This window comes from Dasypus novemcinctus, chromosome 5, assembly GCF_030445035.2.
Source record: "Dasypus novemcinctus isolate mDasNov1 chromosome 5, mDasNov1.1.hap2, whole genome shotgun sequence".
NCBI lineage: Eukaryota > Metazoa > Chordata > Mammalia > Cingulata > Dasypodidae > Dasypus > Dasypus novemcinctus.
This window is the reverse complement of record NC_080677.1, coordinates 155,952,037-156,023,947: the sequence shown is the minus strand read 5'-3', so window position 1 is coordinate 156,023,947 and position 71,911 is coordinate 155,952,037. Positions and strand designations below refer to the sequence as shown.

Genomic DNA, 71,911 nt, shown 5'->3' with positions numbered 1-71,911 from the left:
GAGCAGGGAGAGGGGATGTGGGGTCTGAGCCTTATCTGTCCAGAGTAAGGATTGCCTTGGGCAGGAGGAGGTGGGGTGGGGGGACGAAGCCCGTGCCCCCTCCGGCCACTGCCGGGGCCTGCCGTTGGGGTGAGGGCTGTACTTCTGACCCAGCAGTGGCATCGGGCCACCGTCCCAGGGGAGGGCGGAAACAGGTAGACGAAGGCTTGGAGGTTGCCAGGCGGTGATGCCAAAGAGGCCCGAGCAGGACCCACTGCGAGAGACCCACTGTCCACCGTCAGCAGCACCCCACTAGTTTGGAGAGGGGGTGGTGAGGGGCGGGGAGGCCGGGGAGGTGGGATAGTGTGCAAACCCGCCGTCCTAAGTCCTGTGGGTGGGAAGGAAAGAGAGACTTCAGGAAGGGAGATTTTAGGAAATCGTTAGAAATGTCAGTTTTCAAATCTGCTGACAGCCTTATCAAAGCTGGCTTCAAAAATATATATGGTTTTTAAAAAGCTGGCTTCAGCCTCTGAGATATTTTAGGGGCTGCCAGGAACTTAGAATTTAAAAGAAAAAGAAAATACAGGGGGAAAACCTTACACAATAGAGCCTTCTGTGCAGGCTGTGGGGAGAGTGTTGATAGGAGGAGCGTTTTCTAGGATTGGGGTTTTCCTGTGGACTTGGGAGCACTGAGGGCCCCTCCACGAAGACTCACGGGGCGCTGCGGGGCAAAACCCCCCAGGAGCGCCTCAGCCCAGCTGAAGTTCCCCGTGGAAGGAGGGCCGAGCCAGGCGGAGGGGCAGGGAGGAGGGCCTGCTGCGCCTGGCAGCTTGGGGACCAGGCCGGACGCGGGATGCCCGGGCCAGGCTGCACGGGAGAACCACTGGGAGCTTCTTAAAAAATACCGATGCCAGGAAGCAGCTATGGCTCAATCAGTTGAGCTCCCGTCTACCAGATGGGAAGCCCTGGATTTGCATACTGGGGCCTCCTTGTGAAGGCAGGCTCGCCTGCACACCACAGAGGGCTGACTCAGCAAGGTGATGCAACAAAAAGGGAGACAAGCAAAACCGTAGAAGAGGGAAGCAGACTTGGCCCAGTGGTTAGGGCATCCGCCTACCACATGGGAGGTCCACGGTTCAAACCCTGGGCTTCCTTGACCCGTGTGCAGCTGGCCAACACACAGTGCTGATGTGTGCAAGGAGTGCTGTGCCACGCAGGGGTGCCCCCATGTAGGGGAGCCCCACACGCAAGGAGTGCGCCCCGTAGGGAGAGCCGCCCAGCACAAAAGAAAATGCAGCCTGCCCAGGAATGGTGCCCCACATACGGAGAGCTGACACAGCAAGGTGACGCAACAAAAAGAAACACAGATTCCTGTGCCGCTGACAACAGAAGCGGACTAAGAAGAACATGCAGCAAATAGACACAAAGAACAGACAACTGGGGGGGGGGGGGGGGAAGGGGAGAGAAATGAATAAAATAAATAAATCTTTAAAAAAAAAAAAAGGAAAAAGCTGCAAAAATTGACCGTGTTCTAGGTCAGGGGTCAGCAAACCTTAAAAAAAAAAACCGTGCAGAAGAGCACACAGTGAAGGGACACAGAGAGCAGACAACAAACAAGATGCAAGGGGGAAGGAGAAATAAAGAAAAATAAATACAGACACAGAAGAACACACAGCAAAAGGAGAGAGCAGACAACATGCAAAAAGCCTCAAGGGGGGATAATAAAAAAAAAAAATTCCTGATGGCCAGGCCTGGCTCCAGCCGGGTGAAAGCAAGCTTTCTGGAGGTAGGGCTTGTCGTGGATATTTTTTCGCTTTCCAGTTGATTCTCTTGTGAGTCCAGAACCCCAGCAAGGGACTCAATTGAAGGAGCCCGCGGAGGCCAGGCCTCCCTTAGGTATCCACATGGGGTGAAGACGCCCCTGGGTCAAGAGCATCAGGTGTGCCCACCTTTTGGCTACACGCAGGTGCTCAGGAATTCACCCCTTCCATGGCGTAGAGCCAAGGATCTAAGGCATCGGACCTTGGCAATGAGGAAAGGGGCAAGCGGGGGACCAGGAACGTACAACACTGGACAAATACCTGAGTATCTGCTCAATGCCAGGCGCACTACTGCGCACATGGTGAGAAGGACCAGGTGAGGGCCGAGCCGGGGGCTGGTGTGGGGTGGGGCAGCAGCGCCCTCCACCGTCTGAGGTCAGCAAGTGCAGAGTAGGGCTCAGCACGACCTTCCAAAATGCAAAACCTGATCCTCCGTGCAAATTTGAAATGAACACTTGTCAAAGATTTTATGCAACTCAATCCATAAGGGAACCAGTGAGACATGAAGAGCAGTTCAAAGAGGTTTAAGGAGCTAGGTGTCTACTGGCAGCTGATGAAAGGAATGTTCCAGTAAGATGGCGGGGTAGGATGCAAAACTAATTGATGTCTTACGGGGTAAAAAACTAGAAGCATTGGGGTTATATATAAATATATACACATATATTTTTCTTTTCTGCCAGTCAGAAATTCTTTACATTTCTACTAAACACAACTTGCAACTTCTCTATGTCTGAGAGTTTTAAACACCAGTCAAGAGTGACTTAAATGGGCCTGAAATAAGAACAAGGCCTAGAGCAGCATTGTGCCTGGGAATTTCCTCCTGTCAGCCTTCATGTTACTCAAATGTGGCCAGTCTCGAAGCCAAACTTGGCATGTAAATGCAATGCCTTCCCCCCAGCGTGGGACATGACACCCGGGGATGAGCCTCCCTGGCACCGAGGGACCACTATCAACTACCAACTGATGATGCAACTGGAAAATGACCTTACATGGAAGGTTCAATGCGGATCAGCAGAATATCCCTGTCTACATAAAATAACATGACTTTAAAATGCTGTTTGACCTAATGTAAGGGGGAAATGGAAAGGAAAAATGAGTTTATATAGCTACGAGTCTCTAAAAAAGAGTCTGGAGGCTGTCAGAAGGATTGCCCTTGTGCACAACTGAGCGGGGTATGAGAGACAGATAGAGCCGATACAACCCCCAGGTATTGGTTCCTTTGAGGGCTAAAGAGACCCGTGGGAGTTATGGTCATGGCTGATGGAGTTAACTACCAGGTCAGATGGCCCCTCTTTGGAAATGGGGTTTATGTGTGATGAATCTGGACTCAGATGGGATCTCTCTTCATGGGACTTTCATGCTAATGTGCTGGAGGTGCAGTTGGTGTTGGGGTTTGGGATATATTTGGAGGATTTGAATCTCTGGACTGACAGTGTGATGGCCAGGTCCTGAGCCTCAGCAGACTCCAGCACCTACAGTCTGATTCATTGGACTCACCACACTCAGCTAAGATGGAGTTGAAGAGGGACAACCACCACACCATGGAGCCTAGAGTGATTACAACTGAAAGTGGGAGGTTTGCATCCAGCATCCATGTGGAATCTGAGCCTCCTCTTGACATAGAGGTGCAATGGACACAACCAATCCAGTGTCCACATAGAAAAGGTGGCATTGGATTGGGAAAAGTGGACATGGTGGCTGATGGGTATGGGGAAAGGCGGGAGGAGATGAGAAGTGGAGGCGTCTTTGGGACATGGAGCTGCCCTGGATGGTGCTTCAGGGGCAGTCACCGGACATTGTAAATCCTCACAGGGCCCACTGGATGGAATGGGGGAGAGTATGGGCCATGATGTGGACCATTGACCATGAGGTGCAGAGGTGCCCAAAGATGTACTTACCAAATGCAATGGATGTGTCATGATGATGGGAATGAGTGTTGCTGGGGGGGGAGAGGTGGGGTGGGGGTGGTGGGGTTGAATGGGACCTCATATATATATATATATTTTTAATGTAATATTATTACAAAGTCAATAAAAAATAAATAAATAAAAATTAAAAAAATAAAAGAGTGACTTAAAGTAGATACAACCACAGGTATTGGTTCTTCTAAGGGCTACAGAGACCCACAGGTTCTATGGTCATGGCAGATGGAGTTCAGTGCCATGTCAGTTGGCCCTTCCTCGGAGTTTGTGTTTTTGTGTGATGGAGCTGGACTCAGCTGTGATTATTTTCACAAGCCTTTCCTGTTACTTTATCAGAATTATAGTTGGTTCTGGGGTTTAATATATACCCAGGGGATCTGAATCTCTGAACTGACCATATGATAGCCAGGCCCTGAGCCTCAACAGACTTCAACTCCTACACTCTGGTTTATTGGACTTACCCCACTCAGCTAACATGGAGGTGAAGAAGGTCAACCACCGCACCATGGAGCCAAGAATGCCTACAACTGAAAGCAGGAGAATTGCATCTAGCATCCATGTGGAATCTAAGCCCACTCTTGATATAGATGTGGAGTGGACACAACCAATCCAAGGTCCACAGGATGAAGGAATAGAATATGGATTAGAGTGGACTTACTGATATTCTATTCATGAACTATTGTGATTAGTAATCAAAGAAAATGTGGCATTGGTGTGGAGAAAGTGGCCATGGTGGCTGCTGGGGGTAGGGAGTGGGAGGAAGAGATGTGATGTGGGGGCATTTTCGGGTGTTAGAGTTGTCCTGGGTGGTGCTGCAAGGACAATTACCGGACATTGTATGTCCTCCCATGGCCCACTGGCTGGAACGTGGGAGAGTGTGGGCTATGGTGTGGACCACTGACCATGAGGTGCAATGATGCTCAGAGATGTATTCACCAAGTGCAATGAATTTCTCATGATGATGGAAGAGAATGTTGCTATGGGGGGAGGAGAGGGGTGAGGGGGGTTGGGGGATATATGGGGACCTCATATTTTTTTAATGTAATATTAAAAAAATGAATAAAGAAAAAAAAAGAGTGACTTAAAGAAAGTCCATTTTTTCCTCCTCCCCAGATGGGCTTTGCCACTATATGAAACTGAAAGCACAAGCTGCCCATCTATTTGTTATTTCCAATTTCTGGATAATTTTTCTTCACAGCGAGAGGTAACAAGACCCTCCAGAGGTGGCAGCTGTGTAGCCACACCCAAGAGAGCCCAGAGCCTACCCACCTGCCACCAGGTAAAGCACAGGTGCTGTCCGGTTAAGCTGACCCGCCCTGACTAAAGCTGCCCACTCGTCGGCTGTGGCCACAACCTCTTCAGATTCTGAGAAGATGGTTCAACCCGTTGCACATCCTGGAAAGCCTGAGACCTTCCGTGACATTTCTGACATTTCTGAGAACTCCACTGCCCTGACGTGCCCCAGCCTTCTCTGGCTCTGAACTCCTGCTGGATTTTGTGCAGTTTCCAGACCCTCTCATTTTCTGGCTGTTGTCAGCCCTGACAGAAGATGCGCCCTTCCCTGCTCACATAAGGAATGTACATGGAACTCACTGGAAAGCTTAGGAAGATGGAGTCACATTTCAGTATCAAACAGCTAAGACGTGGGTGATTTCTGTTCCCCAAAAGATGCCCCTGCCTTTCTCCAGTCAGTCACTGGCTTTGGTCATCAGCCTCTGCTCCCGTGCTCAGTTCTTTCTCTGAGCCACCAACCTGGTTAATTGTCTTTTTTGAGGGAAAAAATTAACCATCTTGGCTACTAAGATCCCAGATGTTTAGAGTTTGATCTCCTCTTTAAGCAGTTTATTAAAAAATGGTCTTAAATGCGGATTGATCTCTCCTCTAAGAAAACAACTGGTGGGAAGCAGATGTGGCTCAACTGATAGAGCATCCACCTACCATATGGAGGGTCCAGTTCAAACCCAGGGCCTCCTGAACCGTGTGGACTGGCCCACACGCTGATGCACGCAAGGAGTTCCGTGCCACGCAGGAGTGTCCCCCGGATGCGCCCCATAAGGAGAGGCGCCCAGTGCGAAAGAAAGTTCAGCCCGCCCAGGAGTGGCGCTGCACACACGGAGCACTGCCGCAGCAGGATGACACAACAAAGAGACATAGATTCCGGGTGCTGCTGACAAGAAGCAAGCAGACACAGAAGAACACACAGCAAATGGACAAAGTGCAGACAATGGGGGGAGAGAGGATTGGGAGAGAACTAAATAAAAAAACAAATCCTTAAAAACAAACATTAGTTCAAAAAAAAAGAAAACAACTGGTGCTGACTGGTAAGAAAGCAAAGTTTCATCAACTTAGATAATAAAGTTTCAAATCGGCATCTCTTTGCACCGGCAAGGTCACTCATTTTGTCCCTTGTTCCCAAATCCCCATGGTTTACCCTTGTTTGCCGTCATGGCCAACAGCTGCTAGTTCTTCCCACAGGGGCCCACTTAGCAGATGGGATCCTCAGGGCTGGGGCCAGGTTGAGGCGAGCGAGGCACTCTCCTCAGGCACAAAACTGAGCCAGAAAGCTCAGCACCCAAGGTGAATCATATTTTAATGCATTGTCTTTCAAGAAAATCTAAATTCATGCCAAAAATCCACCATGAACAAATTAGCAAAATGTTCACGAAAAGCAGGATTTTATCCCTGAAGGTTTCTGTTGCCTCCGTTTTCAGCTAGGGCTCCAAGGGGCGCTGTGACTGACTGACTTGGTCTTTAAATATTATTAATACTTTGTTCATCCTGAATTCTTTTGCATCCATTTCCATATTTTTAAATTGTGCATCCAAATAATATTTATTGATTTCTGAGGGTTTGGACACAGTTTAATGCCCGAGGCAAGTGCCCTGCTGGCCTCACCCCAGTGGTCCTGGGAGAACTTGGATCAATGGGGAAAATCAAACTAGAGGAGCTTTCTGAGAAATTCACACATACACAAATACATAAAAAAGATCCTTATGAGAAATGAAGGAAGGTGGAAGAGTTAGGACCTGGAATGAAAGTTGGGCCAAATTAAGCAGTTTTCACAGTCGAGGAGGCAGAGAAAGCCGGGCGGGGAAACTCTGTTGGGCCTCTGTCTCCTCATCCGCAAACGAAGAGTGTTGCTCCGGCCGGCTGCTTCTTCACACTGGATGCTGGTGAGAATCGACCAGGGAGCTGTGGAAACGCGCTGATTCCCAGGCCCCACCCTCAGACCCATTAAATCAGGGTCCCAGGGCATGGGCCCGGGCTTTAGGATTTGTAACAGCTCCCCCAACACACGTCATTCTCCTCTGCTGCCATGGCTGGGAATGCATGGCTCCTTCCAGCTCCACCCTCCTTGACTCTTCTACTGTTTCTCTTGGAATAACCCATCATTTGTAAATTGCCTGGCCTTCTTTGGATTACAGAAATCTTGAGCATTTGAAGAGAACAATATCCCATGGGAAAAGACCCACCTGGACAGACACACAATTCAATGCCAGGGACCTCACAGCCCCCTCCTCACTTTCCAAAGATGGTCTATCAGCTCTAAGTTGAACATTCCTGATCCATTAGAAGTAACATTGGAAAAAATCATGAGATGACTTGTGTGGCCCCATGCTAAGTGCTGCAGGAAGCAGTTTATACAGACATTTCCCGCTGCCCCATCCCCCCGCCTGCGCTCGCTGTCTGCTCTCTGTGTTCATTTGCTGCCTGTTCTGTGTCTACTTGTCTTCATCTTCTCTCTAGGAGGCAAAGGAAACCAATCCTGGGACCTTCCAACATGGGAGAGAGGCACTCAATTTCTCAAGCCACACTAGTTCCCTGGTTTTTTGTTGCGTCTCTCACTGTCTCTCCTCTGTGTCTCTTTTTTTATTTTATTTTGGAAGTTAAAGTCTCTATTGATGTATTCAGACTCTGTACATTCCCCATGGATCATATTAAGGAGTTTGGGTTTTTTTTGTTTGTTTGGGTTGTTTTTTTGGAAGTTAAAGTCTTTATTGATGTGTCTCTTTTTTGTTGCCTTATCTTGTTGCGTCTGCTCGCTGTGCAGGCCAGCTCGTTGCACGGGAGGCCCTGAGAACCAAGCCTGGGACCCTCCATGTGGTAGACAGGAGCCCAGTCGCTTGAGCCATATCCGCTTCCCCAGACCCCTTTCTGTCTCTGGAAAGTCAGCTAAGGAGATGCCACCCAGACTGAGATGGTGTGACATTCCCCTCCTCCTCCCGCTGAGTCCCCAGAACTCAAACCCAGGAGGACTGAGCTTGATGCCTCAAGTCAACGATCCCCAACCCTGACTGCTTGGGAGCCCCCTGGAAGTTTTTAAAAAACACTCACGCTACTTTCCAAGATTCTTATTCACTTTACACGGAAGCCTGGGGCTCTGGCACTTTCTAAAGCTACACTGTGCCTCCGATGGGCAGCCAGCCTCGGGACCCACCATGCACTGATGCTCTCGAGGAAGGCGGAGGCAGCCGCTCCCGCCTCAGCCTGGTCCTCTCCTCCAGGCATGCTGACTGGAGAGTCTGCTAATCTAATCACTCCCAGATGTAGGGGCAGCTAAAGGGGGTGGTTTTATAAGCTGCTTAATGTTTAACAATCCAAAATATAGAGTGGTTTTAACACGGTGTAATGGGAATCAGAGGTCTGGGGGCAGTCCCGGGTGCCCCCGCTATTTTGTCACCCTCGCTCCCTGGAGCTGGCCGCCTATACTGCCAGCAAAGCTTCCGAGGCTGGGCAGCCCCATCATCCCGCTGCCGTCCCCTTCCAGAAGCGTGGTGAGGATCTGCTGTGATCAGCGTCAGACCCAGCACCTAGCAAGAACTCAGAAAGTCTTCACCCCAAAGATGATGGTGAAGCCCAGAGAACCGCACAGCGCCCCCGCGAGGGCGAATGCCGCAACCACAGAGCACTGGAAGACGCTGCCACCACTGATGACCTCGTTGTTTTAATTAGGCTGGAGCCAGGAAATGAGCTGCGGTGAGTCCGGAGTTCCTGAGAACAGATCGGGAAGTCTCTTACTCCTGCCACTCAATTCTTCCCAAAGGCTCTTTTGAGACCAAACCTCTGAGAATTCTGGAATTGCGCCCCCCCCCCCATGAGACTGGTCAGGTTGGCCAAGCAGGTTTGTAACATTGACAGCCACGGTGTCCCGTGAGGTCAGGCCTGCTACCCCAATCCTGGGGCCTGCGCGAAGCCAGAACGTAAGAGCGACAAAGGTGATCGGGCTGAACTGGTCAAATTAGGGGGGAAAAAAATCAGGCAGGCACTACCTCACTCTGGATATTTAAAATGTAACCTAGAAGAGGTTAAAGGGGTCTGAACTACTTAGGAGTCCTGGCTCTGAAAGAGCAGACATTTCAAAGCCTTCTCTTTTCTGTCCTCCCTCTGAGGACAAAATCACGCTGAAAAGCCACCAAGTTTCCAGAATCCCTGGGAGATTGGGGCATGGAGATCCTTGATCAGTTATTTTAAAAATGAAATTTTGTTATCTTTCGTGGCATAGCAGGTATGGATCACACAAGCTCATACACCCAAGTCATAGCTGCTACTTATTTGAACAGAGTCATGGAAAGAAAGGAGAAAAACATACACTCTAAAAAACATCCTGCTCCGCTGAATATAAAGAGTTTGGTGCCAGAGGAGAATGGTTTGTTGTTTGAGTGATCAGGGTTCCACAGGCGACAGAACCATGGGGCACAGTAGAGCCTACTGCCATAACACCAATACTAAGACCAAAAAGAACATTTAAGACCTGTTCCGACGTGTGGAACATACTTAAGAACTTTCCATCCATTAGCTGGGTTCTCTTAAATGTCCTCTGAAATTATTATTATTCCTGTTTTACAGATGAGAAAATTTAAGCTGAGACTGTTTAATAATGTGTTTCCCAAGGGCAAACAATGTTATTAATTAACCCAAGTAACCCCAGTCCAAGTCTCTTAGATACTAAATCCCTTCTCTTAATAATTGCACTATACTACCTAAAAATATAACTCCCAAATGCAATTTATGGAGAATTTCAGCCTCCCATTCCCTAGAAAATGTTGACAGATCCCTAATTAGGAAGGATATGGGATCATATGTTTCTCTCAACTTCTTTCTGGGAAGGCTCCTTAGAGCAGAGAAAAGCAACAAAACAGCAAAAAGGCAAGCAACCCAAGGAAAGAACCAAAGAAGAACACTGAATTGATCTCCTGTCAATTGGACAAAACATCATCTGACGACCTCTCAGATTTTTTTGGAAAATTAAGGAGCTTAAAAATTTTGTCCAAGTACAAAACAATACATTTGTTAATGCAACATTTTCACACCGAATGAAGGACACATGCTTCTCAACCGTATTCCTGTGTACCTTCAGACCTGGGAACTCCAAAAGGCCCGGTACAGCTGGATAGGTATTCAGTAGCCTTCTTGTTAGTACTTGTCTTACCAACCAGCCAGGAAATATTTTAATCTACCAGAAAAGGCTAGAGTAGGATGTGAAGAGGCAAAAGAGAGCACAGAGGGAACAGCAGTTCCAACCCAGCTGCCACGTAAAAGCACCAATGAAGAGAGAGTGTAGATGAGGGCCAGCAGACAAGTTTATCTACTGTGGGATTGCATCTCCTCAAGGATCCATGAAGAGGGAGTCAGTAGCATCTGTGTGCTTTGCAGAGAAAGCTCAAACTTAGACCTCCTGGTAGCTAAGAGAAGATCTGCCCCCTACCTGGGACTTGGTGAGCCGCAGTACCAAAGGCAGATTAGAATGTGAGTTAAATCCTGCACTAGACCATCCAATCTGCATTTTCCCATGAGTTAATAGTTTGACCCCTCTGCAAGGTCTTGCTGTGTGTACTGAAGCTGTCTGTTAACTCCCCTGGGGACGGCTGGGTTCGGTATTTAATCTTCAACAGGAATTTAAGAAGGTCAAGGTCCTCATCTGTGAAGAATGCCATTTCAGCAATGAAACAAGGCAGGCAAGTTCAGCCCCAAGGAGTCGGAAGCCTGTGAGCCCCGCTGATGAAAACATCTTTAGATTACAGGCATTTGGAGCTTGGGGGTGGAGGGAGCAGGGAAGACTTTTAGCTCAAGGAGAGAGGTTCTTAAATCAGTGGGAAAAAGAAAACCACATAGTACGTGGCCTGTTGAGCTACTGGGACATTTGGTTTTTATTAACTGTCCAAGGAGCAGTTTTGGTGGTGGTTGTTGATGCGTGTGTACATTATGTTTAATGGGCGCCCCACACACAGGCAGTAATAAAAAATATAGTGGAACAAGGATGTGGAGGCATTAAAGCTAGAACTTATCAGTGTGTGAGAAAAATAAACCCACATATTTGCAGGTCCTGGGCTCTCTGAAGCCCGTGGTTTCCCACGCTTAGAGGCGGCCCCTCGTGCTCCCCTCCCACGCAGTGTCAGCTTTCCCGTTTCAAAGTCAGAAGCATCCTACACAGAGCACGACCCGACCCTCTCCGTTAAACGGCTTCGCTCTGATTTACACATCAATGTTCCTCTGACTGTTGACTTAGCCCAGTCACCCCTGGTAGCACCTTCCAGAGGAAGGCCTCCCGGTCTTCTCCCCCCGGGGGGCTGGCAGGGCTTCTGAGCGACTGAGGCACGCAAGCAACAGGAAAGCCAAGGATAGCGGAGATGTTCTTTATCTTTCTCAAATTGCAATTTTGTAGCCTCAATCCCCAAACAGTCATGTAACTAGTTTTCTTCTTTGGGTTAGTAATAGATTTTTCAAGTTTATTGGCGATGAAGATTCGCAGAGCATGCTCAGAAGGGCAAATGGAGAAATCGAAGTATTAATCCATTGGCACGTTCCATGCCAACGTTTCTGTAATCGGGGATCACAATGCTTGAGCTACATGAACTCCTGAGAGTTAAGGCAGTGAGAAATTGCTTCAGCAGCCACCAAATCACTGTTTGGACTATTTATAAAATAATAATAAAGAATAAAGAATAGCTTTATTATTATAAAGAATAGCTCCCCATATTAAGAACTTCCTATGTGTTGGACATTCTCTGTTTGAGGACGGCGAAGCTGTACAGGTTAGGAAGGGACTGAACCAGATTTGAACCCATGTACCCATCAGACTTTGAAGCTTGCATCCATCCCTTGGTGAGCCCCTGCCCCTTCAGCCGAGACCGTTCGCCCCCTAGATCTCAGGCATGGGATAAGATGCTCATCTTCTGTCCTCATCTTGGATGTGCCTCATGCTCTTCCTTCCCCAAATATTCAGGTCAAATATCCAATCCATAGGGATCATCCGTGAACCTTGTCTAAGAGTTCTTTCAGTGGATGCGGAGCCTGTATGATTCATCCCAGGTGAGGTGTTTTGTTTGTCTGATGTTTAGCATCCGTATTAAAGGTTGGTTTAGAACGCAGAGGACCCTAATATTTCTCAGGGAAGGAGTCAGGACTTAAAATCTTGGGAGCTGCCATCCCATGAAGAGCGATGCTGGGAACAGGAACGAATACCTGCGAATGGCTTGGAATGTTCCTGAGCTGGCTGCCCTGTGCCTGAGCGGCTGCTGGCCCTGCAGTGGGCTCTGCAGACCAGCACCTCCGACCCGCTCCCACCTTTGGCTGTCTCCACCTCCTCCAATTTTTGCAGAGCTCCTTGGCTCCCACTACTCTGAACCAATCTAGTCTAGTTGTATAACCTCTCCTTGAAAGGAATTTCATCTTATAGTCAAGACATTCATGTTTATTCAAAATAGATGTTAAGGACACTTCTGCTTTATAAATTCTCCTCAAGTTTAATTGAACACTCTAAGAGCACCCTGAGAACAGAGCACGACATAATCCCTGCTCTTAAAGTCTCCGTGCATCCTGTGTCCTACATGGGTTTATTAGGTCAATAGTTGATAAGTACACATTTGACCCTCAATAATATGAGACGGATGAAAGAACAAATCTTTGTATCCCTTGTGCCATTTACAGTGCATAGGATTTGTCAGGATATAACATGTGAGTTCATCGGTGTGCCCGTGCATGTCTGTGCCTTTATATGAAGTAGTCCAACTAAATAAGGAGAAAGCCTTCCATCCTCCTCTTTCTTAGCAGCATGGGCTAATGAGATGAGCATTGGACTTTGGAATCAGAGGTTTGGATTCAAATCTCAGGTTCATTTACTTACTAGATGTATGTCCTTGGAAATGTATTAATCTCTACAGTTGACTTATCTATGGAGTATGATAATGATTCCTGCCCCACAGTGTTATCTTTAGGATTAAATGAACAACATATATGAAGTATCAGGCACATAGTACCTGATAATAAATATTCAACAAATATTTTGTTCCTTTTAGGCTTTCCCTTTGGCAGAAAAGGTAATATACCAAAACCTTAGCCTGCCCATCAGTATTTTTTTCTTGCCTAGAATGCCAAAAGAAATGCAATGCTTATTTAGAACATAGGTTCTACATTTTATTTCAATTAACATATTTCCTGACTATATCCTAGCTGGTGATCTTAATTTCAGGGAAAAATATGACTTTTTTCTGAGAGAACAGGACATTCCCAGACATTCAAGGTTGATCTCTTACTAAATGTTGGCAACATCTCCATCAACACTTTTTCTTTTTGCTTTTTAAAAATAGCAATGAGTATGACCGAGCAAGTTATGGATAATTTGTTTGTTACTCGGTCCTCGTTAGCCAAAAGAATGAAAAAGAAAGTTCCCCCTCGTTCTCGCCTCATATACAGCGAGGCTTGGTGTTTGGAGTTCTGGGCTCCATTGCCCCACTCCAGCCCTTTGAAGTGGAACAAGCCGCATCCTCCCAGAAGAGGAGGGACGTGGCCCATTCCCAGGCCAGACTGCAAGAATCACAGCAGTTGGCGTTCCTACACGGCAGAGACACGCCATTCCTCTGATCCCCTCATGGGGAGGGCCCAGCAGGGGTGCAGAGCAGGGGCCAAGCTGAGTGTGGTGGACGTGGTGCCACCAGCAGAGCTGCCAGCCTCCGAAAAAACACTGGGTATCTCAGGAGCAGCCATGAGGCTGGATGGCCTGGCTTTCCTGGAGCGCGTGGGCCTCTGGGGTGCTAAAACACTTCCAGATAAGGGAGAAAGATGCCCCAAAATGATTGCCATTGAAAGTCTTGCCAGTTGGTTGGAGACAGAGCAAGAATTGATTTGAAAGGGTGCGACGGTTTGCTTGGTCGGTAGAGGTGGGGTCTGGCTGTGGACGAGGGGTCGGTCCAGCTCTGGACGAGGGGTTGGTCCCGCTTGGGACAAGGGGTTGGTCCCACTTGGGACGAGGGGTCGGTCCGGCAGCAGACAAGGGATCGGTCTCACAAGGGGTTGCGTGGTTTGGCTGACGGGGTCGCCCGGCGAAGCCGGCGACGAAGGGGTCGCCCGGAGAAGCAGGCGACGAACTGGGGACAAGGGAGGCCAGGCCCTTGTTGGGGGCTCTCAGGACTGGAGGGAGCACGGCAGAAGAACTACCGCGGAGACAAGGTAAACACACAAGTCCACTTTATTGAGGGAGAGGCAACAGTTTTATAGGGGCTGGGGAAGGCTGATTGGTCGAAGCCACGCCCTGTTCTGATTGGTTGCCGGAGAAAGGTCAGTGGGCGGTACTGGACGGGGGAGGGGTGGTGATTAGGGATTGGCTGTTGCTGTTGCTGGGGGAAGTGGCAGGGCTTAGTGATTGGTGGCTGCTGTTGCTGGGGTAGAGGGCAGACTTGAGTTTCCCGCCCACGCCTGGCTGTTGCTGCTGTCGGGGGGAGGGAAAAGGGCAGACTGGAATTTTCCGCCCTGCGCCTGCGCAGGGAGAAAGAAGAAGAAGGGTGCTGCCCCACAGGCATCGTGTGGCGCCATCCGGGAGGAGGGGCGGCCGCGGAAGCATGGCTGCCGAGAAGGGGAGACCCGAGGGCACTCTGCGCCCATGCCGAGCTCCCTTCAGGGGTGGCGGTGAGTCCGACCAGCCACCCTATTATGGGGGCAGCGGCTTGACCTGCCGCGACTGCTCCCCCGCCAGGCCAGCAAACCACACTTCAGCCCGAGGGGTGACCGCAAAAGGGGACAAACCCTGCACTGTCAGCTGCAGAAAGATTCCAACCATTCTCTTTTGATTTCAGGTCAATGGAGCTGTCTCGTTGCTGTTAATGACACATCCTTCCCACACCTCCAGCAAACACCCAGTGTTCAAGGATGCAAGTCTCCTCCCTCGTAGCTGCCCCGGACCAACCCTGGCCTGGCCCCAGCAGACAGCCGGGGAGAGTGCAGCAATGAAGGTCAGGGCCACGGTGTCCGGGATGTGAGCAAAGGTGACTTACGTTCACTTGGGGCTGGGGAGGGCACTGGCAGGAAGGATGCACAGACCTCGGAAGTATCTTCAGCCCACCTGTTTTTTTAATATCAAGCCAAGACAAAGAGGAGCAGAGCTGCACCACGGAGGGAGAAGGGACAGCTGTCCCTCCCCTCCAGCCACCCCTCCACCATGAGGTCCCCAGGCCAGGCCACCCTGCCGTTCCTAAACGCCGAGTGTTCACAGGCCCCAACCCAGGCCCTGTCATGGAAGGAAAGCGTTTGTAGTTCTAGAATCATAGCACGGACCCCCCTTTGACCTATCTGCACACAAAGCTGAATCGGCAAGTCCTACGATGCCCAGAACATCGGTGGCATTTCAGGGCCTGCCACCACGTCTTATCACTATCATCGCTGATACTGGCTGGGCCTGGGGTGAGGGGACGGGGTTGCCCTGGGCACAGCCTGCATGGCCCTGGCAGTGTCTTCTTCGATTTTGCACCTCAGGCACCTCTCTTACTTTCCCCCCAGCCCTGACTCTGCTTAAGAAAATAATCCTAACTTCGGTAAAATAAGATTTATATTTTTCTTTTTTTTTCAAGTCTCAAAAAGAAATCATGTTTTACAGGAATACAATGGATTTTTATATTGATCTCTTTTTTCTAAAGATTTATTTATTTCTCTCCCCTTCCCCTTTCCCCCCCATTGTCTGTTCTCTGTGTCCATTCGCTGTGGGTTCTTCTGTGTCCTCCTGCATTCTTGGCAGCATCGGGAATCTGTGTCTCTTTTTTTTTGGCGTCATCTTGCTGCATCAGTTCTCCGTGTGTGTGGCGCCACTCCTGGGTGGGCTGCGCTTTTTCACACGGTGCATATTCCTTGTGCATGGGCCTCCCCTACGCAGGGGACACCCTTTTGCATGGCAGGGGACTTCTTGTGTGTGGCAGCGCCACACGTGGGCCAGCTCACCACAAGGGCCAGAAGGCCCTGGGTTCAAACCCTGGACCTCCCATGTGGTAGACAGACGCTCTATCAGTTGAGACACATCCGCTTCCCTTTATATTCATCTTTTTGTTTTTATTTCTCTCTCCCCCCACCCCCCAGTTGTCTGTTCTCTGTGTCCATTTGCTGTGTGTTCTTCTGTGTCCACTTATATTCTTGTCAACAGCACTGGGAATCTGTGTCGCTTTTTTTGTTGCATCATCTTGCTGCGTCAGCTCTCTGTGTGTGTGGTGACCACTCCTGGGCAGGCTGCGCTTTTTTCACATGGTGGCTGTGCTTACAGGGCGCACTCCTCACATGTGGGGCTCCCCTACACAGGGGACACTCCAGCATGGCAGAGCACTCCTTGCACATATCAGCGCTGCATGTGGGCACTCACCACATGGGTCTAGAAGCACTGGGTTTGAACCCTGGACCTCCCACGTGGTAGGTGGACACTCTATCCATTAAGCCAAATCCGCTTCCCTATATTGATCTTTTATCCTACGATCTTGTTAAACTAACCTAAGTCTAGTAGCTATTTGGTAGATTCCTTAGAACTTTTTGCATAGAGAATCAGGGGTCTGTGAAAAAATACTGTTTTACTTCTTCCTCTTGGAGAAAAATAAAATAAAGGCCATGGTGGACAGGCAGAGCAAATATGATGGTTCCTGTTTGTTAAGGAGAGAAACTGCATCTCAGAAAGTATAAGTTATCTGAACACATTCACAGTAGACCTAACCTAGAATTATCCCTCTTCCTGCCCCTCAGCTACACTTTCCATTCTTCTCTTTCTTAAACAGACGTGTGAGGTTTAACTCCCAGCAGTCAAAGGATCTGGGTTCATCTGGACTATTCCAATCTCCTTGACAGCCTTCTTCCCTGTTTTACAAGATGGCAAGGAGCTAGAAAGCCTTGAAGGACCGACCAAGTTGGGATGCAGTTTTACGTAGTAGGTGATTTCTGTTCCTGAGAGCAGTGATACACTGAAAACCTCGGACACCTTAGCTGGTGACCAGTCCATAGCCGCACTGGCCGATACTGCATGGGACACCGTGACAGGGCTCCCCCATCTGCTCCCATGGCCAAAGAACCCCACATGTGCCGATGCATGGCTCACTCACATCAGAACTGCTCTGCTGCATGCAGATGCCTCTGACCATACCAGCATGCTCGAGAAATGTTTTAGCCATCTATATATAATTCCAGGAAAAGTTTGTGAAGCAGTGGAATATTTTCCCTCATGGAAGTCAACATCTCCAACAGGATACTGAAAAGACCAGTGAAGTTATCAGATTCACAATAGTCTTGTTAGGCTTGTTCTTTCCTCTTTTTAAATCCATGAACCTCTTTTTTCACCTAGAACCTTTCAGATCAGTAAGAAGAGAGCATAGTTTAGTTCAGAAAAGTGTAGTTTATATTTGCAAGAACAAATCTAAAGCTGTTACCTGAGAACCACACTTCTAGAAAGTCTAGATTTGAAATAGGTCTGAACCAAAAATGGTTTCTCTCAAAGGCCATTGGACCAGAGATAGAAAGAGGGAGAGAAGGAAGAAAGAACACATCCTTTAACCAACTCTTAATGGTGCTAAAATAAAATGGGGGAGGAGGAATCCTGACTCCTTTGAACCTAAGATCTGACCTCAGAATTGCAGCATCTAGTTTTGCACATCCACTAACTATGAGAACTGCAGGCAGAACTACTGCAAAGTAAAATCTTGAGGATCACCTAAGAACTATATGTTGACTCTCGTAATCAACCCAGAGCCTCAGTGGTGAGGAAAGGGACAGATTTTTATAATCTGTCTTTACAGATACAGAAACCAAGACAAAAACAGTACCTCTGCCTGGGAGATAAGCCAACGTCCTGGGAAGACCTCCTGATTTCTACCCACAAATGTCCATAGAAGACAGACCTGACATAGCTTACCTCCAGCTTGGAGACATTAGCACCTGAAAACATTTAGGGCCATGTATTAATAGTTTCTCCAGTAAAGAGACAACCAACTTTAACAGTTCTAGTGGGTGACTTATGTTGACCAATTGAAGTTTCCCTCATCTCCAAATATTTTGGGTTTTTAAAAAAATTTTTTTAAATTTTTATTTATTTCTCTCCCCTTCCCCCCAGGTGTCTGCTTTCGCTGTCCATTCGCTGTGTGTTCTTTGTCCGCTTCTGTTGCTGTCAGTGGCACGGGAATCTGTGTTGTTGTTTTTTTTGCATCATCTTGTTGTGTCAGCTCTCCGTGTGGGCGGCACCATTCCTGGTCAGGCTGCACTTTGTTTCGTGCTGGGCGGCTCTCCTTACGGCGCACACTTCTTGCGCATGGGGTTCCCCTACGCGGGGGACACCCCTGCATGGTAGGGCACTCCTTGCATGCATCAGCACTGCGCATGGGCCAGCTCCACACAGGTCAAGGAGGCCCGGAGTTTGAACCACGGACCTCCTGTGTGGTAGACGGACGCCCTAACCACTGGGCCAAGTCCACTTCCCTCCAAATGGTTTTGATTAAGCTGTCTATAAACTGAAATGATGTACCTCTGCATTCTGTATTCTCACATTGTCCAAAGTTGTGGCTGCTGATTGCAACACTCAGTCCCTTTTAGGACCTGAAGCCCCAGAAGACAGGGACTGAGTCTTTTTCCCTGCTGAATCCTTGACACCTAGCACAGGGTTTAAAGAATCCATAAGTGAGGCCACATGGTCCAAAACCTATCTGGCAAAGGTGTGGCCAACTAGGTTTGGAAATTCCCCACCAGCACCATTGAAAACCCACCCCGATGGCTCCCCAGCCTGGCTCAGTTGCCTGCACATCAGTTGATTTATGCACCAGCCAATATTTCATGAGCAAGAGTCTAGCAGATGAACCATGAGCTGCTGACCTGTATACCCACTCTGCTCCAACCTAGGGTGTCCATCATACAACTGCACGAATGAGCACAATGTTATTATAAGAAAACATTAAATCCTTTCTAGCATCTCAGCTAAGCCATTGCTGGGCCTCAGTGCTCTGTGGCCCTGGGCTCTCTTCTCCCAGCACCACCCACAATTGGCAGCACTGTCCCAGGAATCCTGATGCTGAGGTTGTAGCCCTCGGCCGAGATGAGGGCTACGTCATCGGTTCCTGTGGTCAGGTTGCCCAGCATTTCATGCAAGGAATGTCAACTGCCAAGCCTGCCCTCCAATGGCCCAGACACCCTGGCTGAGGAGACCCCAGCCTGACACTTTCCTGGATTAGACTCTGGGAGAGGCTGGTGGAGGCAGCTGCAGTGGTCATGGCACATCTGGGTTAGGAAACCTGACCTAGCTGTTCTGTTGTGTAGGACGAGGCAAAAACACGCCCCACTCCAGTGAGCACTTGGTTAAAACCCAAGTAGGTCTACAGGATCTACAGGAGCGGAAGGATGAGGATGTGCAGGTGGTAGAGAGGATCAAGCCATAACCTCTGCCTTTCAACTCAGGACTTGGATCTAAATTCTTCTCAGAAGAGATCAACGGCAGAATGATATACAACCCGGCAATCCTACTCCTAGTTATATAACCAGAAGAATTGAAAACAAGGACTCCCACAGATATTTGCACACCAGTGTTCATAGCAGCATTAATCACAACTGCCAAAAGATGGAAGCAACCCAAGAGTCAGAAAGATGAACAGAGAAGCAAAAGGTCAGCCATACATTCAATAGAAGACTATTTGGTCAAAGAAATGAATTATGTTCTGATGTATATGTCAGCAGGGATGAACCTTGAAGACATGTTGAGTGATGAAGTCGGGTACAAGAGAACAAATTTTATGATTCCACTTACACAAGTGGAATCTAGAGTAGGCAAATTCATAGAGACAGAAAGCAGATCTTAGGTGACCAGGGGCCAGGGGGATGGGGGAAAGGGGAGTTACTGCCTAACGGGGTTTCTGTTTGGGGTGATGGAAAAGTTTTGGAAATAGTGGAATGGCAGCTCAGCCTGGTGAATGCAATTAATGCTACTGGATTGTACACTTAAAAACAGTTAAAATGACATTTTATGTCACATATATTTCACCACTATAGATTTTTGAATGTAAGGACTTGCATGGAATTCAAATGCTCAAGCTTGGTACGAAGAGTATCTGGGCCCTTTACCCTCAAGAGCATCTAGGAGGGGCTGGAGTGTTCAGCATTAAACGCCATTCAACTTCTCTTGTTGAACTAAATGTCACTGGAGAGCAGAGGAGGCAAACTTCAGTTATGACTGAGGGACAGGAAAAGTCTTCTCAGATGACGTGACATTGGATTCAGTGATTTTGAATGATAAATGATCATAGTAGGCAAGGAAGGGAAGCTGGCATGTTAGACCCCTGGAGAGAGGCTGGCACAGGAAGACTGGCAGAAGCTGGCAAGTGCCCGTCCTGTGTGGAATGCAGCATGTCATGTGTTTCTAACAAGGAAGAGCCATGTGCATTGGGGAGAGCCATGGGGGCCTCTAACTGTGAGGGACCAAGAGGCACTCAGGCTTCAATTTGTCCACAAGGGGAAGCCACTCAGATTTCTGCAGTGAAATCTGTGGTTTGGAAAAACTGCTTGAATATGAGGGAGGGAGAAGAAAGAGTCAAATATAACCCAGGTATCTAGCTTAGCTAACAGGTGGCTGGAACGTCATTAAAGAAGAGCAGGAAGAGGAGGGAGTGGGTGTGAGAATGGAAGGATGGAAAGGGCCATTAGGATTTGGTGTTGGCCACGCTGTCATTTTTTTTTCTCATATTGCAGAGATCGGCGTTCTGTGGGTTTCCTGTAAAAGTCAATGAAGTTGACGATAGGATGGTTAAGTTCATGTGTCAGCTTGGTCAGGTGATGGTGTCCACTTGTCCGGTCAAGCAAGCACTGGCCTGTTTGTTATTGTGAGAGTATTTCACAGACTTGAATCCTCAGGAAGTTAATTACATCTGTAGCTGACGACATCTACAATCAACCCAGGAGACTGTCTTCAGCAGCCAGAGGAGCCTCATCCTACCCTTTAAAAGAAGTGATTTCAGCAGTCAGAAGAGAGAATTGCTATCTATTTCAGCTGACCTCTCCTGGGGAAGTCATCGAGAACCTTCATGGGAGTTCCCAGTGTGCAGCCTGCCCTACGGAGTTTGGACTTGCCCGTCCCCACAGGCCTGTGAGGCAATTCTTCTAAAAATCTCATAATATTTACGGATCTTGCTGTGGGTTCTGTTTTCCCGGGAGAATCCTGACTAAGGCAATGACCATCAGGGCACTTACCCTAATTCCCAGAGATGAACGGCTGTGCTGATGCTTGTCCTCTCTTAGGGTACCTGCCCCGAAGGCTCCCCGTTTCTGATGAAGGGCGAGGCTCTGCTCTCTTTCCTCCTCCTGTCTTCAGGCCTGTCTCTGTGTCTGTTGAAGTATTTCGGCTTCTAAAACCAGCTGCAGATGCCATTGAACAAGCTCTAGAGTGTCCCGTCAAACCGATTCTTACCCCAAATGAGACTAAAAGCAAAAATGCCAATAAATGGGATGAGTTTGTTACTGCACTGAAAGGCATGTTACGACTTTGCACTTCAAACACTTTTATTTCCCATATTCCATTCCACCCGGTAATATTTGACCCATTCCCTGGACCTCTCTCTATAGCCTCAGGTAGAAAGAGTTAAGGTGGGTGGCCAAGGTTAATTTATTTATTCTCCCCAAAAGTGCAGTTGTCCATTTAGCAAAAGCTGGCCCATGCTGACTTGCAGAAGTCAATGAATGCCTCAGAGAAATTGGTTCTAAAGTCTAAAGTTGGCCAAGGCACATTTCCTGGGAGGGCCCTCACTTGCCTGACAGAGCCGGAAGTTTCCCTGCCTCCTACTCTTGCTTGGTCCTTGCTTGCTTGAAAAGTCCGCCCACCCATTCACTTACAATGATGCCTAAACACAACTTGAAAGAGGTTATGTTTCTTCACTCCCACTTCCTGCTGCCTGAAAAAACGGACACTTCCCGACAGCGACAGCGTGAATTTTATCTTTCCATGTTGGGAGCCACACAGCAGAATTATATTCCTTAGGCAAACAAAGCCACTACAGAGGGCTCATTCTGTTTCAGTTTCAAAACAGGAAGCTGGGGTTAGCGACTCCCAAAAGCCCAAAGGCTGCTCTTACATAACAGGGGCGCTGGGGCCGCCTCCCGCCCTGCGGGTTCCAGGCTGGACCCGGGGAAAGCTGAGCCCAGCGGGGCCTGCCACCCACATCCTCACCCTCAGACCGACCGCTGGCCCCTTTCCCCGGGAGAGGGGCCTGGCCCACCCCCACGTGGGGCACCGCTTCCACTTGCAGAGCCACTGCTCTCTTCCTCCTGCCTTTTACTTCTTCCGACTGGCAGAACCCTGGAGAAGGTTTCCAAATCCCCGCCCCACTTCTCCTCTCTCCGGGGCTCCTCCGGAGCGGCTCAGCCTCCGGGCCCCACGTAGGTGGGCCTGACCGCAGAAGGAGAGCTCGGCAGCCTTCATCAACACCGCAAGAGGAAGGAGGGAGCATCTCCAAAGGCCCCAGATGTGTGGGATCGAGTGACCCTCCACGACTCATCCCCTCCTCAATGTGCTCATGCTTCCCCTTGTAACTTTGGCTCCAGTTGCTGCAAAGAGCTTTCCAAAGGCCACGGGGAGGTCTGCAGTTGAAAAACCCATCATTTCCCCTCCTGCGGCAAAAAGGCCTGAGCAACAAAGCCGGGGTGTCCCCTTAGGAACCCGGCTTGGCCAGCGTTTGGAAGCGTGGACCCCTGATGGGCCTCCTGGGAGCCCGGAGGGTCTCATTTACACAGCTTTGAAACAATCGCAGATTTTCTGCAGCAGCCTTCAGGGGCCGCCCACGCCCCCCAGACAGGAAGGATTTGCCTGCGGTCAGGCTCATCCCACCTTGGAGGGCCCAGGGGCTTTGGGAGGGAGGAAATTCAGCTACGAAAAGAAGCCCAAATTAGGGTCAAGCTTGTCAGCTCCCTGGAGAGCGCTTGGCCCTCCAGGCCCAGGAGCGGGCGTTGGACTGCCTTTGCAGGCCCTCCTGATGACCAGCACAGTTAGCTAAACTCGCAGGCGCTGGGCTTCCTAATCTCTTAGCCTGACGTCCTAACCAAAGACAAGGACGCCAGCGAGCGACGGAGCTATCACAAGGGGTCCTGGAACCCACGTTTACCCATGAATGTCCCCAACAAAGACTACTGAAAGAACCACTTTATAATACGGCATGTGCGCCCATTTTTATTTGTACTTTTAAAGGAAGGCCGTGTTGGAGAAGTTGGGAGGTTTAATTATTTGCGTATAGAAAGGCCAGGACTCAGGAATAATTTTGGGGAAGGAAAAATGATTTATTTATGACCGGCCAGGCTCGGAGCTTCTCTTTCCAAAATTGGAGCCCCGGAACAAGATTTTTGAGTTCCTTTTATACATAGGAAGGGCCAAATGGTTCTTTGTTTTAGTGTTCAGTAGGCTTGAATTAGCTTATATCTTCCACCTCCTAGGTAAACTTTTAGCGTGGACTTCATACATTCTAGGTAAGCTGTTAGCACATTTGGTTTGCATTTGCCCTGAATACTTAAAGTTTATAGAGTCTGCATTGCTAAACTGTTTCTTCGGCCTGGAGTTGTCATGGTTACCGAGGGCAGGGCTGCAGCTCTCACTGTCCCCAACACGCTGCACAGAAACGAACAGCTCAGGTTATCTACGAAAATATGAGCAGCCCCCACCCACAGCCTACATCAGGCCATAAGCTCAAAAAAGCTGGAGCCTCCAGTCAAAGTCATTAATCCATTCTCTCTGTTAAGTGGCTGAACAGTCCTGGGGTCGCAACCATACCACCAAATCCAGGGTGGCCAAGCCCTGTGGCCAAACATAAATTTATTGCTTAATTTGCTTTAAAAAAAAAAAAAGAGTCAGGCAGGAAGATACCTTCTAATTCCAGAAATGCAGACCTCAAGCCAGGACCCAGCTGATTTACTCCAACTCCCTTCCAACCTAAAGAATGTTGAGATAAGCTCAACTTGATTACAAGGTTTTAAGACTTCTGAACCCAACAAGCTTAGGGGATGGTAGTTCTGGAAAGAGACTTGCTTTCCTTACTGAGGTGTAAGCTTCATTCTGCCAGGTAAAAACTGTGCTGGTAAATTAATAGTGCAAGGAGAACAAAAATTCAATTACCTTCTACTAATGTCAAGCTGTAGGTTAACTTCAATTTTCAGCAGATCCCAGGTTCCAAGAGTCAGGATTTGAACTCCTTCTGGGGAAAATAAATCCTAAACCTGAAAATACTACCGTGTAAGGAATCCAAGTGTGCCTGTTGCTTAGCAACCAGTCCCAGTAGGGGGAGAGTCTAATTTGGGCAAAATGAAGTGCCCAGAAGGTTTAACAACACTGAGACTGGCTTAGGTAAAAATGATATGAATTTGTAGATGCTTAGCATCCGATCAAACACAGACTCTATCAGATTAGCTCTAAGCCTCGCAGTCGTTACAAAAACCATCATGCTTCATAATCGTTGTCAGAGAAAACAGGTTCAGGCAAAATTCAACAGGGGTGAGTGCTTGAATTGAGAAAGTCAATCCTCGGTTCGCGTGTTTAGGACCTCCATTCCGCCTGGGGGGTAGACCGGGAAGCTCGGCTCCCTGGCGCCATTTACGTCTTAGGGGCAGAGCCGGGGCCCAAGCAGCGCGCCTGGGGCAGGTGGCAGCACCCGCTGCTCCGCGGGCTGCCAAGCCCAGAGCGCAGGGCCCAGCGCCAGGCTTTACGGCCGCCGCGGACCGTAGCTGGGGACCAAGGAGGCAGCGTCTCCATCGCGGGCCACGGGGGAGAGAGTCCCCTAAGCCCAGAGAGAAGTCGTTCCCAAAGCAAACTCAGGCTGATGAGGAAATTAATCTTGGAAGAAAGCCGCCTGAGACTCTTGGCCTCTTCCCACCCCCCACACACACACCCTCCCGCATTGCCAGAGGCAAGTGCCCCCCACACACACCCCGTGGGATGGGCCGAGGGCCTCCGGGTGGGGCTGGGTGGTGCTTCAAGCCAACCCAGGAGTGGATTTTTTTTTAAAGATTTATTTATTTAATATCCCCCACCCCCGCTTTTGCGGCGTGTTTTGCGTCAGCTCTCTGTGTCCATTCCCCGCTTGTTGTTCTGTGTCTGCTTGTCTCCCTTTGTTGGGTCACCTTGCTGCGCCAATCAGGCGTGGATTTGGAACACGCTGGGTCTGTGTGTGCTTGGGAAGGGCCCTCCTCTAGCAGCTCGTCGAGGCCTCGGAGAGCCCGGGGAGGGAGGGAAGCGCTCAGGCCTGCTTTCTCCACTACCGAAGGCCAGACCTGATGGCCGTGCCCCTTTCCTAAGGGGAGAAAAACAGGAAAGAAGGAAACTGAGGGGGGTGGGCAGACCAGGTGTGAGGCAAAGGGAAAGCAGCGTTGTTTTCAAAATGGGAGGAAGGGGAGGGTGAGGAGCCCTCCCCAGCTCTCCCAGTGCCCACCCCCACCCTGTCCCCTACCGCAGGTTTACCCCTTACGCTAGTTCAGGCACTCCTTCCCCCACCAGGCCCCGGGCTCTGAAGAAGACGGCGACCCGGTCCAAAGCATTTTCAGGTGGCCAGTGCCTTACTCAGAACAGGGTGCGTGTCCCCAAATTAGCAGGTACTCAAAAAAAAAAAACACGAACAGATTTCACTTCTATGATTGCTAAAAGAAAAATGTTGCTCCCCAATAGTTTATTTCCACCAAAAAATGATTCAAACTAGGGTGAAGTGAAGGCAGCATTTCTGCAAATAAGACCTGGCAGACAAAGGAATAGGGATCTAGATGGTTCCTGTGATCTCCTCAATCTTTTCAAGCACACACCTCCATCTTGGCCACAACAAGGCAAAGACCCACTTTCTCTGAGGTGGGAGCTTGGGGTTCTGTTTGCTGGCAACCTCTCCCGCCCAGTTAAAATGGCATGTAGCTCACACAGTTGAGCAACTGCCCCCCATATGGGAGGACCTGGGTTTGGTTCCTGGTGCCTCCTAAAAAACAAAACAAAATAAACAAACAATCAAAAAATAAGCAAAACAAGTGAAAAAACCCAGGGAAGCCGATATAGCTCAGTGACTGAGCACTGTCTTCCCACATACAAGGTCCTGGGTTCAATCCCCTGCCACCATACAAAAAAAAAGAAAAAGGCATTCAATAGGACAGTTGAAGCTGCCTTACCAGGGACTCTCCTAGAAATCTCTACTGTGGGGAGTGGGAATGCTGGCCAGAGAGATGCTTCCAAATAACTAGATGTATTTTATTTTTTTACTTCAACATTTCTTTTGAGAAGATATACAAATGGTTAATAAGTACAAGAAAAGCTGCTTAACATCACTAACCACGAGAGAAACGCAAATCAAAACTACAGTGAGATACCACCTCATGCCCACTAGTATAGCTATTACCAAAACACACAGAAAATAAATGTTGGCGAGGATACAGAGAAATAGGATCCCTTTTCACATTCCTGGAAGGAATGTGAAATGGGGCAGCTTCTGTGGAAAACAGCTTGGTAGTGCCTCAGAAAATTAAACGTGGATTTAACGTGTGGCCCCCAATCCCGCTTCTGGGTATATACCCAAGAGAATTGAAAACAGGGACTTGAATCAATGTTTGTACACTGATGTTCGTAGCAGCGTTATTTACAATTGCCAAAAAGGTAGAAGCAGTCCACATATCTATCAACAGATGAATGCATAAATAAAACGTGGTGTGTATATATATATAAACAAATACACAATGGAATATTCTGCTGTAAAGAGGAATAAAATTCTGATACATGTGACAACGTGGATGAACCTTGAAAATGTGATGCTGAGTAAAATACACAAAACTGAAAAGGTCATACTGTAGGATTTCACTTATATGAAATAGCTAGAATAAACAAATGCATAGGGACAAAGAGTGGCTTGCAGGGAACCAGGGGTAAAGAGAGGAAATACAGAATTTTTCATGGGTACAGAGTTTTGATAATGGCTGGTGGTGACTGTAGCACAATACGGTGAATGTAATTAATATCAGAGAAGTACACACATAAGAGTGGTTAAAATAAATACTATGTTACCACAACAACATTTTTTAAATGGCCTTTGAAAAGTCATTGTGTTTTCCTTTAGGGGGAAAAAAAGGAATTTCCAAAGGAAATTTAATTTCATAGATGTTTTGTTTTTTAATGAAAAGCTGGACCATACAACAAAAGATATTCTTTTTAGTAATTAGTTTTTGTTCTAGTAGTTAAAATACTAAAAAAACTTTTGGTTTCATTATTTTGGGCAAAATAACTCAAAATAGGCATTTTTCCCGCTTTCCAGCAATCTTATTGATATCAAGGGTGGCTCCTAATTTAAAACTCTGGTTGGTAGATTGACAAAATGAGTTTTCTATTTTCAGCCAGAAATACTATGAGAGAGAAACGTTCTGAGAGAATTATTATCAAGGTGAGCATTGCAGTAACAAAAAATAACAAAAAATAAAACAAAGAAAAAACGCTACCCTATTCCACCTCTCCTAATCCCCCTCTGCAAGCCGCTGTCCTACCAACACCCCTAGAACCTGAGGAGGATCATTGCTGCAGGGTTTACAGAGCTAAGCGTCCCTGTGTCGATCCACAGGACTTTCACAGAAGTTTAGGATCTCATCAGAGGCTCGAGGGTCTAGCCCCTTCTTGGACGTTTTCCATCACTGCGTCAGTGTCATTCTTCAAAACTTTCCGTCATCCTCTACCTTCTTTCTTTCCACGTCTTCCTCGTAGCTGTGCTTCCTGCTTTCCAGTGCTCTGGCAGAGGGGTCAGTCACTCACCCATCTGTGGCTGTGAAATAAGGGCCCTGCTCTCACGGAGCAGAGGAGAAGAGCCAGCAAGCAACAAGCAAAGAATTCAAAACAAGGATGCTTGAGGTTTACTGCAGGATGAAGAGAAAGAACTTTGATTAACTCCAGAAAAAAATATGTACCCCCCCCCCCCAGGCTTAAATGGTCTAAGGCGTAGGAAAAACACCCCGGGGCCTTGTGTGGCCGGGTGCTCCCGGGGCATGTAGGTGGCTCTCGGAGGCCAGGAGTCCACCGCGGCCCACGGCAGGGCAACGCTGTGCTTTGAGGATGCTAGGGCATCTTCCAGTGCTTCCCCTGCAGGCCTCCTCGTCCGCTTTCCAGCTGAGGAATTAGTTACATTTGAAAAACAAATGATATTCAACACTCGATAAAGCGATAAAGCGAGGGGTGAGAAGTTCGTGGCAGGAAGTTTCAGAAGGGAAACCTGCAGGACAGGCGGCCTTGCCCTGAGGCCCTCAGTTCCCTGCGCTGCGAGGCCGGCCGCGCCGCTGCTCTCCCCTGGTCGTGGGCAGGCCGCAGCTCTTCTTCTCTGCCCTTCCCAGGACACTGCCAGCACCTGCCAACAGCAGGTGAAGAGAAGGCGCACGGGCCGCCTCTGCTTTGTGCGCGGTGACCTGCGCAGATGGAGCTGGCGGCAGTAGGGCGGGTGCCGGTACCTGCCGTGGGCAAGTCCTAAGAGACAGGCCTTGACATCCAGAGACGTATTATCACATCCACTATTCACAAGTGACCCCAAAGGCCTGTGACGCGTCTGCCAGGGGATTTTCATGAGGTCCAAGTCCTGCTGCGGTGACAGAGGAGCCCATTGGTTCGCAGGTAGCATAAGACCCGCTACCCACCCAGCCTCCACGTTCAGCCTGGGTTCATCTTCTCAGGTGTCACACAGTGACTTGTGTACTTAGCAGCCCTCAGGAAGTCCAAATTTTGTTTTAAAAAAAAAAGTACTTCCTCTTAAAGGAGGAAAAAAAGGCTGGAGCACTATGCCATCGGATCCCAAATTGATGTTTTTGAAGCTTTAATAATTAAGACTGTGGTACAAGGACAAACAGCTCATTGACAGGCTCAGAATTCAGAGACACACCAGCTCCTAACATGACTACCTGACTTACAACAAAGGTGATCCTGCAGTTTAATTGGGAAAAGATCTTCTTTTAAATAAGTGGTGCTGCAACAATTAGATACCCTTGTCGAAGAAAAAGCATATCTTTCTTCCCTCCATACATAAAGAATGAATTCCCGGTTGATTACAGATTTCAAGGTGAAAGTTAAAAAAAAAAACTTTTAGAGAAAAACATTTAAAAAATGACCTCAGAGTTGACAAAGACTTTTATTTTTTTAAAGATTTATTTATTTATTTATTTCACTCCCCTCCCCCTCCTGTTCTCTGTGTCTATTTGCTGCGTCTTCTTTGTCCGCTTCTGTTGTTGTCAGTGGCACGGGAATCTGTGTTTCTTTTTGTTGCGTCATCTTGTTGTGTCATTTCTCTGTGTGGGCGGCACCATTCCTGGGCAGGCTGCACTTTCTTTCACGTTGGGCAGCTCTCATGGGGCACACTCCTTGAGCGTGCGGCTCCCCTATGCAGGGGATACCCCTGTGTGGTACGACACTCCTTGCACACATCAGCACTGGGCCAGCTCCACAGGGGTCAAGGAGGCCCGGGGTTTGAACCACGGACCTCCCATGTGGTAGACAGACGCCCTAACCACTGGGCCAAGTCCGCTGCCCGACAAAGACTTTTAAACAAGACATTTAAAAAAAAAACTACTCATAAAAGAAAAACATGATAAATTAGATTATACTAAAACTAAGAACTTCTGGACATCAAAAGACAAACCACGGATGAGAGAAGATAGTAACAGTATGTATATCTGACAAAGATTTGTATCCAAAATGTAGGAAGAACACCTACAAGTCAATAGAAAAAGCAAGTCAGCCCAGTGGGAAGAAACTTGAAATTCACCTCATAAATGAGGACATCCAAATGACTAGTAAATGTATGAAAGGATGCTCAATTTCTTTAGGGAAATACAAATTGAAACCATAATGACATGCCAACATATACCACCAAAATAGCTAAAATTTAAATAATATGGAAATGTTAAATGTCAGCAAGAAGGGGGAGCAACTGGAATGCCCTTATACTGCTGATGAGAGTGTTAATTGATACAACCACTGAGGACAACTGTTTAGTATTATCCAAACATTACCCTTTGACCCAGCAATTCGACCCTGAGGTTAAATGCCCAACTGAAACGTGCACGTGTTCACCAAAAGATATGGGCCATTGTCTTCAAGGCAGCACTATTCATTGGAACTAAAAACTCAAAACTGCACAACTGCCCCACAACAGTAGAACGGATGAGACAATGGTGGGTTCCTCACACAATGGAATACTGTAACTTCAAATGAGAAGGAAAATCTGCAGCTGCTCACCTTAAGGATGAACCTCACATTTGTAATGTTGAGCAACTGAATGAGACATCAAAGAGGCCATCTATACACTGAGGCTCCATTTCTATCAAGTACTCCAGCAGGCAAAGTACACTTACCCTCCTGCGAGGAGGGAACTCAAAAGAGAACTAATAGGGAAGGGGATGTGGCTCAAGTGATAGAGCTTCTGCCTACCATATGGAAGGAACCGGGTTTGATCCCTGGGGCTTCCTGGTGAAAAAGAAGAAGAGAAAGCATGCCCGTGTGGTGAGCCAGTGCCCGCGCAGTGAGTCAGTGCCCAATGGTGAGCGCAAGTGCCGACACAGTGAGCCAGTGCCCATGAGTGCCCGAGTGGTGAGCCAGTGCCTGCACAAGTCACGGAGCAAGATGATGACGCAACAAAAGAGAGACAAGGAGAGAGTCACAGTGAAACGCAGCAGAGACCAGGAACTGAGGTGGCGCAATTGACAGGGAACCTCTCTCCACATCAGAGGTCTCCAGGATTGAATCCCAGTGAATCCGAGAGGAGAGAAAATGAGAAGACAGCATAGTACAGCAAAAACAGAGGGCAGGAGGAGGGGAAGGGGGGAAAATAAATAAATAACTCTTAAAAAAAAAAAGACAACTAATAATGCCCTATGTCTCATTAGGGTTTCTGCTTTCATGGATGTGTTCATTTGTGAAAATTCACTGAACTTCTTACATGTGCTCTTTTCTCTACGTACATAAAAAGTAAAAAACAGCCTCTACAGCAAATCATTTACAGCCTCATAGACATTCCTGACAGTGAAATACCAGCTCTCCAGAGTCATGACATCCAGCTCATGACAAAGTACACTGAAAAGCTGCTGTGAATATATTGCATATAATTATATAAGAATCGAAGAAACGTGGCCCCTGTTACCCCCTCTGGAGGGTTTGGGTATGTGTGCCCCCATAGGAGAGTGGCACGTGGTTTTAACTAGTAAGGCACTAATAAAGTATAAGAAGGAAAATATGGTGCCCCCAAAAAAGCCAACTGCTGCTGCCGGTGCGGAGCTGGACCAAGACTGAGAAAATCTGAGCTGGCACTTAGACACAGAAATTCCATGGCTAGAGAGCATATGCCAAGGTTTTGGTCCTGAATTAGGGGATCTGCTAAGGTTTTCAGTCAACGATCTATGGCACTGCATTGCATTGTTAATATTTCTAACAACATGCATAGCTATGGAAGCTCATTAAGAGCGGGGTCTAGTTCTGGGGCCTTCCTGAATGCTAGGTACACAGTATGCTGTTTTTATTCACAAATCGTTAAGCAAGTTTACCGAGGCAGCTTTCATTTTTAAAGTGGAGGCAATGGATTTGAGGCTGAGGCAGGGATGGCTGGTTTGAGGGTGGGCCCAGTGGTATGTGGGTGGGTAGGTGAGCTGAGAAGCTGATTCCTTAGCTAGTTTTGCACATTTTGTCCTTTCTGGAAGAATGGTTGATTGGAGAAGGGGGAAAGGAGAGACTACAAATTCCAACTCATGTTTACAGGTCTGATTCCTAGGGAGGATTGGTGAATGAAAGCAATATGCCTGAGCCAAACTTGCCAGCCCATCATCAAATCGCTCAAAAATATGGTTCAAGTAGTGTAAGCCTTTGTCATGTCTGAAACCTCAGGTTCTCAGCACTTACACTCATTTCTAAGAATTGAAATTTCAGTTGCCTATTACGAATCCCAGGCTTTCTCTTCTACCTGTGAAGGCACATGGGTATTTTAGGAAACGTTTTACATTGATACCAAGGGCATACGTACTTGAATATCAAAGTTTCACAAAGCATTATTTCACCCTTGAAAACAAACCAAATGTTTCTCCAGTTCTTTCTCACCAAGGAATCTTAAAAGTTTATGGGACCTTGGAAATCATTTAAGATCCAGTTCCCTCATTTTAAAGATGAAGATGTTGAGGCATGGAGGCATGAAGCAGCTGCCCAGCACCAGCTACTTTGTCCGAGACAGAACTGAAAGCCCTGGCTTCCAGCTCCCAAGTTAGAGACCTGTCCACTAGACTGCACTCCATCCCAGACAGACAAAAGAAATGTGCACTCTTCTTTTGGGACTGGGGCTATTTGGTGAAGTGGCAGTGACCCCAACAAGGCCCCAAAGAAACTATTACTTGTATTTTAAAAATTAAAAAAATAAAAGTAGTGAAATTATTTAATATTTCTAGTCCAACACAGTCCAAAGAACAAAAGAAGAGGCCAAAATCTATTATGTTTCTGAATCTTTGCTTAATCCTATAAGCTACTTGGCATTCCTATTTCAACATTTTTTGAAATTCTGATATGAAACTAAACAGGTTGAATACATTTAACTCAATGTACTCAAATCAGATGTGCCAAGTCACACAGCTCTAACTCAAGATAATTTTCCCCAGTGGGGAAAAATACAATAGAGCAGCAGGTACCCTGTGTACACTGGTTGAAAACACCCATATTCCAGCCCAAGTCCACTGCCGCTGTGATCCCTCTTGCTCACTTGCTTGTTCTCTGAAGCCTTTCCAGGTCTTTGACTCTACCAGGAAAGGAAAGGAAAAGTCCTTTCGTGCCAAAACCTAGAGGAAGAATCAACTGAGCTTGAAACCAAGTTCAATTAATTCATGACTGTGGTGAGTGAACTTGAAGAATGAAGGTAGCTGCTGGAAAAATATGCTTTTTATACTCAAGGGCAGAAAAGCAAGCATGATAGTAAGACCCATCCTTTCAGACTATATAACCCCAATACCTCTCTTCGTCTACAGCACTGCATTTTGGCTAAGATGTCCTAATTTTTTAGCACTCTGATGGCAAAAGAATATGCATCCTTATATGGCAGACAAATAATTAATATTAACCAGTCTAGAGGTCAATTGGATGCTCAGGGGAAAAAAAATACTATCCTATTACAAAGAGAGAGAAGGGCAGTTTTAAAAATCATAATAGACTGGAAGATCTGACCGGGTCCCTTTTTAAAAAGTTGTTAATATATCCAATCTACATATAGCATCCATACAATATTTTATTTTTTATGATTCAAAATAAACTGTATCCAAAATGATCCTCTATACAACTATGAGCCAGTTGCCACAGAATAATAGTTTATGTCAATATTTTGTTAAAAATTCACTTCAATTATCTTTCTGCCTGTCTTTTTCTTTCCCTCTTAAATATATATTTAGGCCTATATTTGTCCCCATATTTGAAATACATACCAGGCAAAGCTTGCAAAACTGCCTGGTCAATTTATCTAGCATATACTTTTGCTTCACTGAGCCCAGAGTAAGGGACAGAATCCTCACTGGCTTACCTTCCTTCCAGGCCATGGGCCAAATCTGCACCTGCCGTTCTGAATCAGTACAGTTGAGGTGAAGAAGCAAAATGTGAGAAGCAGATTTGGCTCAACTGATAGCACGTCCACCTACCACATGGGAGGTCCAGGGTTCAAACCCAGGGCCTCCTGACCCATGTGATGAGCTGGCCCACGTGCAATGCTGATGAGCTCAAGAAGTGCAGTGCCACGCAGGAGTGTCCCCCATGTAGGGAAGCCCAATGCACTAGGAGTGCGCCCCTCAAGGAGAGCCGCCCCCCACAAAAAAAGTGCAGCCTGCCCAGGAGTGGCGCCGCACACACAGAGAGCTGCCGCAGCAAAATGACACAACAAAAAGAGACACAGATTCCTGGTGCCACTGACAAGAATGCAGGCGGACACAGAGCAACACACAGCAAATGGACAAAGAGAGCAGACAATGGGGGTGGGAGAAGGGGAGAGAATTAATAATTTAAAAAAAGATGCAAAATGTGTACATCCAATAAAGAGTCATTGCCATTGAAGTTGCTGGTGTGCATATGAAAGTACAATAGAAAATGCAGTTTTTAAACGGAGTTTTCAGAGAGAAGGGTCCTCATGCCCACAAAAGCTGAATGAATGTTCACTACAACCAAAAGTTTGAAGTGATACTTTCCAAAAGAGAGGTTTCTGCAGAAGAAAAGCTGAAGAGACTCCATCTATTGGCTGTGGTTCTCTGTTCATTACAGCAAGGATCTTTGAACTGGGGTTAGTGCAGCCCTGAGGGTGCATGAGAAAACTTCAGGGGGACCCATTGTCAGATTCCCAACTTCCATGTGTAACCTTTCCTAAAGCTGCTGGAGAAAGCACCTGTGGTTCTCCATTTTCATCTCCCCTTTCACACAATTCTCCTAGTTTACAAAAGCAATGTTTACCTTTTCCTATTCCCAACTTTACTTGGTGTGCATTGCCCTAAAGTGTAAAAACTCCAGTACAGAAAACAAAGGAAAGATCATTTGAAATATAGTGGAGTGAAGCCAATTGTTACTCAAGTTTCCATATCCACTCTCTTCCCTTTCAAGTCATTAAGAACTGTGGTTCCAAAAGCTATTTACTTTTATGTTTAATAATTATTTACAAGTTTGTAATAAATTTCTGTTCTTTTCATGGACTGCATAATAATAATTCAATCTTTAGCTATTGAAGAAAAGAAATAAAAACATTTTTAAACCTTAATTTTATTCTTATATTGTGACAGGGAAGTATGATGCCGTTCCCAACAAAAGCAACAAAAAAACACTTCCTAGAAAAAATTATATCAATGACATTTTTTGGAAGAAAATAGAATAAAAACATAATTTCAAATAAAATTTCCAACTTCTAGGGAAGAAAGTGTTCATGTATATTTTAAGATATTACTAGGAATCAAATAGCTATAGTATTCAGCATGTACTAGATATATTTAAATGTCAATGTTTATAATAGACTGGAGATTACATCTTTTCTAACTATTTACATTTATGATGAAAAATTTTAGATGTCAACTTGAAAGTGTATTTTGAAATTATTTTCGGAGGCTTCAAGCGAAAAGCTTGAAGACTACTGTTTAAGATTGATTTGTGGATTAGTGAAGGCTGGGGACAGAGGGAAAGAAGGAAAAAGAAGTAAACCACATCAAATGTTGAACTGAGCACTTAACTGGAGGCCCCAAGTCATTAGTGGAAGAAAAAAAATGGTCAAAAGAGTTAGCTGTACCTACTCTCCAGTTGGTTGGACTTCCCCAGGTCAGCTGAGAGGAAGGCGAGGATGGACAACCACCACACCAAGGAACCGAGGGAGTCTACAGCTGCAGGCACGAGAGTCCCACCCACCTGCCATGTGGGATCGAAGTCCCCTCTCATTTGAGAGATGGAGTAGGCATCGTCACCCCAGGGTCCTCAGGATGGAGGGATAAAATATGGATTAGAGTGGACTTACTGATATTCTGCTATAGAATTATCGTGACTCCAGCAATGGAAGAAATGATATCATTGATGTGGAGACAATGACCACAGGAGTTGCTGAAGGCAGGAAGAGGAAAAAGGAGGTGTGATAAGGGGCATTTTCAGGACTTAGAGTTGTCCTGAATGGTATTGTAGGGACAGATGCAGGACATAATATATCCTGCCATAACCCACTGAATGGACTGAGAGTGTAAGCTACAACACAAACTATAATCCATGTCGTGTAGCAGTGCTCCAAAATGTACCCATCAAATGCAATGAATGTGCCACACTAATGAAAGAAGTTGTTGACGTGGGAAAAGTGGAGGGTGTGGTGAGTGGGGCATATGGGAACCACCTATATTTTCAATGTAACATTTTGTGTGATCTATATTATCTTCTAAAAATAAAAAAAGAAATATATATTTTTTAAAAGTTAGCTGTGTTTAACTTAAAAAAGGCATAAGCGATGGCCTGTTTGAAGCTGGAAGGAGAGATATATCAATACATAACCAGACAATAATTGCTCAGCAGAAAAAGGAACCCACACATTGCCAGGCATCCTGAATTTGATATATCCCCTTCATTCAAGGTAAAAAAGGCACATGGTAGTTTTAAATCCCCAGACTAAAATCCAGGCTTAGAAAACAAATATATGGGGATGGTTAGTCACTCACAAAAAAATTCATGCTAGCGCTGTTTCAATTACAGAAGCGAAATGTTAACTGTACTATTTAGTCTTCTTTTAAAGCTAAAATAAAATTCCCAGGTCAGTGAGCGTATTCTGAGCATAAACCCAGGCACTGTTCAGTTAATTGTCCCTGTCTGGAAAAGAAACTGTTTTTCCACAATAGGCAGTTTTCACCAGTGCACTAAAAACCATTGACTGGAAAAAATAATGAGCAGAACTTCATTTTCTTCCTGCTTTTGGCTTTAGAAGAAAATAATAACTGATCTTCCTCAGGCAAGTTTCGACAATGAATTTGGAGAATGGGGCTCCTTTAAGGAAGATGAGGGAGGACATTCCCAGATTAAATAAAGAACAAACTGCCCCTCACAGGGACTGCTCAAGGCAGTAGGGCCCCAGGGGGCCTAAATCTAGCTGCTTACCCCCCTCTCCCCACCCCACCCCGGGCTTACCCGCTCTGGAGCCCGGATGGGGCAGAGCTGCGGGCTCCAGTGTCCTCGGGAATTCCTCAGGACTTTTGCCATAGCTGGAGTTGAACTCTTGATCTTACCTCCCCCCGACATGGACCACACACCCTGCATTAGCGGGATCTTGTATTTCCTCCCTCTCTCATGGTGCCACAACCCACACAGCTGTCCAAGAGAGATCCTGCAATTCGGTGAAGGCTCCCCCCTTCCTCCAGCTCTGTGGCTCCCATCTCCCTGGTATCTCTGGAATCAGTCCTTCTCTTCTCCTTGAAACCCTCTCCCTTGGTTCTCCCCTGGCCTCTTGCAGTCCCCCATACCTGGTCTCCTCTGCTCTGTTCCCAGAGGCCCTTTCTAGCGTGCACCGCTAATCAGGAGCCTAGCCTGTCGGGCATGCCCACCACCGCTTTGTCGCCTGTGGGAAAAGGCCTTACCCTGACAGCTGAAGCCGTGCCTGGCTACCTCTTCAGCCTGACAGCTTGCCTTGCGCTCACAAATCTCAGACCTTCAGCCACTGCGAACGGGCTGTGGTCTTGCAAGCGCTCTTCGCTTTTGCCTTGTGCCTTTGCACTGCTGGTCATCTGGCTGGAGTGTCAGGCCCTCCTCCTCCCTGGTCTTCATCCCTCAGGCCTCGTCTTGGTCCTCACTTTACCAGGGACCCCACTAGGAAACCTCTGCCCCTTCAGCCTGGGGTTATGTGCCCTTCCCACGGCTCCCACCACCTGCTACATCAGCCCACTGGGAATGCCAATTGCTTATTTATTTGCTTGTCTGCTTTCCTTACTGTGAACTTCTGGAAGACAGACATAGGGCCCTGGGGCCCTGCACATAAAGACAATCCTGAGTATGTAAAGAGAAAAACAAACTTGAACAAAAGAGAAGGAAGGAGGGAGAGACTCCTCCAAATGAGATGTTGGGGACTGATGTTTTATGCCTCCTTACGGGAGGAGGGGAATAGAGGATTTTTGTCTTCCATTCAACAAATATTTGGGGGCTTAAACTGTGCCAGGCTCCATGCCAGATTTGGAGGGAGTTTCCTCAAAAGCACTATAGAGTTTCTATCCTCCAGCAATTCATAGCCCAGTGGGAAAGCCAGATATCTAAATGCATAATTAGAATAAAGTAAATTCTGAAAGTGCAGGAGAAGAACTATGCCAAAAAAGCAGAATTGATGGATTGACTAAATCAGCCTGGGCAGCCTCAAAAAGCTTCAAGAGAAAAGACAACATTGTTCTTTGCAATTGCTACCACAGATAACATTTCCTGGATGTTGACATTGTGCAGTTAGTAGTCTAAGCCCTTTACTCATAGAACTTCATTTACTCTTCATAATAGCATCATAAGATAGTGTGTTACTTAGTACAGGCTAGTCTCTGCTGTAATAACAAGTAATCCCAAATCTCGGTGGCTTAATGCAGCAAGAACTTCTTTCCCTTTTATGCAAAATATGATGCCTTTCCAGGCAACTCTCAAAAGCAACTGTCCTCCATGTGGGGACTCAGGGATAGAGTGTCTTCTTCCCATCTCAACAACTCTTTACTGGCCTCAGCAGGGAGTGAAAGGGGCAGAGAACCGGGAAGGAGCTGGTCACTACCTGTATTAGTCAGGGTTCTCTAGGGAAACAGACCCCAAAGGAGATATATATAATTGGCGGCGGACTTGGCCCAGTGGATAGGGCGTCTGTCTACCACATGGGAGGTCAGCAGTTCAAACCCCGGGCCTCCTTGACCCGTGTGGAGCTGGCCCACCTGCAGAGCTGATGCGCGCAAGGAGTGGCCTGCAACGCAGGGGTGTTCCTGCATAGGGGAGCCCCACGCGCAAGGAGTACGCCCCGTAAGGAGAGCCACCCAGAGCAAAAGAAAGTACAGCCTGCCCAGGAATGGCACCATCCACACGGAGAAATGACACAACAAGATGACGCAGCAAAAAGAAACACAGATTCCCGTGCCACTGACAACAGAAGCAGACAAAGAAGACGTAGCAAACAGACACAGAGAACAAACAACCAGGAAGGTGGGGAGAGGGGAGTGAAATAAATAAATAAATCTTTAAAAAATATATATATATATATATATACACACACACACATACACACACACATATACATGTAAATATTATGAGATTTTTATAAGAATAGTCTCACATGACTGTGGGGATGGGCAGGTCCAAATTTTGTAGGGCAAGCAGCAAGCTGGGAACTCTGATGAAGGTTTTTGATGAATTCTTTAGGAGAATCTGGCTTGCTAAAGTCAAGATAGAAAGTCTCTTTTCTGACTGCTGAAATCATCACTTTTCCTTTTAAATCCCCCAACTGATTGGATGAGATGTCTCTCATTGCTGAAGGCAACCTCCTCAGTTGATTGTAGATGTAATCAGTCATAGAGGCAATCAAGTTACTCATGATTTAAGTCCATGAAACATCTTTACAGAAGCAGGTCAGTGCTTACTTGATCAAACTACTAGACACCATAGTCTGGCCAGGTTGACACATGAACTTAACCATCACATTCCAGCCCTTGTCAACTTGGCAGCCATACACATCCCCTTAAACCATACTAACCACTAAATAAAAACACTTACGGTCATATTTTCACTTAACAATGCTCAACTGTCCTGATAGCAATCAGAAATTAAAGAACTCTCCCCAGAGTGAGATGCAAGTCCTTGGGTAATATTGGCTCCTAAACTTAACATCCTATAACTTAAATACTACGACAAAAAGTTAATACAACTTAGGTCAATTGATAAGGGGGTAAAATAGGGAAGAAAACAAAAGTACTTCCTTTTTGTATATATGCAAATATACAACAAAATAAGGAAGAAATATTGCTAAGCATTACACTCCTTGTGGCCGTACCTGGTAACATGGTCATAGTTCATATTGATCACTCTCATCTTCCAAAGGCCAGTCCATGTTCCCACTAGCCTCAGCAAGCACACAGCTGGCCATGGTCCTTTGCTTGGTGGAGTGACTCAAACCTTCATTCCTGTTAGTTGTGCCTGGATTGGGTTGTTGCAGTTTCCTATTGATTTCCACAGGGCACGGTAGTCCTAATAGACACCCTCGGGGATCTGCGGTATGCCAGGCAAACTCTTCTTTACCTCCATTATATAGTTGCAGTCCTATTTCCCCTGACTCTCAGGACCAACCACCCCAGCCAGCACAGTAAATCCTTTATTTTCCTGTTGATTCACAGGCATGACACGCCCAAAGTGGCCAGGCAGCAGTCTTAACTTCCACTTCAGTAGAACCATTCTTGTGTCTCTGGGTGGAAGCACTCCTTCTTTTGAAGATCTGTGGACCAGCAGAGCTTAAGGTAGCAGGGATAGGAAGTGGAAATTTCCTAGTGGATCACAAGGGATAATAGTGAGTGGTGCCACTCCCATTTCCACCCATCAATTCACAGACCCTGACTACAGGAGAATCCTGACTACAGGAGAAAGAGCATCATAGAACCGACACTGATTTAGAGCAAACACAGCCTCCTGGAGAACAGTGCCTCAGCCCGGCAAGGTATTGCCAACTAGTTGGCACCATAATTGAGTCTTTAAAGGGCCATTCCACCATTCTATCAATCCAGCTGCTTCAGGATGATGGGGGACATGGTAAGACCAGTGAATTCCATGAGCAGCCCATTCCTGCACTTCATTTGCCATGAAGTAGGTTCCTTGATCAGAAGCAATGCTGTATGGAATACCATGATAGTGGACAAGGCATTTTGTAAATATACAGATGATAGTTTGGGCAGAAGTTTGGCATGCAATGGAAGGCAAATCCATATCTGGAGTATGTATCTATTCCTGTTAGAAAAAATTGTCGTCTCTTCTATAATGGAAATGGTCCAATGCAATCAGCCTACCACCAGGTAACAGGCTGATCACCTCGGGGAGTGGTGCTATATTGGGGATTGAGTGTTGGTCATTAATGCTGGCAGATTGAGCACTCAGTAGTGGCTACAGCCAGGTCAACCTTGGTGAGTAGAATTCCATGTTGCTGAGCCCATGCATAACCTCCTTTCCTACCACCATGATCACTTCAGGTATGAGCCCAGGAGTAGCTGGAGAAAGAGGCTGACTGAAATCCACAGAACTGGTCATCCTATCCACTTGATGATTAGAATCTTCCTCTGCTGAAGACATCCTCTGGTGAGCATTCACATGGGACACAAATATCTTCATGTTTTTTTGCCCACTCAGAAAGGTCTATTCACACACCTCTTCCCTATACCTCTTTGTCACCAATTTTCCAATCTTGTTCCTTACAAATCCCTGACCATGCAGTCAAATTATTGGTAAAAGCCCATGAATTAGTATACAAATGCACCTCCAGTCATTCCTCCTCCCAAACAAAATTAGCAAACAGGTACACTGCTCAAAGTTCCTCCACTGGGAAGATTTACCCTCACCACTGTCCTTCAAGGATGTCCCAGAAAGTGGCTGCAGTGCTGCAGCTGTCCACTTTTGGGTGTTACCTACATATCACGCAGAACCATCTGCAAACAAGGCCAAGTTTTCTCTTCCTTAGTTAACTGATTGTAAGGAACTTCCCAAGAGGCTATAGCTGTGGTCTGGGAAAGAGAAGGTAATGTGGCATGAGTGTGGGCCATGGGCCACTTCCTTACGTAACTTTCTTGTGCCTTCAGGACCTTCTCGAGCTCATCTCGTATATACCCACTTCAGTTTTATGATGGTATGCTGCTGTGCACACCCAACTCTATGGTTTGGAGGTCAGACAACACCCAGCTCATGAAGGGCAACTCAGGTTTCATGGTAACTTAGTGGCCCATGGTTAATTGTCAAGTCTCTACTAAGGCCTAATAATAGGCCACAGGCTTTTTCTGAAAGAATAATAGTTATCTGCAGAGGATAGAAAGCCTTTGCTCTAAAATCCTAAGGGTCTGCATTATTATTTTTTTTTAGGGACCTGCCAAAAACTCCAGATGGCACCTCCATTTGCCACTAACATTTTTAGAACCACTGGATCTACTAGATCAGATGGCCCAGTGGCAGTGCAGCTTACATAGCAGCCTGGACCTGTCATAGAGCCTCCTCTTACTCTGGTCCCCACTCAAAACTAGCAGGGTTTTGTGTTTTGGTGGGTTTTTTTGGTCACTTAAAAAATGGTCTGGACATCATACGACAATGCAAGGTGTTGGTGGAGGGTTGATGTATGGGACCTCTGTATGATGTTATGCATGTTTGCTTTGTAAGTTCACAAGTTTTACTATACACTTCATTGTTTTTGTATGTTCATATATAAATGATATAGAGATAATAATAGGGTTGGTTGGGGGAAAATACTTTGGTTAGTAGTAATATTTTGACAATGCTCTTTAATCATTAGTTAAAAAGATATAACAACAATGCAAGTTATTGGTGGTGGGGTGAGTTGTGGGAGTCCTGTATGATATTATGTATGTTTGTTTTTAAGTTCACAGCTATTATTATACACTTGTTGTTTGTATGTATTTATGTATGAGTGATATATTAAAAAATTAAAAATTAAGAAAATGTTCTAGAGTAGCACACCCAAGTGAGGAATATGTTGTCTTCAAAATCCAAAGACACTAACTAGGTACTGTGCCTCTTTTTTGATCGTAGGAGGGACCAGATGCAACAGCTTATCCTTTACCTTAAAAGTGATATCTCAACCTGCCCCACACCACTGAACACCTAGAAACTTCACTGGGTTGGAAGGCCCCTGTATTTTTGCTGAATTTATCTCTTATCCTCTGACACAGAAATGTCTTACCAATAAGTCTAGAGTAGTTGCTACTTCTTGCTCACTAGGTCCAATGAACATTATAGCATATATATGATGGACCAGTGTGATATCTTGTAGAAGAAGAGATGATCTAGGTCCTTGTGGACAATAATATGACATAGAGCCAAAGGGCTGATGTACCTCTGAGGCAGGCCAGTGAACGTACATTGCTGGCCTTGTCGGCTGAAAGCAAACTGTTTCTGGTGGTCCTTACTAATAACAATTGAGAAAAAAAGCATTTGCTAGAACAACAGCTGCATACTACTTACCAGAGGATGTGTTGATTTGCTCAATCAATGATACCACATCTGGAACAACAGCTGAAATTGGAGTCACCACCTTGTTAAGTTTATGATAATCCTCTGACATCCTCCAAGATTTATCTCTTTTCTACACAGGCCGAATGGTAGAGTTGAATGGGGATGTGGTGGGAATCACCAGCTCTGCATCCTTCAAGTCCTTGATAGTACCACTGATCTCTGCAATCCTTCCTGGAATCCAGTATTGCTTTTGATTTACTATTTTGCTAAGTTAGGGCAGTTCTTATGGCTTCCACTTGGCCTTTCCTACCTAAGTAGCCCTCATTCCATAAGTCAAGGACCCAATCTGGGGAATCAGGGGATTCTGCCTGTTGCTGGTATGTCTATACCAATTATGCATTCTGGAACTGGGTAAATAATTACATCTTACCCACTGTGAGATGGACCTGAGCTAAAACTCCATCAATTACCTGACCTCTGCAAACCCCTACTCTGACTGGTGGACCACAGTGACATTTTGAAATTATGTCACTTCCAAGCCAGTGTCTAATAATCCCTGAAATGTCTGATCATTTCTCTTTCCCCAATGCACAGTTGCCACAGTGTTTTAGTCTGCCAAAGTGGTGTCAATGCAAAGTACCAGAAATGTGTTGGCTTTTATAAAGGGAATTTATTTGGGGGAAAAGCTTACAGTTACAAGGCTATGAATAATCCAAATCAGGGCATCATAAGAGGTGCTTTCTCACCAAAGTCAGCTGTTGTCCCTGGTGTGTTGCCACATGGTGAAGCAAGATGGATACCAATCTCTGCTGAGGCTTCAGTCTTCCCTTCTGGGCTCACCCTTTCCTCTTAGCTGCTCCATGGGCCCAAACTCTTGGGACTTCATTCTTAAGCAATCCTCTCTCTTACATGGCAGGATCAAACATGACAACTCCCCTTTCCTCTGTGTATCTGTCTCTCTCTGTGTTTCCACTTATATTAGATCCAGCAAGAGGGTGGAGTCTCAACCTGAGTTGACATAGTCCGATCAAAAGCCCTAAATCATTCTTACCAAGGCCCTTCTTCTAAATTTACTGCAATCAAAGGGTATCACACCTGGAGGAATAGTTTACAAACATAATATTTCTCTTTTTGGGATTCATAAAATAATCTCAAACTACCATACCTGGTAACAGCAACATGTATCTTTGGGAAAGCTGGGAAGAAGATTAACAGAGAAAGTTCTTAACAGTGTAACAGGGTCCTTCCCCAAGGTGTCCCAGCCTTCCCTCATTCAAGTGGCTCTGGGTCCGGAAACTGTCTCAAATCTGGGAATTGATTAAGGGGCTCTGTTTTTTGTAATTCAAGTTAGATTTTTGTTCACTTGACCTAGAACACTTCTGCTTATACAGATCAAGTAGAACTTAGGAAACAGACTGCCCATCTATTTTACTTCCAAGTACCCTATGATCTATTACCCAGTGCCACAGGTCTCTGTGACTCAGACTATTTTGATTGATGCTTTGAGTCTGCCGTTCATTGTGGTAGCCATGCCCACCTTGTCTTTGGCAATTAAGTGCTGCCACTTGGCTTCATCCAACTCAGGAACTAATCATCCCCATTGTGTTTAAGGACTTCAGTTCAGTGACAGTTCCAAAAACAATATCTGACCTACAGAGAAGAGAAACTACACAGCTCTTCAGGGAAGATGGGGCTAGTCTCACAAATACACTCCTCACAGTCCTACTGAAAGATGTGTCCTCAGGACATTCCCTGGGGCTGGGTGAGCAGGTCTTATATGATTGACCCACTCTAGCATTCCAATCTCTTAAGCCTTTGGATTCCCTCATCTATATTATACCAGGGCAGTGCTGCCATTTCAACCTCAGGCAATGTCAGCCACCATTTGGTTCACATCTAAGCAAGCCACCTGAACAAACTGATAGAGCCTTTCTAACCCCTCAAACTGCAACACTGAATCCAGAAGCTCGGCTTAGTGGGCCCATATCAATAAATTGAGCCTGATCCAACTTTATATTCCTTCCACCACTATGCCACACCCTTAATATCCATTCCCACACTTATTCCCCAGATTTTTGTCTATATAAAACTCATAATGGGAAGCGGCTGTGGCTCAACTGATTGGGCTCCCATGTACCATATGGGAGGTCCTGGGTTCCCATCCCAAAGCCTCCTTGTGAACGCAGGCTGGCCTGCCCTCATGGAGAGCTGACAGCCTGCACCCGCAGAGAGCTGACGGCCCGCACCCGCAGAGAGCTGACGCAGCAAGATGACGCAACGAAGGGAGACAAGCAGACACAGAAGATGGCGCAGCAAATGGACACAGAGGGCAGACAGCAAACAAGCAGCAAGGAGGGGTATAAATAAAAAAATAAATAAATCCTAAAACAAAAACTCATGCAGTACTTTTGGAGCATAGCATACTTCTGCATGGGTCACACTTTTTACCTCACCTTTTGGGGCCTGTTGGCACTTTAGTTACAGGTCTAGAAAAAAAGAGGGGGGAGAGGGGGGAGGGTAATGAGAAGCTTTAGAAGTGTCTTGCAAGCCAGTTGCCTTAGGGCATCTCATTAGTGTCATCTGGTGAAGCAGGATTAATCTTTTCAGATGGAGGTTGGATGACTGGAGAAGCTGTTTCCTCAGGGCAAGCCATTACAGGCTCACCTGGCAAAGACTCGGCAGAATCTAGCGTTTCGATGGCCCCACTGCCATTATTATCAACCTATATGTCCCCATTCCAATTTTCAGGATCTTATTCCATTTCGATCAATGCCCTCACTTGAATAGCAGGCACCCTACAAGGCTGAGAATTTCTTTTCCATTATAATTCTGCCACTCACACAATGAGGCTCTGGGTCTGGTTTCAGAGAGCTCAGTTTGTGGCTACAGGAAAGAAGATTTTCTTCCAGAGCACTCATAGAAACTTTCACATCCTTCATGCAGTAAGTTCTTCCCTTTCTTTTATAACTGTATCCAGCATATTTAGGAACAACCAACCAACATCATTATAACTTTTAAGTCCACAGAACTCTGTTAAAGGTGTCAAAAACACTCACCCAGAACCTTGCCTCTTATAAGCATTTGAGTAGTCATATCCAGTGGTGATATTTTTGTGTATCTCTCTTTTTTTTAAAGATTTATTTTATTTATTTCTCTCCCTTTCCCCCCTATTGTCTGCTCTCTGTGTCCATTTGCCGTGTGTTCTTCTGTGCCTGCTTGCATTATCAGGCAGTACCAGGAAACTGTGTTGCTGTCTTGTTGCATCATCTTGCTGCGTCAGCTCTCCAATGTGTGCAGCGCCACTCCTAGGCAGGCTTCGCTTTTTTCATACAGGGTGGCTCTCCTTGCAAGGCACACTCCTTGTGCATGGGGCATCCCTTCGCGGGGGCGCCCCTGCATGGCACACCTCCCCTTGCGCGCAGCAGCACGACACATGGACCAGCTCACCACACGGGTCAGGAGGCCCAGGGTATCTAACCCTGGACTCTCCAATGGTAGGCGGATGCTCTATCAGTTGAGTCACGTCCTCTTCCCTTGTGTATCTCTTTAGTCAACTCCCACCATGAAGTATCAGTACCAACTTATTAGAAATAGAGTCATGAGTTCCTTTTAATCTAATCAGAGTAGAGAGTCAATTGCAAAAACACCAGAATCAATTTAAAAATCCCATTTATAGGATTCTGTTTCTTAAGAACCACTCCTGACACCAAGCTCTATTAGTCAGGATTCTTCAGGGAAACAGAACCAATAGGCGATATCTGTAAATACTTTGAGATTTATCAGATTGTCTCATGTGACTGTGGGGATGCATGAGTCCAAATTCTGCTGGGCAGGCTGCAAGCTGGGAATGCCAATAAAGGTTTTGGATGAATTCTGCAGGAGAAGTTGGCTAGCTAAAGTAGAAATGGAAATTCTCACTTCTTTTTAAAGTTTTCAACTGATTAGATGAAACTTCTCTCACTATTAAAGGCAATTTCCTCAATTAATTGTAGGCATAATCAGCCACAGACACAATCAACTTACTGATGATTTAAGTCCACAAATTTCCTCAAGGTAACAATCAGGTCAGGGCTTGTTTGACCAAACAATTGGACCGTAACCTGGCCAAGTTGTCACACAAACTTAACCATCATACTGCCTTAGTCCCAAGTGACATACATCACTTGTATCTACCTCTGACTTCAGAACTGCTCATGTGAGCCTGCTTAACTCCAAGGGGATAGGGAGGCTAAGTCCACTATGCACCCAGAAAAAGGGAATAGGAAATAGGTTTTGGGAGCACATAGCATTATCTTACACACACACGTATAATTATTAACCACATAGTCACACGAAGAAATTGGGGCACAGAGAGGTTAACCTTGCCCAAGGTGCCACGTCTTCTGGTAAACCTAAATTGAAACACAGACTGTCTGGATCATAGCCCTCATCTCTAATCATTATGCTGTGCTGACTTTGTGGCTTTTAAGATAGAAAGTGTGGGTGGGAGCATGTGTGTACAGGTGTGTGTGTGAGAGAGAGAGAGTTGCAGTGGAGAAAATTCAACGCATGGGTTTTCCTAGTGCCCCTCAAATAGAGAAATCCATCCATCATGGGGTTCCATGCTCCCTAAGAATGTACCCCATGTCAGGTGGCAAATGGCTCAGATTTAACTTTATTCAACTCTACCTCTAGCAGGTCACTCAAAAGACTTCTAGGGAAAGGTGAGTTATCTGCTGTTGCCCACACTTTCCTCCTGGGAGCTCCCCTATAGGCCTTGAAAAAGTTGGGAATGAGGGTGAACAAATGTCAAAGTCCACCCCCCTCCCATGTTAGGATGAGTGGAGGTCACCAGGAAAGGCCACAGGGCAAGTAAGAGAGATGTGCCCCCACTACCACACTCCACTTGCTGTGCAGAGAGTTTGAAGTAGGGGGCCAGACAAGAGTTGAAGTGCTAAGCCAACCCACTTCCACTCAAAAGCACAAAAAGCACACATGGCATATATGCCAGAGGGCCAGTGTGCCGGGCCAGGGGGTTATGCCTGATACCATTTCAGTCATCAGTGATAGAGCAAAACAGAGGTGAAGGTGTGAGAACCTAGCTTCCTGCTCAGAGCATGAGCATGGAAGACATGCCATCCTACCATTTCCCTCTGGGGCCATGGGGTGCTCTGTGTAACCTTCATCTTGATCCACACTCACCTTGGCTTTGAAAGCCCGTTGGAGGACAATATCCACTCCCACACCTCCCAGCCCTGTCATTTCCACTGCGGAAGGATGGGTCTCCTCCAGCAGCCAAGCATTCTCCCATCCAGTAACCATAAGGCCAACCTGTTCTTACCTCAACTTAGCCTTGGAGGCCCACAACGCTGTGTCTTCTTCCAGCCAAAAACAATCTCATCTCCAGGTCTGTGTTTCCATCTAGAATGTCCAAGAGATATGCTCACTAAAATAAAATGGCCACCTGAATTGGACGTTTCTGAGAAAGGACTTCCTGACAAAATCAAATTGATATGCAGGGGCTTTCCAAGAAAACGGTGCAATGGAACATACCCTACAGAATTGCAAATAAGTAACACTCAGTGATAAGCCAATCTCAATCCAGTAGAGATAGCTTATCAGAATGGACAGGCCTATCATATTAATCAATGAAAATCTGCTCCCCACTGTGTCAGGCGCCCTCATATAAAACAGACACTTATCATCAGCCCATCAGAACGTTTCCTCACTTGCTTCTACGTTTGCCCTTTCCATTCTCAAGGCAGAGCCTTATCACTTTCAGTTTGGTGCTACTGATTTCACGAATGTCTGTTGCCCAAATGAGATTTAACAAAACAATTTGCAAGCCTGTTGATCTGCCATCATCATGTTGAAGATCCATGTTCTTGAGAGAAGACAAGCCTACTGTTAATCACCCTGAGAAATGATCAAGTGATAGCTGGAAAATGTGCATACTAAAAACTTCTTCACTTATACAGCTCTGAAAATTCTAATATACTGAGCTGGTTTGCTATGAATCTAATTTTAGAAGTTTACTCTTTGCACTTAGTTCCCTGAAGAATATTAACCAGACCGTCTCAGTTTTGCTTATAGGAATAAGATAATGTCTCAAAGCAAAACCCGGCAGAAGGGTGTCAGGGGCATCCTATGACCCAGTAAATCTATAGTTTTTCTCAGAGATGAAAAGCTTGATATCCTTGAGCAGTAGCAAAGAAAGGACCCGCCAAGACCTCACACCTGCACAACAATATTTACACTGCGGTTCTTTTAGCCGCTGAAGTCAAGGACAAATTTGATGTGCTTGAGACATTGCAGGACTCAGAAATTGCACGCACCCTCTGCACAAGACCCCAGACGTCGCTTGTTTTTCTTTTTCTACCCCTCTCCTTTGCCTATAAAAACCCTAGCTCCCATTCTCACTATGAACTGGTTTTGGGAAGATTCCTCCAGTTCCTTGCTGTGCACTCGCAATAAATCGCAGTTTCACGGAGAGACGTGTTTCTCCTTTGTGGCACCAGATCCGGAGGTTCCTCCATTGTAAATAGCCATGGTTACAGTAAAATCTCGGGACAGGAAATGACGATCTGGTAGGTAGGCTTTAAACTGAAGGTAGGAAAGAAAAATCATTCCCATCCCTGGTCCTGGCTTCCAAGGTGCAGAAAGGCTGTGACAGGTTAGTTCCCCCTTCCCCCCAAGCAGACTCTGCAAGGGAGGCTTGCCCACAGGAAGTTCCCTAAGAGGGCTCTCCAGTTAGCACCTGGACTGGGCAGAGGGAGGAGCCGGCTTGCAATCAGCACAGCAAAGACCTCAGCTGATCCTAGGGTATGCCCTGGAGCTGGAACAACCTTCAGAGTTATTCCAGCTTGTGGGAAGAGTCCCAGGCCTGGATTCCCTGGCCAGAACCAGCCACTGGGATGTGGACTGCCCAGGAATGGATCTAACCGGGGGCTAGACAGCTGCTCTCTTCAGTCTAGGCAGTTTGGGGTCCCTGAGCCTGCAGCACCCGCATCACTTGAAGCAAGGTAGGAGTATCAATCCTTGGATCCCAGCCCAGGCTGACTGAATCAGAAATTCTTGGGGTGGAGCCCAGCAGTCTTTGTTTTACGGAGTCCTGGTTAATTCTCATGCACGAGGAGGTCTGAGAACCAGTCCTGTAATGCAAGACCTAGAGACAAACCCCCTGAGAGCCTTTGGCAGCTGCACTTCCCAGCAGCTGGGGCAATGGACGCTCAGTCCTGCAGGTGTCTGGGTAGTGACCCATGGTATTGGGTGGGGGGCTTGGGCTGGCCACAGCCCCACTGAAGCAGACCACAAGCCAGGCACCCCAAGATCCCAAGAGCAGAGGATGTAGTAGCAACTCTAACTCCCCCTCTGAGTTGTATTTCTCTGATATTATCCCCAATCGTCAATAAAGTACAACTTAAAAACTGCACCGTTGCCCTTTTGGGGTAAAGAAAAGCATAGGTCTGTTGTGTCGGGGCCTACCCATCTCCCGAGGGGCTGCAGAAGCAGCACTGTGCCAGTTTCACCCGAGGCCAGAGGCAAGATGAGTCACTTACTTCAGAGCACATGTGAAACGGCTCCTGGGCGACCTTCAAAACTAACCAGCGGCTCTTTTAAGGATGCTTTACTCCAAGCAAGGGCTCAAAGTCCATTTCATTTGGATCTTCATGGAACATATGGCCTTATTTTGCATTAACAAGCCACTGTCCCCTGGATGCACCTGTAGGGGTCATTCCTTCCCTAGGGAAGCCATGCTGGGGTGGTTTTCGTTGCCTTGGCAACCCTCTGGCATGCCTGGCATTTAGTTCTAGCCCCAGGTCAACCAGACAGCTAGCATGGGAGCTAGCCTGAAAGGAGAAAAACTGGCCAAGCTGGTGTTGTAGCTTTAGGAGGACTAAAACCCTCCTTTTTTTTTTCCTTAGGGCACATGGAGAACTCATTCCACCTCCAGTAAAATTTCTCAGGTTTACTTACTGACCACAAAATTGATCATCCCACTATTTTATTTCCATTTGAAACCCTTTATAATAAATAGAAATGCCATTTTCTGTTTTTCTTCTCCAGCTCCTGTTAAAAACAATCACTTGGAAATTGAAAAATTGGGTAAAATATTTCAATGAACGCTACAAACAATGGGCCTACAGAGGAAACTGGAGGATTCAGAAAATCAATAAAATAAAGCACCCTTCATTTAAAGAGTTTTCAACACATCTTTATCCTGGACCCCCCCTAAAATTCCAGATGCACTTATATGACCAAAGTATACAACATATGAACAAATCAATGTACAGAATTGAACATCAACTCGATCAACACCAGATACTCTGTTGACTGTGGTTGAAAATGGGTGATTTTGCATAGGCACAGAAAATGAAGCCTCTTTCTACTCCTTCTGCAGATTTAGAGCAAAGGAAATGGAAACTTGACCTCATCAAGTAAATAATGAAATCAAGTGAAGGAGTCTGGTGCGTTAATTGGCCAGCCTTTACGTTTTCACCGAACACGAGCTGTGCTCACTGCAGCTGAGGGCTGCCGGGTCCCTGGCGCCCTGCCTCACCTTAGCCAAGGTTGCCAGCCCCTCCCCACGTGCCTGGGACCTTAACTCTTGCCACTTTCTCAATTCAAAACCTTTGCCTTGGTACACACTTGTCTACCATTTAGTATCTCTTTCCAACTTTTCTCCAGTCCCCCCTACCCAGCCGCCCCACCCCCCAAAAAAAGATACAAAAGGGAAAGAAAATGAAAAATATCTTTCTGTAGAAAAGTTAAACCCTTCCCTTCAAGGTCATGTCCTTGTTTCTGTTCCTCTTTCTGGTCTTTTTTTTCCTTCCCTTCTCTTTTTGTGGATCTTTGTCCTCCAGATGGCAAGAAAGGAAAAAAAAATTCAATCCTGTTGAATTTTAATATTTATTAGCAGCTTTAATGAAAAGAAAGAAATACCAGAGGTGAACTTGAAGCCCTTGTCCCAGGGGAGTTTTTAAAGCCCAGTGCCCTTCTTTCTGTCCCTCCCTGTTCATCTCTGCCTCAAGCCATTTCTAGCACTTCGTGCACGTTCTCTGTATATACTCTGTTTCAGAAGAGGTGGCAGGGTTGCCAGCCGCCCTGGCCTCAGGGGTTCTTGCAATGATCCTTAGGGAGAAGCAGCTGTCACTCCACATCAACAATTCGAAAATATATATGATTACTTTAAGGGAGCGAAAAAAAACAATCCAACACAACAAAGCAAAGGACACCAATTCAGTCCTTTGAGAGAGCTGAAAGGCACTGGAGAAACCACCCAGCGAAACCTCCTCCACGGCCAGGTGAGGAAGAGGAGGGACAAGCTGCCACTTGCGGCTGAGCTTTCCCTCCGGAAAGGGATGGACCGTGGCGCTGCTTCTGAGGAAGAACCTGTAAAGGGGCAGCAGAGCTGGTGCCCCCCACAGAACTGCTGAGTGCCAGCTCCCCGCCGAGTACTTAAATAGCACCAGCCCATGGCAAACGCCCCACACCTGTGAGCTGGAATGTGTCATCGTTAGCGTCGCTCACATCGCAGGGCAGGTTCCTGGAGAGCCCGGGCCTGGACGCTGGGTGTCCTTGTGCCCAGCCCATGCGTTTTGAACCACATTAGTTTTCTTCTCGTGAGGACTTACAATCGAGGGGCGCACACAGTCAGCTCTGCAGGAAATCTTAGGTCGAGTTCAAGAGCATGCTTGCCAGAACAACCGGTCCCTTCTCAACCATGTGATCTCAGCCTGCCTCAGTTTCCTCAACTGAGTTCTCCACTCAACCTCTGTAAACCTTAGTTTCCCCATCCTTAGTGAAGGAAATGGTGACAAGCCTTATTGGATGGTGGTGAGGATTAAGAGAGAAAACAAGTGCCAAGAACTTCCAGAAAACCAGGGCTCAGTAACTCTTTCTAGAGATTATTTTGGGGCTGGGAGATGCAAACTGAAGCAAGCCTTTAAAAACAGTGGGACAAGTATATAGGAAGGGGGCTGAATAGGTGGGGCATGGGACATTTTTACAGCCCAGAAATTACTCTGTGCGATGTTTTCATGGTGGATACATGGCATCATGCATTTGCCAAAACTCACAGAAGTGGACAGGCCGAGAGAACGCCAGTGTAAACCACAGACTTTAGTTACTAATACCGAATCAATATTGGGTCATCCGTTTTAATAAATTACCAGTAACGCAAGACGTGAATAATAGGAGAAACTTTTGGGGTTGGGAGGTAATACAGGAAATCTCTGTAGTTTCTGTGCAATTTTTCTGTAAACCTAAAACCGCTCTAAAAAAATGTGTTATTAAATTTTTCAAAAGCTGTGGGGGGGATGGCATTTCCCAGCAGATGGAGCGCATGGAGAGGAGACGGGGACAGTGAGTGCGTGCTTCTCTTTCCATGGGCCTGCAAATATTGGATTCTCTCATTCTCTGAGAAATCCCTGATTCCCCACCAGAGTCGTTTTCAGAAATTGCATTTTAAATTGTGACAAGTGGCTTTGTAACTCCCCTCCACGAAACCCTGAAGCGGGAGCTACCAGAAAACGTATCCAAATGCACATTTCCCAGTGAAACCAGATCAGACCGAGGATTTACACCTCTTCTGAAAGGGCAAAGACGTTTGCTTTCCACGTCACCTGAATGTTTGCAGCTTTGATGCCAAACCAAACACGCTAACCCTGGGACAGGCGAGTCGGGCTCCAGAGCAGTTCTGTGGGTTGTGCAACCCGAAGTTTAGGAGCCCTCCGTCCACATAAATCACAGCAGTTCCACGTTCCGGGGAGGAAATTAGCTCAGAGGAACGCCAAGTGCGATTAAAAAAAAAAAAAAAACGCAATAGATTGACATTCCAATAAAATAAGCTCTTCTACCCTCTGTCCACCCCCTGGGTCCCTGGGGAGGTATATATTCCAGAAATAGCATTACATCCACACTCTATTCTGGGTTCAAAAATAACAGACCAGAACTCTGCCTCTCCTGTCACTGCCAGAGGGCAGCTCTGAGTGATGTCCAGCCTCTTCCACGTGGCGTTGGCCGTTAGTATTACTAATGATGACAGGTCATTACCAGGAACACGCAGCCTTGGAAACAGAGAGCAACAAGGACATTGAGGAGGATAAAAGCACTGGGCTCAGCAGCAGAAGGCAACAGGGTCCCTACAGGCATGGGGAGGGAGGAAGAGGGGGGCAGAGGTTTTACCAGCCGTTGAGGTCTGGGATCCATCTCTTGCTAACGTTGGTCCCCTCCATGAATTGGGTTCATTGCTAGGTAGCTCTCTGTGTGTCTTCCGCCAGCTGTAGGGAGGAAGGGGCTAAAGCTGTTGAGATGTGGGGATAAAAAGTGCCTGAGCCATAGCGGGCACCCTCTGGGTTTCTGAAAGAATAACCGTCAACATCTGGAAATTGCACAAAGTCTCTTGACGAGACAGCCGGGCGTGGCGCCGTCCTGCTCTGAGCAGCACTGGGGTAAGGGGCGTTTGGTTCTTTTCTTCACCCCTCTGCAATTAAATGGCCAAGGGGGACTGGGAGCACAGGCAAGCCAATATGGGAAGCCCTTCACACTTGCTGCTGGTAGAGAAGTATTTGAGGTACGGGTCAAAATGCAGTGATGCCGTCAGATTTATACCTCCTTAAACTACAAGAAAAGGGGCATGAGGGAGATTCCCTTCAAACTGTGCTGGGAGGAAAGAGGAAGCAGAGGGGATCAGGGAACCATTTCTGATTTCCATGCAAAAGAGCACTCTTGCTGATAGAAAATACGGAGTATGTATTAGTCAGCCAAAGAGGTGCTGATGCAAAGTGCCAGAAATTGGTTGGTTTTCATTAAGGGTATTTATTTGGGGTAGGAGCTTACAGACACCAGGTCATAACGCGTAAGTTACTTCCCTCACCAAAGTCTATTTTCGTGGGTTGGAGCAAGATGGCTGCGACGTCTGCGAGGTTTCAGGCTTCCTGGGTTCCTCTGGGCTCAGCGCCTCTGTTTCCTCCACAAGGTCAGCTGTAGATTATGAGGCTCTCTAGGCTTTGCCTCTCTCCACAAGGCCAGCTGTAGACTATCAGGAGTACTCTTCTTTCTCCCCAGGGCTCCAGCTTAAGACTTCAGCATCAAACTCCAGCATTAAAAGCCCCCAACTCTGTCCTTTGCCATGCCTTTTATCTGTGAGTCCCCGCCCCTTACTGGGTGGGGACTCAATGCCCTAATGATGTGGCCCAATCAAAGCCCTAATCATAACTTAATCACACCCAGGTATAGACCAAATTACAAACATAATCCAATATCTATTTTTGGAATTCATAGCCATATCAAACTGCTACAGAGTATTTTAAGGACTGGGACAAATTGTGTGGTCGATTTTTAATTTAGAGTATATGCCTCCCTCCAGAGACTACTCTCCATTGCTTTCCATCTAGTTGAACGTGCTCCTTCCTTTTTTAACTTGTCCTTTAAATTATTTCATACTGTTTTACAATAGGAAGCGTGCTCAGTTTAATAGAGATAAGCAATATGATATAGAGGATGGAACTGAAGATGTTCCTCTGGTTCACTGTTTGGCCACCAGTGGATCACTGTGAATGGCCTGCCAGGGCCACAGGAAATGCTGGTCTGTCTGTGTGCATGCCCATATTGGTAGTTCTTTAAAAATCTATATTGGAATCACTCCATATTTATATTGTTCTGTGATTCATGTTTTTCCTTTAAAGGTTTAAATAGACATCTTTCCATATTACTCTTTATCTTTATTTCTTGATCAAGGCCTACAACTTCCATGGGAGTTTTTCTTTCAATTCTAACCCTCTTACTTGAAACAAGAGATGCAGTTGATTTGAGGGTGCTACATGAATCTGGGTCCCTGCTAAGCTCTTTATATTTCCTGCAGTGGATCTTTATGTATTAGTTTCCTGGCTGCTAAAACAAATCACATGCAGTAGGCTTGCCTAAACAAGGGGAATTTATAGGCTCCTGGTTTTGAGGCTGGGAGAATTTTGAAATTGAAGTATCAGCAAGGCAATGTTTTCTTCTGGAAGCTGTGGCATTCTGGGGCTGGTTGCCAGCAGTCTTTTGTCCTTGGCTTTTCTGTCACATAGCAATGAAGATGGCGGCAACTTCTCCTTTCTCCTCCAGCTACCGTTGACTTCTGGATTCTTCCCTTGGTCTTTGTCCTCTATGTCTGACTTTTACTCTACCTATAAATTTTCCAGTAGTCAGGACCACCTCAACTAAAGTAGCATCTTCAAGAGGTCCTTCTTACAATGGACCTACCCCTACCAGAGTGTAGACCAAGACCAAGAACACGTCCATATGGGGCTACCCAATTTAATCCACTACACTTCCCAACAGCTTCACAATGTTGGCATTACCATCCCCAATTTGTGAAGGAAATTGAAGCTAAGTGAAAGTAATTACTTTGCCCAAGTTCCTGCAGCTCATAATTCCATGGAAAACCCAGGAGTCTCACCAAGCACCTCCGGCTCCAAAGCCCAGGTCCTTTCCATCACCCCACATTTAGCATTCATTCTTTCATTCCATCCAATCATTCAGCAAATATTTTTTGAATATTTATTATGTTCCTGTATATTATTCTGAGTGCTGAGAGACTCAGGGATGAGCAAAAATAATTTTCCTGACCTTGCGTTGCTTACTTATTTCCTTTCTGGAATGCGTTCAGCCTTATTGATAGAATGCAACGTGCCAGGAACACAGCACTTAGAACGGCCACTGTACCAACCAAGGACCCAATAGAACACAAGACTTTCTGCCCTACCATGAGAACATAGGGGGAAATCAGACTAGTTCTTAAAAAGCCAAAATGTCCTATCTAGCTCATGTCTTTAAAAGCACTGGAAATCGTGATCATATTCCTCTCTGACCTAAATCTTGTGATAAAGAATACTTGCTCTTGAATAAGCATCCCTGCCTTACCCCTTTGAGCTTAAGCGCATTTCTAATGAGCTATAAATGGTTTTGCCTTTACCACGCATACCTGACTTTTCCGAGAAAATTTGAAGAAAAGCAAAACACCACACCACACACACACATACTCACACACCCCAGATTGTCACTAAGTAGGCAAGGGAAAAAAGAAAAGCTTCTTTGTATTGGCTTAGATGCTCTTTCCAAATTAAATGCTCTGCAGGAACATATGTGCCTGAGATGAGCTAAGGGAGCCAGAGGGGCAGCCTGTCAGTTCAGGTAGGCTGTGGTCATTTGGCAGCTGCGGAATTCTGCAGCTGTCAGTGATGAAGTGGATGTCAGAGTAAAATGATGCCATTTAGAAAATGTAATTTAATCATAGTTGACAAATTCAAATGACTTATAAATATTGGCTCCACAGAAATATATTACATCTCAGGACTGGGGGTTGGGGATGACTGCTTAGGGAAAAAATGTACAAGACCTATAGAGCATAAATTTTTTAAGTGAGGGGGGCAGTGGGAAGAGGGGAGGAAAAGAACTTTCTACAGGGTTTGGTGAGCCAGGGTACAAATGGAAGCACTGAACTTTTTTTTTTTAAGATTTATTTTATTTATTTATACATTTTGTTTCCAGAAAGTTCTTTATAAAGGGGAAATGTGTTATTTAGGTGATAGGTCTACAAAGCCATCATCACCTCATATCTTACAGATTACTCATTCAGTAAGCAGTTTCTGAAACTCTGCAAAGGGGATGTTCCCATAGCAGGCCCTAGAGAGGGTGGATTAGATGTGGGCCGAGCACGCGAGGCTGTTTCCAGGGAACTGCGATGAGAGGGCACAGGTCAAGAGCCCTTTCACTCTGCACTGTCTTCCCAGTGTCGTTTGTCCTGGTAGTGGTGAAGAGCCTGGACTCGCAGCCAGAAACCTGCTGAGTAAAGGCTCGGCCGCTGCTCGTGGCTGCCCTGGGGAAAGTAGAACAGGCATAAGGGGTCTTCACAGGGTCATAGCAAGAATTAAACGTGCTGATCTCGGGGCACTAGAACAGTACCTGTGCTCTGTTTGCTGTTATGAGCATGGCTGTTGGAATGCCTAGTTTCTACTAATAGAATGTCTCTTGCCCTGATAAACTGACTTCAGATTCAGTAACAGACAAGCTAAAATAACAGGGGCTAAATAAAATAAATAGAAAAAAAGTACAAAGGTCTATGGTAGAGTGGTGAAGATAGGGTCGGAGATGTTGTTGTTTGAATTTAGGCAATTTACTTAAACTCTCTACGATTTAGTTTACTAAGTGGGGAGAATAATTAGTTAGTGGGGAGAATAATGCCCGCCTGTTTTAGCTTCCTGCCTGCTAAAACAAATACCATACAATGGGTTGGCTTCACAACAGGGATCTTCGGGCTCACAGTTTCGGAGGCTGAAAGCTGGCTTCCTCCCAGGGTGGGATCTTCTGGCCATCCTTGGGGTCCCTGGTGTTTCTGTCACAGGGCAATGCACATGGCGGGCTCTTCTGCCTCTTCCAGGTTCCGTTGACTTCCGGCTTCCAGCTGCTCCCCTGGTTTCTCTCTCTCACTGTCTGACTTTCATTCTGCTTATAAAGGCCTCCAGCAAGCCAGATTATAGCCCACCCTGATTCAGTGGGGCCACGCCTTAACCTGCGTAACATCTTCAAGAGCTCCTATTTACCACAGGTCCTTAGGCACCAGAATGCAAACCAAGATCAAGACCACGTCCCAGCGGGGGACACAATTTAGAGAGCAAATCCTTAAATGAGTTGTCATTTTTAACTTAAAAAATGAAGGCACTTTGGCTGACACAGGACGTCCACTAGGTGGTGCTAGAAAACAATGCCTAAGGGCAAAGGAATCTTCAACGACCCGCACTTCCATTAGGGCACATCAGGAAATTTCCACAAATCACTCCTACCTAGAATGTGCAAAAACATCAACCACAGGACATTCCATGTATCACTTGGAATTTTACCTACTCCTGTAGTTCTCCAACATTTCTGCTCACCCTCCTTCCAAGCAAGATTCTCACTCAACCCACAATTATTGAGTATCTACCATATGCTGGTGCTGGAGGCAGAGATGAAAGAGGCAGTGTGCTCTGTCTTCACTGTGAACCCCATTTTGGCCATGCTGATTGTGAGTTTCCTGTTAACTTCCAGGCGGAGTGTAGCTATTTGGTAACAATTGGATCTTGAGAATTGAAGCTCAGGAATGACATCCAGAAGGGAGATTTTAACTGGGGAGACAGCACCCCTACTTCCTAGTTGATCTTGAGAGTGGGAATATGGCCTAGTATGGAGGGCAAAGCGAGAAGAGCTGTGAGCAGGAGCAGAACCCTTTGGAATGTGGCCATGCCAGGAAGAGGTCAGAAAGAAGGATCCAGGATCCAAGGACACAAGCAGGACAGGGTGGTGGCAAAGAAGCCAAGAGCAAGAAGGCATAACACAAGAATACCAAAATAACCAGAAGTGTAGGTGGGCAAGCAGAGACAGAGGCCCAACACAAGTTGCTTTTTCGAAAGTGTGATCGAGAAGAAGGGGAGAGTTTGGAGGAGCAGTGGAGGTAAATGCAGGAGGGCTCTGGGTTGTGATGCTGGGGGAAAGAGATCTGGGGTTATTTATAGATGGAGGCAGGGGCACCCGTCAAAAGGGACAGGTTGACCATGAGTACAAGTGAGAAAGCCTGAGACACCTCTGACCTTCCCCTTTGTCTCAAGCAAGCCATATGTCCTTGGACAATCTCCTGACCCCCCTCGTCCTCAGACTCTTCATCTATAAAGTATGCAGAGTGAATGGGTGGGCTCTGAAGGAGGTCTCCAATATCAACTTTGTAGCTCTGTGAACAGTAAAGGGAAGAGTGATAGAGGTTAAGGGTCTTTAGATAACCTTCTGTGAAATGCACTTTTATATCACAAAAGAATTTATTTTGTAAAATGCAAAGTAGCCCTTTCCAAAATATTCATAAACTAGTGTGCCCTTGATCGGGTTAGTAGCATCTGTCTCATTTCTGGACCTGAATTAATGGTCCCCAAGTTTCACCATCCACCAGTTATGTGCAGTCAAGTCTTCAGATGGAGCCTCCAGATGTTTCCATTCTTGAACACTAGATAATGTGGTCCTGGCACAGCCCTGGTCCAAACACTCAGGTAACACTTGGACTTATAAATCATTTACTAAGTCCTGGTCAATTATAATAGAGAATTTGTATGCAGGTGAAAATACTCAGGCATGCAGAATATTAACAAGCTGTCTAGATGTACATTGAAATACATCAAGCAAATTGCAGGAAACATGTTCAGATTGCTCCCACTAATGGTCAGGCTGTGTCTGATAGGCCCATTCTAATAAAGAATGTTTCTGTTAGCATCTTCACAAGAGGTGAAGACCTCAACAGGAAGACACAACTTTCTCATTCACGAATGTCATAAAATTTGCCTCCGTGACTCCTTTGACAGGCCTGCTCTGTACCCCAGCAGGGGAAGGGAAGTGGAAATTCATTCCTCATTCATTCAAAGACGCTTGAATATCCTTATGTATCTTCCAGCAGTTTCCACACCCTGCATCTAGAGGATTACATATCGTAACCTGAGTTGAGTGTCAGGACTAGCGGAGAGCCAGCTTCCTTGTCCTTCTTGATCCCAGTCTTGAGAGCCTGGGGGCAGGCAGTCCATTCTAGAAGGCCATTCCTCCCGAACAATGTGGTGCAGCAGTGCTCCAAAATATATTCACCAAACATATGTCCCATCATGACGAGAGAGGTTGTTGATGTGGGAAGAGTTGGGTAAGGGGTATGGGGGTATACAAGGACCTCATATCTTTTGAATATAACATTTTGTTAAAAAAAAGAGAAAACATATATACTTTTTTAAAAAAAGATGAAATTAGTGACTACGTTCCTCCTGCTCAAACACCACAAACACATATCTTCCTGGGGCAGGGTTAGAGTGTCTCCTTGGTGATGAGAACAGCCCACGTCGAGGATTAGCCAGACCCCCAACTCCCTTTTCCCTCTGCCCTGGGCTGACGTCCGGCTGGTGGTTCGGCTCGCTCTGAGCAGGGCTTCGGCGTAGGTCAGCTGATGGAGGCTTCGGAAGGCTTCTCTGGAAGGAGAGGAGAAACCTTCACGGCAATGCGGTCTCCGCAGGTCCCCAGCCCCTCATTAGCGCTGAAGACGGCCAGCTGGCCAAAATGGGAGGCAGTTCCTGCCTCCGTGCCCCCTTCTGCCTGAGTTTCCGGCACCGCCTGCTGCCAGCGATGTGCGGCTGCCGTTCAATTTGTTCAGACCCTCCGTGATTTTAATTTACCAAATGCTGGTCCAAGAACCAACATCAAATACCCTTGTGATCTTTCATGATGAAGCCAGAAACCCCTGGGAAGAGGAGACAGGAAATAGCCCTGCCCCAACTCCTGCTGTTACGCTGAGCTGGGGCCAGGAACACCCCATAAACCCAGGGGCAGTCATTTATTAGAAATCATGTCACTGAAGTGGAAGTTGCCACGGTACAGGGGCCTCCAGCTGCGCCCACACCACTGCGGGTGGGTTTGCCTGCCAGTGCACGCTGATTAACCAATACCAGGCAGGTAAGGCCCAGCAGAGAGGCTGGGGACCATTTTACCTAAAAGGTGGCCCGGGTGGGGTTTCCTTTGAACTCGACTGAACGAATGTTGCAAAAATGTTGGGGGCAGATAAGGAAAATCAGAAACCGAAGCAAAATGACTTAATCACTTTGCCATGTCCATGCATATTTAAAAAGAAGAGGTGCACCAGGAAAGGTTACGTCACTGAGCTTTAAAACCTTGGTTACGGAAAGCAAACACAGCAACAAACCTGCATATAAATGTGAGTCCCAGCTAAAATAAGCGAGATATTGGCTCTTTGGGATGGATAGCGTTTGAATTCTTTTGGCCTGATGTCTTTTTAAAGAAATGTGCGGCTAGGCACTCTGACCCCAGATACGTGGATTCACATCAAAACAAGGGTGGGGTTTTATTTTTAAACTCCCCTAGAGGTCCTTTGACCTAAGGACCTGCTCTCTGGCTTCTGCAGATGAACCTCATCTCCCTGATTGAGTTAACAAATGTTAGCTTTTCCTGTTCTGCCGCTTTGGATTTGAAATTGCCCTTCACCTCAAAGTGATTTCTGAGGCCAGATGGACTCTGGCACCTCTGGAGGGAAAGAGACTCTGGTATGAAGCCCTGCCCTGCCTTCTCAGAGCTGCGTGAACCTAGGCAGGCCGTATCTGTGGGCTTTGGTCCCCTGGTCTCCAAATGATGATAATGATAATAATCATACCTACTATGCTCAACTTCCAGCACCGCCTAATGAGTCACCCAAAATGTAACAGTTTACAGCACCGCAATTTTGGGGCAGGATCAAGACTCCAGGCACAACTGAGCTGGGTGGGTCTGGTTCTGCCCCCCACTCCCCACACCCCTACACCCCTCATACATCCCCGGTGGCAGCAGGCAAGGCATCTCTGGGGCTGCATCATCAGAAGGCATGCCTGGGGCTGGAGACCCCGCTTCGGAGATTGCCCATTCACAGGCCGTGGGCAGGAGCCCATGGCTCCTCACCACAGTCGGCCACTTGACTGTCCTCCAGACGTGGCAGTTGGCTTCCTGCAGGGTGAGCGGCACGAGAGAGGGTGAGGCAGAGCCCACAGTAGCTCTTCTCCCCTTGCTTGGCAGTGACTAACGGCCACTTCCGCTGTCCTCTGTTGGTCATGCAGACCACCCTGATGGAAGGTGGGAGGGCGCTGTACAGGGCAGGAAGCCGGGAGGTGCACTCATTGGGCAGCATCTTAGAAGCTGGCCACCACACCTTCCTGGAAGGGTGCAGCAGAGATGGGTGAATTCCCGGGTGAAGGGAGGGGTCTTGTGCAGAGACTCAAGAAATAGAAGCTATTGTTATTATCTATCAGTAGAAAGTATCCAGGTTTAAAACGTGAGACAGAGAAAGAACTGGGAGGTAAGAACCATAGACACCAAAAGAGCCAAGTGAAACCAACGTTCATTCATTCAACAGACATTTATTGAGCACCTACCAAGGGCCAGGCTCTATTCTTCTGACTTGGATTATATTAATAAACAAAACAAAGACCCCAGTCCTCATGCTGCTAACACTCCAGAGGGGGCGGGGGGCACTTAAAGTAGACATAGTAAGTAAGTAGATTACATAGCATGTTGGATGGCAGGAAGGGCTATAAAAGAAAGTTACAAAAGAGCAGATTAAATGGCAGTCAGAATACTGATACGAGTTGCAGGTTGAAATAGTAAATATATGGACAGAGTAAGCCTCATTGGGAAGGCAGCCTTGAGAAGACTTGACGGAGTGTGGGAAATCTGTTTTAGTTTCCTGGGCTGCTCAAGCAAATCCCATGCAATGGGCTGGCTTAAATAATGGCAATTTATTTACTCACAGTTTTGAGGACTAAAAGAAAGTACAAATCGAGGTGTCTTCAAGGTGATGCTGTCTTCCCGAAGACTGGCGTTCTGGGGCTGGCTGCCAGCGATCCTCGGTCACGTGGCAATGCACATGGCGGCTCTCCTGGTCTCCCTCTTCCCTTCCTGTTCTGTAGTCCTTCAGCTCCTCACTTCCTGGGCTTTCTCTCTCTGTCTGAATTTCATTCCTCTTATATAGAACTCCAGTAGTAGGATTAAGACCCATCCTGACTGAGGGCCACCCCTTAATGAAGTAAGCTCATCAAAAAGTTCTATTTACCATGGATTCACACCCATAGAAATGGATTACATTGAAGGTGTTTTTCTGAGGGACACACAGCTCCAAACCACCACAGAAGCTAACCAAGCAGGTAGTTGGAGGAAAGCAGTCTAGGAAGAGAAAATAGCTGAAGTCTCAGGTGGGCTCATACTTCATGGGTTCAAGGGAAGAAGACCCAGCTAGCTGGAATAAAGTGAGTGAGCGGGAAATTACTTAGAAGTGAAAGTCAAAGTGATCGAAAGGAGCCATGCCCCAGCCTTGTCAGCCATTTTTGGCCACCTCACAAGCTTCCAGCTACTGGCAGTGAAAGTGACCAAGTGTCAAGCTATTGCCACATAATCCACGCCAGGTCCACACTCAGGCCAAGCACCCCTGCGCTTCTTGCAGCTAATGACAGAGCATGGGAGGACGGGGAAGGCAGCCGCTTACCTGGGAGGCACATCCTCCCCTGGTGGGACTCCCAGAAGCCCTGGCCCCACTTTGGTCAGCCCGCACCGCAGTCTGCAGCCCTTCCTCCCACACGCCTTCCTTCTGTCCCGCACTGGGGGTCTTGACTTGTGGGGAACACCCCTGCCAGTTTCCCACACCCTTGCTATTTTTCCTCCAGAGAGTTCCTCTAATAAAATCCTTGCAAGACTTTAGACAGCCCTTTAGCAGTACACTCGGGAGGCATTTTAAACAGTAAAATCACCAACAAAAAACTCAAAATTGAAAAAAAAAAGTAGCACTAAACATACCACAGAAGGACACTTGTTTATATGAGAAGTCAGAGTATTGCCTTGTTCAACTGGTTGGATTAAGTGACTTAAACTTTCCGCCACTCTGCAAATGTCCACGAATGACCACAGAAGCTCTCTGTAACTGCTTTAGGGGTGACAGATAAATTTTAGTGAGTGTGCAAATTCACAACTAGGGAATCTGTAAATTGTGAGAATCAACCGCATTTTGAAGGTAGAAACAGCAGGCTTTCCTGGGGGATGAGACGTGAGGTCTGAGCAAAAGAGGGGCCAAGGATTTTTGGTCTAAGAAATTGGAAGAATGGGTTTGCCATTTCCTGGAGTAGGGGAAAGCTGTGGCTGGGGCTGATTTGGGGGAGGGAATTTGGACACATCAAGTCTGGTATCTCCTAGCCACCCCAGAAGGGAAGGTTCCAAGTAAGGATTTGGAGATACACTCGCGCTGTTTGGAAGACAGGTCTGGGCTGGAGATGGACCTCTGGGCGTCACTAGCGTGTGGACAGTACAGAACGCCAAGCGCCTGGGTGAGACTTCAAGAGAGCAGAGTGGACTAGGAAGGGGAGCCACAGACAAGAGTGAGATGGAGGCGTGGCCGGTGGGCCAGGAGGGCAGCAAGAGCAGGGGCTCTGGGAGGCGAGGGGGGGCTGTCAGCAGGGCCGAGAGGCCGCGGGGCTGAGGGCAGAGGCCCGGCCACTGGGCTGCCTCACGTGGAGGGCATTAGTCACAGGGAAGAAACCAGTTCCTGTGCCCCTACCTGGTCTCAGAGACCACCCCCTCCATGTGTGGGCATTTCCACCCTCATCCTCGGGGACCCGGACCCCACCAAGTCCTGGTGTCAAGCATCAGTACACGCCTTGCAAAGCAGCTGCCTGCTCCAAACACGCCTTCGGGGTCCTGTTTCTGCTCCTCGAGGGAGGGGACAGCCTTCCCATCTGGTCATTGACTCCCTGCTAAAGGGAGGGTCGGGCGAAGGGCCCAAGCCAGGGCTACACATGTCCTTACAGGTGGCTTCCAGAGACAGTGTTTCTCACCCAAAAGAAACAGGTTTAAGGGATGGAATTCCACCTCAAAGAGCAGGTCTTGGGTTCAAGTGTCAAGTGCCCTCGGGGTGCACGGCAGGAAGAGCCCTGGCCTGAGTGTGACAGAGTGTGGTCATGGTCCTGGCACTGCTGCTGAGCAGCCCGGCCGCCTTGCAGGTCTCCCCGCCCCTTTCTTGGCCCCAGCGGCTTCATCTGTGAATGAAGGGGTTTGCATTCTTGTGCCAAGTGGAGAGAGAACACGCCTAAGTCACCCCGTGCCTGGCAACGGACCCTCTCAAACATCATAGGTTTATGGGAAAGCTAATTCAGCCATAAGAACTAAAAAGGGGAAGCGGACTTGGCCCAGTGGTTAAGGCGTCCGTCTACCACATGCGAGGTCCGCGGTTCAAACCCCGGGCCTCCTGACCCGTGTGGAGCTGGCCCACGCTCAGTGCTGATGCGCGCAAGGAGTGCAGTGCCATGCAGGGCTGTCCCCCGCATAGGGGAGCCCCACACGCAAGGAGTGCGCCCCATAGGGAGAGCCGCCCAGTGCGAAAGGAAGTGCAGCCTGCCCAGGAGTGGTGCTGCACACACGGAGAGCTGACACAAGATAACACAACAAAAAGAGACACAGATTCCCGTGCCGCTGACACAAGCAGACACAGAAGAACACACAGTGAATGGACACAGAGAGCAGACAACTCGGGGGGGGGGCAGGGAAGGGGAGAGAAATAAACCAAAAATAAATCTTAAAAAAAAAACAACTAAAAAGGACTTTTCCAGCAAAAAAGGAACTATAGGACTTATCTCGGTCATCCACTACCAAGCAATGCGCAGGGGGAGGAGCAGGAGGGCACCGTAGCTGTTGGTCCCAGCAAATCTGTTCCCAAATGTTTCACTTCAGTCATTTGTTGCTGCCTCAGTTAGAGACAGGTAGTAGGTGCAAACAATTTAAGAAAAACACAAAAGGAAACTTCCAGTAGAGAAATCCTACACATTGGCTTGTATTTTCCTGGGGCTTGGGAGAATCATCAGCTGCTGATTGATCACAACTAGGGAGCAACTCTGGCCACAGGAAACCAGGTTTCTGGACTTGGGAATACTTGGGAGACAATCTCTAAAGTCCCCACCAACTTTATCCAAGATTCTACCCGGTGACACCCACCTCCTCTTCAGGGGGAGAGCCTGGGACAAGGGCGGGAGGAGAAGCCTCTGAACTGCAAGGGCAGGGCTGCCCAGGCCCGTGCTGCTTCTCCTCCCAGCGACTAGAGGGCAGGTGGACCCCTTGGCCCCAGCGCAGGAATTAAACGCGGCTCCGAGCAGGGGCTTCAAACAGGCTGCCAGCTGTGCTCCTCCTCCATAGAAGTGAGGAAAGCCAAAGAAAGAGGTGTGTCAAAGGATCCTTTATTTGTTTTTATTTTTATTTTTTTAAGATTTATTTTTATTTATTTCTCTCCCCTTCAAACTCCCCCCTCCAAAGAACCCTTTAGACTTCTCAGCCTCGGAAGCAAAGGACTGTGGCGCTACAGGCCCTAGAGGCACCTGCTAGAAAGTAAAGCCGAGAAAGGGTGGATTGTCCCCTCTCTCTGGGCGACAGCTTTTTCTCCTCCCTCCCCACCTGGAAAGCCTAGGATGTTTGTAACTACCCACAGCAGCCTCTAGATGGCAGTCAAGGAAAGAAAGCTAAACCTCTCTAAATTTAATTGGGGAGACCAGCAGGAACTTATAAAGGCTTAGATTGTATCATAAGCATAAATAGGTAAAATGTGAAGAAGGAAAAAACTGAAACAGGACATTTGTGTATAATACCTAAGTGATTTAAGAGAAATCACCTTCAATGCAACTTAACTGAGAAAGTTAAGTTGCAAACAGTACTTTTGTTAAGTACCAAACGGAAGCACCCTCAGGATATTTTTGATGGTTCAGTTATAATACCAATAGTTCGTGCCTCACTTTATGCAATGAATGTGATTTATTGTACTAAGTGCCTTCTAATGCCCCTTCTAATAGCATTGAGCCCACATCCCCGGGAGACCTGGAGGGCAGAACTTAGTAGCAAGGCAAGGAGGGCAAACAGCTCTTGGAACAGATTCTCAAAACAGGCCAAAGGGCAGATTTGGTATCCAAGGGTTAGCCAAAGCTAAGCAAGCCAGCAGCCCATCGGCGGTCTCGGCATCTGGCAAATGCCTGGCCAAGTCTCCGTGTGGCAGATGGCCGGTGTGTAGGGATCCATTTCCTCCTGGCCGTTTGCCCACCTGAAGCCTCACTACTCTGCAGCTTTGGGAAAATGTTAAAACTGTGCTTGACAGCCCAAACTGTTTACTATCAGAAGTTCTTTTTTTAAAAAAATTAAGCATCTCTCACAAAAACATGAATTCATGGGGTTGGAATGGACCCCGACACATCACCTCACCTCCAGGCAGAGCAGCACTTAAGCCAAGCCAAAACATCTGCACCCCTTTCCCTTCCAGTTCTAACAGGGATTTTACGGACATGCTGCCTCTTTCTCTTCCCTGTTGGCATGTTTTTACTGATGTCCCACTGGATTCAAACAGACCTGAGTCAAAGCTGGGCTCCTGTTTTCCTGACAATGTGAACTTAGGTAAGCTACCTAACCTCCCAGGGCTTCAGTTTCTCCATTAGAGTATGGGCATTAGAGGATGCACCCATTAGAGCTGTTGCAAGGCTTGAGTAAAAAATACATTTGACCAGCTACACAGGGTGCTTCACCATTGTTGCTTATCCATAGATGTTCCGCCTCTCTCTTCCCTTCTCCTCTCTGTCCCTTGCTACTTGGCTGCTGGAAGCTTCAAAAGGGCAGTTCTGCTGTGGCCACCTTCGCTCCAAACCCCCGCCCCCTCACTTACAAGGAAGTGAACCAGTTACCCCTGCTCGATTTTCCCATTCCTCTAGGGCAAGATTTCCCACAGGAGTAGTTTTGGGAATCTGTGGGCGAACGGTTGGTTACCATCCTAACTGGCAGCGCACTGGTGAAATTCAGTGGCCAGGGATACCAGACATTCCACTTTGCTCGACTCAGTCCCACAAAATGGAAAGCCAACCCTGTCCCATGTGATTCTCCAATACACAGTTGTACAGTCATGTGGGTGAAGAGCCTGCTAAATGACCTCGGAACAGAACGTGGCTCCATTTTACACGTCCATGCCAGGCATTTTCCACATGGTTATAAAATACACCGAATGTTCTAATGCATTTTGTTATAAGTCAGGGAAAGATTGTTCATCGTTTTGCTTGTGACTTTGTTCAGGGTTGTTACTGGGGCGGGGTGCCCTGCAGCTGCCAAGCATCCTGCCACTCACGGGACATTCCGCACAGCGAGGAGCATCCAGTCCCCAACGCCCGCAGTGCTGAGCTCGAGAAACCCGCTCAGAGCCCAGGAAACCCCACGTGCTATGGAGGCACCTGGACAGCGCCCAGCCAGCCCCTGCAGGGACCAGCTCAAGGTTGAGGGACCCTTGCCCTTGAAAGCAGAGCCTTCCGTACACCTCACACCTCGTCACAAAGACCTGGTCCAAGCCTTGCAAACAATCGCCGTTGGCCTCAGGCCTTGATTCTTAGAAGTCGGTTTTGGGTGAATTTTGCTTCTTTCTCTGCGCCCCCCGGGGGAGTCCCCCAGCCTTCCCCACTCACCAGAACTTACTTTCGGTCGGGTTGCAGCCCCCCTGGGAAGCCAGGGCTCTTCCTCCATCACAGAGAGGGCCAGGGTGCTGGGTGCAGCCCCAGCTGACCACTCACTTCCTCATCTGCTCCCACCCCTTCCCCTCCCCACCAGGGTCGTCAGAGTCAGCAAATAAATCTGCAACGTTTGGGACTTGCAAATGTAAGAAAACGATTTGCTGTTACTCTGAAATTTAAGCTGGCGTCCTGAATCCTACCTGGCAATTCTACTGCCCACGCCTCGCCCGGAAGTGCAGGGTGAGTGAGAGGCAGGCCTGGGAGCCTGGGCTGTGCCAGGGGAGCTGGTGAGGACGAGACCCCTGCCCCACGCTGCCGCCAGGAGAGGGCAAGGGCTACCCCGTGGGGACTTGCTCCGGTCATTCCCGGGACCAAAAGAGTGCTCAGGATGCTGTCCCTGAGTTCCCTCCCTTCGAGAGTTAGGAGCAGTCTAGGAAGACACGGATATACCTTTTCATCCTGGATATCTTCAGGGCTGCCTCATTGGACAGTGAAAGGGACAAAGGGAGACACAATCTTTGCAGCCCCAAAACCAGGGACCCCCAATGGGCTCGCTGCTGATTCTAGCCCAGAAACAGAGGGAGAGAGCCAGCACTTGAGGGCAGCGAGGCGGCCCGCTCATCGCACAGGTGGGCAAACTGGGGCCAGAGAGGCCGCGTCCTCGCCCTCGACTCCCTCCACAGTGTTCTTTCTAGGCCTCTCTAGAAAAAGACGGCTGGGGCCGCGCCAACTACAGTGGGGGAGGCGTAGCTGGCCCCAAATCTTCCTGAGTCTCCCTGGCCCCAAATCTTCCTGAGTCTCCCTGGAAAGTACGAGCAGATGCAATACGAAGGGAAGTATGTCTATAGAGCAGTAATAAGCTAAGTGGAAGGTAGAGCATAGGAGCTGTGGGAATAGATAGGAGCCTCTTAAGGCCCAGAGTTTGTGGGAAGCCTTTTAATTACTAAATGAAGCACCCTTGGCTGAGCCCCACTAGTGAGCATTGTAGAGATGTCCTTCAGCCAAAGCTCAGGCTCAAAACCTCCAGCTGCCAGGACCAACACCCAACACATGACTGAAGAGACAAAATGATCTCAGTGGATATCTCTGAGATACTCCTCCCCCCCACCCCCCCATCCCCACCCACCTAAAAAATGATTCTTTCAATCTAGCAGCCTGTCCGCTCACATCTCAGCTCTGAAAGCAGTGTGAGCCACAAGTGTCATTCTAAACGATCATCTGCTCACCTGTAGATTTTCTGTCTCTGGACCGCAGTCATCTGGTCCCACCCTCTACCTGCATGGCCCCTGCATTTTGATACTCTCTGGGAGATCCTTCTAGCTTTTCAGATCATAGAGTCCTGCACGATTCTTGCCCATAAGAGCTTTTTCTGGCTTCTGTGCCCACTTGACTTGGGAAAGAGACACCAGTCCAGTTAGAGCCAGCTAGTCACTGCCCCCAGAAAGGCCGGGGTACGTCGTGATTCAGGCAGAGTTGGAGAAACTGGCAATAATGCCCTGCTCCTCCCAGGAGGTGCCATTTTTGAACATCAGGTGAACAAGTCCCAAAGAACCTTTCAAGCGTTCCATTCGGTTTTGCAAGGGCCACTAGAAAAAAAATAAAATAAAATAAAGTAAAATAAAAGTAGGAAGAGCATCAAGAGGAAGAATGGAGAATGGAGGAGAAATGAAGGCAGCTCTTGTTCTGTTTTGTTCAGCCAAGGCCCATTAGGGTTAGCACTAATCCATTGTAGTGTTTCTGAGTCATGGGAGCAATATTGGCCCATGGACGGGGAGTCTGATGAACAGAAAACAAGCCGAAGTTTAATGGGACATCCATCAGGGAGAATGGCTCAAAGGACTATGGGACATGCTGTCTTCCAGGCCCTGTTTCCTTTCGCTCAGGTTTCAGTGAGAAACTACACATTTGCAGAATCACATAGCATCCATGACAGAGAGAAGCAGCCTCTAAAATGAGCGATACGGAAGGAGGCGGCACAGAACGGGAGGGGAGTGGCCCCCTCTCTGGATTTTGGAACTGGAGAGAGATGCTATCTCTGCGGCCTAAGACATTTCGAAGATGTTTTTGCAAAGTTGGTGTACTTAATTACTTACAGAACACACAGGACTTTCTGACCCACCCAAATTACACTTTGGTTGGGTAACCTGCCTTTTTAAAGATTCCTCAGCTAAGATAAATGATAGGAAGATTCCAGAAATTAATCGCTCTCTGGACTTCCAAAGGTCCCGGTGGCCTGATGGAAGCGGGCACTGTCTCACCTGGCCGCCTAATTTACCATAAGGCTCTGTCACAGGAGACGGGACCCTTTGGTTTCCCAGGTGCACTCTCCCTTTCCCTGACTTAGAGCTCAGGGAAGGGGCTCCTGGCCTCTGCGGCCACCTCAGGCCTTCGGGAGCACATCTCTGTTGTGTTCTGGCATGCGCCATCCCTTCTTCACCTGAACATTCCTTGGGGTGGGACTTGGTCACTCTTTTCCCCCAAGGAAAAGTCACCTTTTCAAGTCCCTGATTTGCAAAATTTGGGGATTGGATTCCTACGGCTCTCTTAGGTAAAAGTATCTATTCTGAATTTCTCTCTATTACTGGTACTGGGACAAACCCTCGCCCCAACACACACACGTAAATGCACCCCAACCCCACAGCTCCCCTTTCTGGATTCCTAGTCGTCCAGGAACGAGAAGTCCAGTCTGACTTGCAGAATCTTGCAGACCTCACTGGCTTCGAGATTTACATCAGGTGAAGGTGGAGCAAAGTGTTCTGTCTGACAGGAGTCCGTTTTCACAATCACAAGTGCAAGTTCTTCGCATGGGACATCAGCCACACCTTCCCCCAGTTTGGTTTGGTCCCAGGCAGCCCCAGGTGCGATGACAGGCAGAGAGGTCTGCTCCGTGAGCCTCTGCAGCCGTCCTCAGGTTGGCCGGCAGGGCTCCCTCCAGTACCCCTGCACAACCAGGGCCTCCCAGCATTGACCAGAGGGAGTTCCCACACAGGGGCGTCTCCCTGTTAGGGGAAGACCTACCCCCAGCTTCCAGAGAAGGAAAGGCAGGTAGAGAATCCCAGCCCTAGGCGCACTGCAATCACGGAAGCAGGTTGTCTTATCTTCTGAGATAAAAAGGCCAAGCTTGTGAGGCAGGTTTGAGACATCCAAGGAAGACATTCGCTCCAGGGTAAAGGAAGCCTTTCCAAGAGCCTCTTTTCCCTTCTCCCTTTCAGCCAT

At 47.2% G+C, this 71,911-nt stretch overlaps 2 long non-coding RNA genes across 2 annotated transcripts; both read right to left on the bottom strand.

Annotated features, from left to right (window-relative positions):
- Positions 1-15,542: 15,542 nt before the first annotated feature.
- Positions 15,543-24,187, bottom strand: LOC111761157 (uncharacterized). The gene is made up of 3 exons (XR_009185947.2): positions 24,084-24,187; positions 21,179-21,406; positions 15,543-20,925 (listed from the first exon to the last, which is right to left on the bottom strand). It is a non-coding gene; the product is annotated as an uncharacterized lncRNA (long non-coding RNA).
- Positions 24,188-24,993: 806 nt separating this feature from the next.
- On the bottom strand, positions 24,994-54,738 carry LOC111761156 (uncharacterized). The gene is made up of 4 exons (XR_011648769.1): positions 54,490-54,738; positions 53,799-53,893; positions 47,953-48,032; positions 24,994-25,254 (listed from the first exon to the last, which is right to left on the bottom strand). It is a non-coding gene; the product is annotated as an uncharacterized lncRNA (long non-coding RNA).
- Positions 54,739-71,911: the final 17,173 nt, after the last annotated feature.